Source organism: Theobroma cacao, chromosome 3, assembly GCF_053813885.1.
Source record: "Theobroma cacao isolate CCN51 chromosome 3, ASM5381388v1, whole genome shotgun sequence".
In the NCBI taxonomy this organism is placed as follows: domain Eukaryota; kingdom Viridiplantae; phylum Streptophyta; class Magnoliopsida; order Malvales; family Malvaceae; genus Theobroma; species Theobroma cacao.
Genome location: NC_142641.1, coordinates 28,938,549 through 29,010,637, shown reverse-complemented (window position 1 = coordinate 29,010,637; position 72,089 = coordinate 28,938,549). Strand labels below are relative to the sequence as shown.

The 72,089-nt window shown below is 34.5% G+C and overlaps 3 protein-coding genes and 2 pseudogenes across 4 annotated transcripts; 1 reads left to right on the top strand and 4 right to left on the bottom strand.

Moving 5' to 3' along the window:
- Window positions 1–23,913: 23,913 nt before the first annotated feature.
- LOC18604568 (HIPL1 protein-like) lies at window positions 23,914–28,669 on the bottom strand. The gene is made up of 7 exons (XM_007037109.3): window positions 28,290–28,669; window positions 27,993–28,150; window positions 26,219–27,016; window positions 25,926–26,142; window positions 25,357–25,535; window positions 24,603–24,844; window positions 23,914–24,410 (listed from the first exon to the last, which is right to left on the bottom strand). The coding sequence occupies exons 1-7, from the start codon at window positions 28,378–28,380 to the stop codon at window positions 24,023–24,025; spliced, it is 2,073 nt and encodes a 690-aa protein (XP_007037171.3). The 5' UTR covers window positions 28,381–28,669; the 3' UTR covers window positions 23,914–24,022.
- A 7,162-nt stretch (window positions 28,670–35,831) lies between these two features.
- LOC148763678 (secreted RxLR effector protein 161 pseudogene) lies at window positions 35,832–36,584 on the top strand (annotated as a pseudogene).
- A 326-nt stretch (window positions 36,585–36,910) lies between these two features.
- Window positions 36,911–40,398, bottom strand: LOC18604567 (HIPL1 protein-like; annotated as a pseudogene). Its single transcript, XR_016025136.1, has 5 exons — window positions 40,243–40,398; window positions 38,804–39,603; window positions 38,497–38,712; window positions 37,758–37,936; window positions 36,911–37,369 (listed from the first exon to the last, which is right to left on the bottom strand). The product of XR_016025136.1 is annotated as an HIPL1 protein-like (transcript).
- Window positions 40,399–41,001: 603 nt separating this feature from the next.
- Window positions 41,002–46,240, bottom strand: ELF5 (proline-rich family protein). The gene is made up of 9 exons (XM_018118190.2): window positions 46,026–46,240; window positions 45,432–45,525; window positions 44,555–44,640; window positions 44,383–44,432; window positions 43,831–43,900; window positions 43,631–43,712; window positions 43,050–43,474; window positions 42,306–42,833; window positions 41,002–41,653 (listed from the first exon to the last, which is right to left on the bottom strand). The coding sequence occupies exons 1-9, from the start codon at window positions 46,104–46,106 to the stop codon at window positions 41,435–41,437; spliced, it is 1,635 nt and encodes a 544-aa protein (XP_017973679.1). The 5' UTR covers window positions 46,107–46,240; the 3' UTR covers window positions 41,002–41,434.
- A 1,342-nt stretch (window positions 46,241–47,582) lies between these two features.
- Window positions 47,583–50,560, bottom strand: LOC18604565 (protein NUCLEAR FUSION DEFECTIVE 4-like). Its single transcript, XM_018116818.2, has 2 exons — window positions 49,898–50,560; window positions 47,583–49,566 (listed from the first exon to the last, which is right to left on the bottom strand). Exons 1-2 carry the CDS (start codon window positions 50,366–50,368, stop codon window positions 48,376–48,378), a joined length of 1,662 nt encoding a protein of 553 aa, XP_017972307.1. The 5' UTR covers window positions 50,369–50,560; the 3' UTR covers window positions 47,583–48,375.
- Between the last annotated feature and the right edge of the window lie 21,529 nt (window positions 50,561–72,089).

Sequence of the window (72,089 nt, the reverse complement as noted above, 5' to 3'; positions counted from 1 at the left end):
TCTCCCTCTTTTTTATATGACAAAATTAAGAGATAAATTTGCTCATTAAAGAAAACTCCCTTTGAAAATATGCTTAAGATTTCAAAATATTTTTCTCAAGTAAAACTCCCCTTGAATTTATGCTTTTCAAAACGATTTGCATTTAAGTTTGAAAGCACTTTTGAAATCAAATTTAAAAATCTAGCCATCATGAATAAAAAGTTAAGAACAAATTTACTCCATAATATTTCTCCCCCTTTTTGTTATATCAAAAATGAATAGAAAATAGAGTATAGGAACAATGATAAATAGAAAATATAGGAACAATGGGAAAAAGACTTATAGAAAAATAAAGCATTAGTAGCACAAGTTAAATATCATTATCAATCAACATTAAGGATAAAACATAAAAACTAGTCAAACATATCAATCAATAGATATCTGAAAATATGTGGATGAGTGTATGCAAATGAAAATGTGAAAGTCATCCAATAAAGTTAAGAATTTAGATGTTTCAAGAGTTACAATAAATTTGTATCACAAATTAATATCTATCTTCTAATAGATTGACTTGAGGATCAACTATTTAAATCAAACTTCTTCGTAACTCATTTTCTTTTTATGTTCTTCTTTTTCATGTAGTAGATTTTTTATCTAACTGTCAAAGTAGTTGTCCAATTCTACAATCAAGTTGTTCATGGTGTTCTAGGATGGAGGATCTTCGGTGTCAATGAAATTCCTACTATCATTTGTTTCTGTTTCTTTTGTTCAGGAACTTATGCAAGTGTCATATTCTTTGGATACCATTTCCCTTCAGCCAAGTGATATTCAAACTCCTTTATTGCTTCTTTAATGGTTTTTTGATTTCGACATTTGATCATCAAGTCTGCACTAATGTCCACCTCAAGTGCATCCATTAGTTGGCTAATCACCATTCCATGAACTAACCTTTTATTCTTCCCTTCAATTACTTCCATCATGTCTCTAAGAATAAAATAACCTAAGTTGATCTATATGTTATGTTAAGTTGATCTATATGTTATGTTTGATGTGATGCACGAAGAACAAATCTTCACTCTTTTTAAATGAATATTCTCTCCCACTTGGTTTTAAAAACCAACACAAAATTAAGTGTAAAATTATATAATGAAAGCTCAAACGATTTACATTGAAAGGTTCTAATGGTGTTGGTGGAGGGAAGATGAAGAACTCGTTTTCTATGTCATGTTCATTAAGTCCACTATGTAGACTTTCTACATCTATTCCAAAATTAGGAATTCTTAAGACATGATTGATTACTGGTGGAGAAAAACCTATTTCTCTTCCCATGATTGATGTAGTGAATGTGACCTTGGAAGTATATTGCTTTCCTTCATTGTCAATGAATGTAGTGTCAGCATTTGAATAGAAAAACTTGACTAAATTCTCATAATAGGGTCTATTCATTTCTAAAATTATCAACCAACCTTATTCTTTGAGATTCTGTAAGTATGGGAATTCTAGTGTGCTCAGGTGATCCAAATCAATTGCTTGACCAGGAATCACTTGAAGGTATGAAAATAGATACAAATACCTTTGTCTCTGTTCATGATCATTGAAATTCTTCCTAAAACTGTGATTGAACCTTGATGATGATTCTCCTCTTTGGTCTCTAGTAGAATTTCCATCCTTTGTTGCCATGACTAATGATTATTTTGATGAACAAGTTGGGGTGAAGAGAATTGGGAGAGTTTCACAGAAAACTTGCACTAGAGTTATGGTAGATGAATAAGCCAAGAACATTTCTTTTAATCTTATAAGAAAAGCTATTTGTCCCTTTATCTTCCTTCTCCGAAGTTTTAACATTCTTTAAGTGGATCCTGTCACTTTGACTTGTACATATTTTTCATTTGACTACTATGATCTTAATTTCTTACCTTTTTAGTGAAAGTCATTAAGATACTAAGTTCAAACCTAGATTCTTTACTTTGTGCTGAGGTTAGAGAAAGTTGGATGACTTCCTATGATGAATGCATGCATTTCATGTCATGACAAAACATTCAAGACAATCATAACCATATTATCAATATTTCTTCATTATTTTCATTTTGATTCTCATACTTGTTTCAAGCTACATAAAGAGTTTCAAGTCCTTTCAAAAGCACTCAGTGCCAAAAAAATCAATTCTTCAAAATATAGATATCAATTCTACACATTCTGATTCTTCTTTTTATTACACTGATTCGTCTAACACATAGATTCTTACTTGGTTTTTGGTATCCAAAATTTCTCTGGATCCTTTTGTTAGTAAACAAGAAATAAAACTTTCTAAAAACTTAGAATAAGAATTTATTAGCTTCACTCTTGAAATGCATTCAATCAGTTTTCTTTTTATAACCTTGAAGAGCATTTTTTAGCTTTTCATTTTCATTTCCTACATTGTTGAGATTCATCTCACATATTCTAAAATCCATTTTGAATTTTATATTCTATTTCCAACTCAAGTTTTGCATATTTTAAAAATTCATTTTCAACATTATGATTTGAAATTTTTTCTTTATTTTCTAAATTTATTCTCTCATACATATGAACTAATTCATCAAAGACCTCATCAAATTCTTCAAAAGTATATTTAAACATACCATCATGTAGATATTCTACCTTCCATTCCAAATTCTAGAACGACGAGCTTGCCTAATTACTTTGTTGTGAGAATTGAATCTTAGTTGACTCATCATCACTAATTGGTCTATTATTTTATTCCAACTCTTTTTCTCCATATATTTCTTCTTGTCTTTCCCATACTTCCTTTTCACTATTGCATGAAGAGACTTTGCTATATTTTTTGCTTCAAAGTGCAAAAAAGAGGAAGTGCATGGCTTTAGCATTAAGTTTCAGCATGTCTAAGTGACTTGCATCCCATTCATTTGACTCTCTAGTGAACTTGCATGAGCCATCTTTGATTATTCTCCAAACTACATAATCAGTCACTTAGATAAACTGTTTCATCTAGTCTTTCCAATGATGATAATCTTTGCCATTGAACTTTGAACATTCTATTGTTGATTTTTCTTTGTTGGAAGTAGAGTCTATGTCCATCGAGATGACTTTTCCTAGTTCTTCACTTTTGCCATGGTAGTCATTTTCAAAAACAAGATTGCTGCATTTTCCTTCCTTATTCATAGTTTTTTCTTTGATGATTATTGTTTGACTCAAACATTCAACATCAAGATATTATTAGTTATCCATTTGCGTATTAGAATCTAAAAGATCCTCATCCATGTGATCATTAACTACCATAAAACAAAGTTTGTCTAACTCTTTTCCCTTTTTATTTTGAGACTCATCACTATCACTCCATGTTGCAACCATTGCTTTTCTTTTGGAGTACTTTGGAAGATTCTTCTCAACATTTGGACACTCATAATTGATATGACCAGATTTTTTACACTTATAGCAAATGACATGATCATTTTCATGATCATCCTTTGAAATGTTTCCTCTCAAATTTCTTCTTGGTTCCTCTCTTGAAAAATCTTTTGCTTCCTTATTTGTTTCTCAAAAATGTATTGAACCTTCTAGTCAACAATGTTATCTCTTCATCATCCTCCTTTTCATTGTCACTCTCAAGTGACGTTTCATTACTCTACTTTACAACCTTGAAAGTAATGTCTTTTCTTTTTGTTTTTCCTCTAATTGCCTCATCTATTTCTTTCTCATGCTTAGGAGTCATTTCATAAGTAAGCAAAGATCCTAGGAACTCATCAAGCTTAAGTACATTTAGGTCGTTTGCTTTTTCAATAGTAGTAATTTTAAATCTCTATGACTTGGGTTGGTAGTGAAGGATTTTCTTCACTAGCTGAGCATTAGGAAATTCTCATTCTAGAGCTTTTAATCCTCCAATAATCTTAGTGAATGTTTTAAACATTTCTTTATTAGACACCTTATCCTTCATTTTAAACAACTCATAGTCAAGTACTAGCATCCTAATCTTTAATTCCTTTGCTTGAACAGTGCTCTCATAACAGTTTTCTAAAGTATCCCAAATTTCTTTTACTATAGAGCACATAGCTAACCTATTGAATTCATCTTCACTAAGAGCACACAAAATAGCTATTACAGCTTGGTGATTTAGTTGTATCAACTTTTTATCCGTATCATCCCGTTCAGCTCTTGTTTTAAGATGTTTCACACCATTAACGGTTTTGGTAGGAAAACAAGATCCATCAATGATAATATCCCAAAGAACTAAATTAATAAATTGTATGAAGTTCTTAAACCCCATTCTCTAAAACAAGTAGTTCTCCCATTTGAACAAAAGAGGCCGCAACATAAATTGTCCTTCACCAATGAAGCTCAAGGATGCCATGGTTGTTACTTTAAGCTTTCTATTCAAGATCTCTTAAATATGGTTAAACCTGTAGAGACTTGAGGACCTACTCTAATAGCAATTGTTAGAAAGATAAGCTTAAAGTAAAACTATCAAGAAAATGGGTGAATTGGTTGTTAAATAAAAATTCCTCCTTTTTCAAAATCTTTAAAGATAAAACTAAAATATGAAAGAATGAAAAAACAAAACAGAATATAAGCTGAAAGAGTAAAGAACAGAAACATAAAAGGTACTTTGTAATATTTCTATAGAGGTTCGACCTTCCAATGCCTACATCTTCTCCCTCGATATCACAAGTTTGAATTCACTGTCAACTTGCCATTTCAACAGGGTTAGGTGTAACCTTTACAACAAGCCTTTTATAGGATCCGACGTAACCTCTACAACGTGCCTTTTGTAGGGTCAAGCATAACCTTTACCAAGACACTACCTTTTTCAAGTTCAAGCACAACTTTTACACAAGATGAAGCCTTCTAAAGGATCAACCAAAACCCCTCTACCTTTTAATGGGAGGTATAACTAATACAACAGTGGATTCTAATGCATCACCAACTCAAAACCTCTTAAAAGGTTGATAAAGAAGTTTAGGATCAGAAAAATGAAAGCTTTCACAAATATATGGATTATAAAAAAAGGTTTAAACTCAAGAAGGATCAGCTGAAAAATAAAGATGTGATCTTTAGGCTTTTTTCTTGCTTAAAATTGGGTACTTTCTGCTCACAACTTTTTATCTTGTTTTTCCACTATTGTCTTCTTCAAAGATGATTTAAATTCTTTCAAATTCCTTTTCTCTTTTTGCTTTAATGTCCTTAAGATAAATATTTCTAGCCTCTATGATTTTCTACCCGTTCGAGTGAAATTTGAATAATTTCTTGTACGTTCCAACCAGCTTGCAAAAACCTATCGCATTTGTAAAATTGATTCTTTCCTCTTGAGTTGTCTATTCTTCACAAAGTATGTAGCTTTCTATCTTTAGAGAATTAATTCTTCTATTTTGAGGTGTCAATTCTTCTACAACTAGGTTCAAAGGTGACACCGTTGCAGTCTTAGAGAATCAATTCTTTTGCCTCAAGGTGTCGGTTCTTCAATGTGATTTGGTGCCAAAATTTGAATTTAAGCTTGATTTTTATATCTCCACTTTTGTCTAGTTGTACAATGTCTTTCTTGGTCACCAAGGTTTTTAGTTGTTCTTTTAGTGCTTCAAGAATTTATACATTATCCATGTAGAATCGATTCTTTCTTCTTTATTTTTCTCCTTCTGCATTCTATCTCTCCAAAATCGATTCTTTATCTCTAAGGTGTCAATTCTTCACAAATCCTGAAGCTTCTATCTTTCAAGAACTGACTTCTTATTTTCTCAAAATCGATTCTTCACTCTTGATCTCTGCTTAAGAATTGACTTCTTCTTCTTTAGAATCGATTCTTCCTTAATCAAATCAATAAATTTTGCTCTCTTTTTATTTAAGAATCAAGTCATTTCTTTTGAGAAATTGATTCTTAGGCTAGCACTTTGAATTTTGAAAATAATAGATCTTTTAGAGAATTAAGAGATATTTCTTTTAGTTCATGTTGTCAATTTTGCCTGCGCAAGTATACGTATTGAACAAGTAATATAGACAGTAAGTCCAAAATCGTATCCCACAGAGATGTGTTCCTAATTCTTTACTAAATACTAAAATTATGACAAACTAATCATATTCAAGTAACTTAATTTTTTAGAAACTTAATTAAAACTAAATTAAAGCAAGCACTAAATTAATTCACAAAACTAAAAATTTACTTGAGAAAAGCAATAGCTTAAAACCTAGGATTATGGGTTCATTCAACAATTCATTTGACACCAGCTTCTCCTATTATTTACATTCATAGGTGGTTTTACTAACCTAGAATCCAAAGGTATGTACAAGTCTCCATTGAGATGCTTGTACAAATACCTAACTTAATTGGGTCACTATATGTCTATAGTAATCAATTAAATAAGGTTCATTAAGCTAGTGTTCTAATTTGGTTATGTATGGCAATTGGCGTATGTCTACTTGAATTGCAAATTAGATCACCTAAGTGGCATGAACATATATTATTCAAACCTCAGTCTAATCTAAAATCTCTCTATCAAGTCTCAGTTAAATTAACAAATCAGTTAATTGTTGGCTAGACAATTAAAAGCATTAAGAACATATTTGACTAAGCAAAACTATACTCATTCGTAGTAAATAAAAGAGAAACAAATATTCAAATTACACGCTAAAATCCACCACAATCCTAGAAAATAGTCTAGCTCATAATATATAATAAAAACTTCATCCAAAGAGAATTAGCCTTTAATCCAAGTCAATGAAAATAAGAAAAACACAAAAGTAGAGAGAGAAAACTAATAGTTGAAGCTTTTTGACCTTGATTCTCCCTCAAATTCTCTTACTTTCTTGCTTTGTTTTTGGCTTTTTTTCTTCAGAGAAATTGCTTGTTGCCTCTTCCCAAAAACCTCTGAAAAAAAACCCCTTAAATAGCCTTCAAAAGCCCTGCCCTTCCAAAATCCCGTAAGATCTTTATTTTTGGAAAAACTCCTTGAGATTTTGCCTTGTTTTCTTAACTTCTAGTGCAGTCCTTCAAATTTAATAAGGATGTCGACCACTTTCCAATCAGAATTGGGAAAAGTGGTAAACATCAAAGTTATAGTTGTTTCTCTTAGCTTTCTAGTGGTCTAAGAATCACTTTATTTGAATTTCTGCAAAAAGAGTTATGATCAAAATACGAAATCATTTTTAGAAAATTCTATGCTTAATCATTCTTGCTTAGTTCACCTCCATGGAGGTTTATGCACTTGCACACCATCAAAACAAGGACTAAATCAATGATGGATCAAATTAGGTCTTTAACATCAAAATGAGCTAAAATTACTAAACTTAAAATATTCCAACGTGTATTAAACTTAATAATGAAAAGCATAAAAACTACCAAAAATTACTTAAAAATACAAGGACTTGGCTATTTTTAATAATCAAAATGTGGCAAAATAACTCTTTATCATAGAGTTATCAATTCAAGAGCATGATCATTTATATTGAAAACATGTTCAAACAATCAAAGCATTTCAATATATCTTTCCTTTATGTTCAACTTTAACATTCCTTTGAGGATTTTCTTCATATTCAAAAATATCTCTCATTCATTTTCAAAGCTCATTAAATTCAATCAATTTTGTCATGTCTAAACAAGAATAAAGCTAACAATATGCTATGTCATCCATGGCTTACTCTAAACTCCCTTTTTCAGTTCCGTTTAGGTTTCCAAATCAATCTAATTGGTGATTAAGCAATCAGATGCATTAAGAACATGATTGAAGTAAACAATTCAAACACTATCAATCATAAGCAAGAAAGAATATTAAAATTTCAAACTACACGTTGGGTTCAATTGTGATTCTAGATTCAAAACTTAGTTCAACATAATTCCCTAAAACACCATCCAAAAAAGAAATTTAACCATCAAAACTAAACAATAAAGTATAAAGACAACAAAAAAATAAAGAACTATAATACTTGTCACTCTTCCTATCTGCAATCTTCCTTGCTTTTTTACTAGTTTCAATGCCTCATTTTCTTCAGAAAAACCTTGCTTAATTCTTGCTTTTTACTCTCTCTTCATTATCCCTTTTTACATGCTTTTGGAGGAGGGATTATATAGAGCTCATGTTTGTGTCAAAATTGAAGTCTGATGGCATAAGAACTCCTTTCTCTTTGCAAATGTTATTTTTTTTTTTTAAAGAATGCCTCTTTGGGCGCCGCTACGTTAGGCACTTGGTGGCCGTGGTGCTAAAGAATTTTCACTTATGAGGCACCTTTGAGCATCGGCGCACCACGGCACTGGCTTGGTGGAGGTTACGGCACCCAAGACTCTACCTTGCTCACCTTGTTCTACTACACTTCTTTGACATTGACATGATTTTTGACCCTTTTGTAGGATAAACTGCATAAAGTGGTGAACATGAAAGTTTTATCTTTGCCTCTTATCTTTCCAATGGTTTAAGAATCACATTAATTGGACTTTTGTAGTGAAATATATGCTCAAAATACCAAAATATATGCGATTAAAGTCTGCACCTTGAATGCATTTATCTTCACAAATTGTCACCTTTTTCATAGCACTCCTACAAAAGCAACAAACTAACTTAAATAACAATTAAACTTAAAACAAAATATCATAAAATAACTTAACAAAATTGGACCCAATATAATTAAATAAAATAAATGACTAAAAATAACTAATACTTAAATTAAATCTCAAGAACTTAGACAAAATCACTCAAAATTGTGATCAAATAACTCTATAAAATAGAGTTATCACACTCTCAAGCTTAAGATTTTGCTAGTCCTCAAGCAAAACATTAAAGACAATATAAATGTGAGACCTCAACCTCTATAGGCTTGTAACTAAGTATAGATGTAATAATACGAGCTAGGGGTAGTTTCGTCATTTTCTCTAATAAGCTTCCAGAAGAAAGTTTTATGATATTTTAAGGCTTAAATGGGTATAAGACTGCATAAATGATGTGTACTGATTAAAACACGAAGAAAACTAGAAGTTTCAACAATTTTCATAACAGGGGTAAAATGATCATTTTTCACCTCGGGTTAAAATTTTATGTTCTTATGAACCCGAGTATGTTTAGACCATTATGGATCTTGTCCCAGTGTTAAAAAGAGCAAAAAGATTGCATAAAAGATTGGAAGAGAGTAAGTTAATTGGTGGAAGGGTAATTTAGTAATTTTAAGTGGAAGGGATAAGATTGGCCTATAAATACCTTGAATTTCTAGCAGCTTCTAGAGATTTTCCAGCAGCTTGTCTTCTTCTTCTTCTCCTCTCTCACGTTTCTTCAATTCTTCCATGGGAGTTTTCTTCAAGCTTCTATAACTTTCTCTCTCTAGCTCTAATTTTCATGTTTTTGGCCCACTTTTCCATAAAACCTTGTGCTCTTTCATCCTCTCACTTTAAAACCCTTGATAAATCTCAATTCTGCACTTTCTCTCACTAGTTGGACATTCTAGAGAGAGAAAAAAAAATTACACCATTGATTTGGAAGCAATTGGAAGGGAATTTGACTACAAAGGAGCCTTAGGGTAACTGATGAACTAAGCTCAATTTTTAGCTGCAGAAATGGCTAGTAATTGGGATTTATGAGCTGTTTTATTGTTGAGTATGTTCATTACTTTTAGTGATTAAGATAGTGAACATAGATGGCCATTTAATGTGGCAATTGAAAACTAGCTAAGAGATAGCTTTTAGAGTTCATAGTGTGTAAATTGATCTATTGTTTATGTTAATGTGATCCTAGGTTTTAAGGAAGCCCCATCATCCCATTTGGACAATTAGGGGAATTGGAGCCATCTAAAGGCTCTACAATCAATTGGTGAGTAAACTACCTTCAAAACTTATTTTGGGAATATAATGTATTTGACAAACGTTTGAATGATTTTATACGATTTTTCATGAAAATGAATGCCTTGGGAACAAGCTCTTGAGAAATGATTTATGTTATGATATGTGGTTATTATGGATTTCTATGTGGCTGCATTATGTTGATATACATATATGCTTGAATATAATGTTGTGTAATTATATTGACTCGACTATGTACGAGTAGGGAGTGCGCATAAGTCGAGGATGACCTGGTTATGTGTGAGTAAGGAGTGCGCATAACCTGGTGATGACCCAGCCATGTGCGAGTAGGGAGTGCGCATGAGCTGGTGATGATGATGATGGGATGGTGTGATGATGATGATGGGTATATGTGTGTATATATATATATATATATAAGTATGTAAATATGTGTGTTATAGGAAATTGATGGATAATGGTTTATGGTTGTAATGCATGTGAAACTTGACATGTTCAACCTTGAGAATTTGTTATGTGTTTCATGTTGGTTTTGAAAATTTCAAGCAGGGTGGTTTTCTTTGGGAGATAGGGAAATTTTCATTTGATGCCCTGTATTTCGCTGCAGCGAGAAACTCTCAGGTTTTGAAAGGGTAGGCTAGCCGAAAACTCGCTGCAGCGAGAATGACACTGTAGCTTCTCGCTGCAGTGAAATACATTCTCGCTGCAGTGAGAAACTTTCTAGTTCTGGGTAGCAATTTCGTTGCAGCGAGATTGAATTTCACTGGAACGAGAAACATTCTGTTTCTGGGTTACAATTTCGCTACAGCGAAAAACTTTCTGTTTTGGTCTCCTATCTTGTTCAATTGTTGTCCTATCTTTCACTTCTTTGCTACCATATCAGAGCACGGACTTCCAACATTAAGGATTAAATGAGTTAAGTTTAAAATGAGGAGGTTTAGTGAGAAATCCTCAGCCAGTTGAGAAACCCTCGTTCGGTTAATAACTAAATCCCAACGTCGTTGCAGCGAAGATTCGTTGTCGTATTTGACTTACTTGAGTAATATTGAAGCTTTTATTCTTCAAATGGTTCGTTATGTATGGGTTAATGATTTTCAAATGATTAATCATTTAAAGGCTTGATGAGGGATTTTTAATAAGAATAGAAACAAATTGCATTGTTTTGAAAAAGAATGCATCATGATTTCATTAAAGATTCCTTATGGTATGCTTGTTCCCTTCCTTGTTCACTCACTGGGTTTATACTCACCATTTTCAAATTCATGTTTTCAGATCACGAGTCAGTCGGTAACTAGGACGAGGTGTCCTTGTAGACCTATGTCCATCTTTTGGTAGGTGTCTAGGCATTCAGTAGCTATACATTCATCCGAGTCCCTCCGCTGGAAGTCAAGTCTTCTTTTTTAGATGTATAGGCGAATCTAATGTACATTATTGGAATACATGTTGTAAACAATGTATGTATATAATAAATGAGAAATACCAATACGAGTTGGCAATGTCTATTACTATTTTGATTCTGAGTTTTGAAAAATGACATAGCAGTTTATGATGGAATGATGAACACGTCGGACTAATAGGCTTGCTTGGGCTTAGTGGACTATGTCCATTGGGCCCATGTGCCGTGTCATGGCCCGAAATTTGGGTTGTGACAATAAAACACAAAACAACTTAAATGATGAAAACAAGTTAAATAAAGGAAAACATCTAGCTAAAGGTAGGTTGCACCAAACCAATGATCTCCTATAATTTCCTCAAAAGTCATCTTACAATCTCAATTCAAGATAAAATATAGATATCATTTAAGCCCATGTTTCAATTCAAATGCAAGCGCATTCTCAAACGGATTTCCCTGTATGTGTGATTTCTTTTAAACAAAACATCATACTTATCCGGATGAGTTTATGCCAAAGCAAAATTTCAAATTAATACTAGAACTCCATAGGTTTACTTTTCATCTCTCTCTCCAGTAATGAAGACTAAGACTACGTCAAGAATCGATAGGTCTTTGTTAAGCTTGTAACGTATGGCTAGGGTCAAGTTATGATAGAGGTCATTAATGTGGCTCAAATCACCCTAAGCACATAATCATTCTAGGACTTATATTGAGCTCTTATTCTCATTCTCCACATACATCCTTTCTTCACTTTGAACTTTTCCTTTTGTTCAACACTTTATTCTTCTTTTTCTTATTTTTCTTTTTCTCTTTTTTTTTTCTGGATTCTTCACAATTTCACACCCCTAAGCTTATTTCTTTGTATTGTAGATAATGGGGTTATTTTTATCACTAATTTTTCTATTTTTCGACAACTTCACCCTTCTCTACCTTTTTCACCAACTAACTCAATACACTTACTAAAATGATATACATACTTACGAGTGAATGATGCAAAATTGGAAATTTTATTTAAAAGGTTAGGCTCAATTATTATGTGGTTAAACAAAGAAAAGAGAAAATTAAGTTCAAGGGGGTATACTAGGGATAGAATATAACAACGTAAGCTTTTTTTTTTTAAGTTGGAAAGTCAAACAAGGCCCAACTACCTTGTTAAATTTTATAAAAAAACGAAATGAAAAGTACAAAGGAGGGGGCCCTAAACCGTGCCTCCAAGTAAGCTTAAAAGGCTCAAATGGTCTAAAAATGGCCTAAAACATCTCCCTAGCTAAGTATTGCCTACGATTTCAACTCGAGGGAGAATGAAGCAAATTCTAGAATTCTTGGCATAATTCAAAATTGACACCAATATAAACCTTTTCTAGATATGCATAATAATTCAAAGTAAAAGACAAAGTGCTCAATATGTGGAAATCACATCCTAATAATGATACTTAGCAAAAGAATTTAGCATAAATCAAATAATATCTGTATTTATCAAAAGCTAAAAATGCAAAATAACTAGGTTCTCATATTTGGATAAGGAAATCATTGAAAAATTTGGCACTAATTACTCTAGATCCTAAAAGATACTAACCTAAAACTTGCATGCAAATAAATAAAAAAATCTTAATTTCCACTAAAAAATCAACTTCCAACAAAATAATCCCCCTTACTCTCCCCAAACTTAAACTTAACATCAACCTCAATGTTAGAAATAGATAAAGAAAAGGTGAAAGAATACTCCTATGAGACCTTGACCTTTATAGACTCGTAGCTAGAAGTAGACACGATAACATGGGCTAGGGGTAAGTTCGTCATTTCCTTAATGAGCCCCTAGAAGTAGGCTTTCAAACAATATTAAGGCCTAAGTGGGCCTAAGGCATAAATGAATGATGAAAATAAGGGTAAAAGGATGAAGGAAATAAAAATAATAATGATTTCCAAGACAGAGGCAAAATGGTCATTTTTCATCTCAGATCAAAATTTTTAAGCCCAGTGTCAAAAGAGTAAAATGATTGCACCAAGGATTGAGGGAGAACAAGCCAACTTGCTAAGGGTATTTTCGTAATTTTAGTAGGATTGGATAAGCTTTGGCTATAAGTATCATCTTCTCTAGCAGCTTCTTTATTTCTCCAGCAACTTCTTCTTATTTTCCCTTCCATCTTAGGTTTCTTTCATCCTCCATGGGAGTTCTCTTCAAGCTTCCATAACTCTCTTAAGTTAGTCTCAAATTTCATGTTTTTGTGCACCTTTTCACAAGCCCTTTGTGCTATTTTACCCTTTCACCTTAAAAACCATCCAAAGTCTTAAACTAATAATTTCTCTCACTAGCTAGGTGTTTTATAGAGAGAAAAAGGGAGCTTCTATAATAGCTTGAAAAATTATTGGAAAGAATTTCAAATTTTACAAAGCTACCAAGGTGAGTAGTAAATTAAAGTTGATTTCTAAGTGTTGAGAGTGGCAATTGGATGCTAGTTAGGAGATAGCTTTTAGAATTTATAGTTGTGTGAATTGAGTTAATTGTGATGCCAATGTGATGATAGGTTCCAACGAAGCCCTACCGCCCTATTTGGACCATTAGAGGAAGTTAGAGTTGAGTAAAGATTTAACAAATACTAGTGAATGAACTTGCATTTCAAAATTTCTTTGGAAATGTAGATGTATTTAGGGTGAACATTTGAAAGATTTTATCCAACTTTACTTTAAAAATCTACCTAGGGAACAAGCCTTTGGTGAATGTTTCTATCTTGTGAAAATGTGCCATATAAATGGTTCATGTGTTATCACAATATGTTGATATGTATAATATGCATTGGATGTTCTTTTTTATGTGATAATGATGACCCAGGAATGTGCGTGTGGGAGTGCACATGAGTTGATGATGACCCAGCTTTGTGTAGTGTGGAGTGCACATGAGCTGATGATGACCCAACTATGTGCGAGTAGGGAGTGCACATGAGCTGATGATGATGGGATGGTATGCATGATGATGTATATATATATATATATATGTGTGTGTGTGTGTGCGCGCGCGCGTGTGTGTGTGTGTGTGTGTTATAGAAAGTTCATAAGTCTAGTATATGGTTGTAATACATGTGAATCTTGCATGTTAAACCCTAGAAATTTCTAAACATGTTCAAGTTGATTCTATCTTTGCAGCTAAATGGTCTTTTCTTGAGAGAATGAAAACTTGTTGTTGGTGTCCTGTTTCTCGTTGCAGCGAGATTCATTCTCACTACAGCGAAAAACTCTCGAGTTTGGAAGGTTACATCGACTTGATTCTCGCTGCAACGAAAAAGTTGTTGAAGCTTCTCGCTGCAGCAAGAAAATTGTTGAAGCTTCTCGCTGCAGCGAGAAACTTTCTGTTTTGCCTTTTGAATCTCGCTGCAGCGAGAATGGATTCTCGCTCCATTCTCACTACAGCGAGAAACTTTCTGTCTTGCATGCTACCCTGTTTGGTTACTGCTCCATTTTCCATTTCAGTAATACCATAGTTGATAATGGACTCCTAACATTAAGGAATTTAGTTAATTAAGTTTGAAATGAGAGGTTTTAGAGAGAAACCCTTGGCCAGTCGAGAAACCCTTGTCCAACTGATAAGTTGAGCCTAAATTTTGCTGCAGCGAAAAGAAATTTCACTGTAGAGAAACCCTCTAACAGTTGAGAAACCCGTCGCTTCATTTGGCTTGCTTCAGTGTTATTAAAGTTTTCATTCTTCAAATTCTTTGTTATGTATGAATCCTTCATCATCAAGTGATTAACCAATTAAGGGTTTAATGAGGGGTTTTAATAAGAACTAAACTAAATTGCTTTATTTTTTTGAAAATAAGTGGATCATGATTTCTTTAAACTTTCCTTATCGTTTTCTTATTCCCTTCTTATGTTCACTCACTGAGTTTGTACTCACTGTTTTCAACTTCATGTTTTCAGATTAGGAGGCAGTTGGAACCTAGGTCTAGGTATCCATGTAGTTTCATCTCCTTGGTAGGTATCTTGGCATTCCGTAGCCGCACCTTCACCTTGGTCACTCCGTTGGAAGCCTAGAGTCATTATTTTGTTGTAAATACGTACATGTGATGTAAAGTACTATGATGTATGCCTTAGACCTTATATGTATATTTTGATTGGTAATGCCACGACGAGTTGGCAATCGTTATCAATATTTCGAACTGAAATTATGAAATGTGACTTTAGCAACTTTTGATGGAATGATAAACAGGTCATATAGATAGGCTTGCTTGAGCTTAGTGGGCTACGTCCATTAGGCCCATGCACTAGTCATGACCAGAAAATTGGGTCGTGACAACTCCCTTAGTAATTAAAGGACTCTAGAGAGGCTCTACTCCTCTTCTTAATCATCACCATCATCACTAATGATTGTGGGAGTTTTTTTTTTTTTTTTACCCTTTTTGCACTCCTTCGCCACCATAATAAGGCTTGAGGCTTATTCCATTAACCATAAACGTTCTAGCAACCTCATTAGCAATTTCAATGATACCACAAGGATAGACCTTAGACACTTTAGAAGGACCCAACCATCTTTATTTGCGTTTCCATGGAAAAAGCTTAAAGCATGAACTGTAATGTAACAAAATCTGTTATCCAACTTCAAAATTTGTTATACTTGTTGTTGGATGATAATCCTCATCAAATTCCCTTTTAGTCAACTCATTAATTGAATCCACTCTATAGGAACTATTTGTATAGTGATACTTAGTTGCATTGAACAAATTAAACACTACTTCCTCCTCTTCAACTTTGAAAGTTATTTTGCCCTTCTTCACATCTATGATTATGCCTGCTATAGCCAAGAATTGTCGTCCCAAAATAAGAGGAATTTCAACATCATCTTCCATCTCAAGCACAATGAAGTCCACCAGAATGTACAAATGCTCAACTTTAACCAAAACATCCTCTATAATCCCTATGGGGTGCCTAATCGATCTGTCTACTAACTGCAAGGTAACTATAGTATGTTGTATCTCTTTAAATCCAAGTTCCTTAGCAACAAACAAAGGCATTATTAAAACACTAGCACTCAAATCACACAAAGCTTTAGAAAATTAAAAACTACAAATAATGCAAGGAATAGAAAAACTCCTTAGATCCTTAAGCTTTGACGAAATCTTATTTGGGATTACAACTGCACTCCCCAGTAAGTGCAATTGTCTCGAACTCTTCTAATTTTTTCTTTTTAGTCAAGATGTCTTTCAAAAACTTCACATAGCTTGGTATGTTTTCCAAAGCTTCAGCAAAAGGGATATTAATATGAAGCTTTTTAAATACACCAAGAAATTCCTAAAATTGTTTGTCAAGTTTTTCTTTTTGAAAACATCGAGGAAAAAGTGGTGGGGGTGGTTGTGAAGGTTTTAATTGTGGTTTTTCAATTTTAGCTTTTTCACTAGAATTTTTAACCATAATTTCTTTTGCAACAACTGTTGGTCTCGATAATATGTGCTAAAAGGGGGGTGAATAGCATAATTTGGCTCTTGACAATATTGGAAACTAATTTTTAGAACTTAAGAAAACAAAAACAGAGTATAAAATGCACAGCAATTTAGAGTAGTTCAGTCCAAGACCTATATCCACTACCTTGATTATCCAACCAAGGATTTTCCCACAAATCCACTATGGACTGGTGAAATTCACAAGCTTTCACCAAGCTTTACAATGGCTTTTAACAGGCTCAGTCAAAAACCTTTTACACTAGCTTTTCACGGGCTCAACTAAAACCCAATGTGACTTTCCAAGGCTCAACCACAACCTTTAACAATCAAGCTATCCCAAGCTTGAACAACCCCTTAGAGTGACTCCCTCACTCTAAGAATACAAGAGAAGTAATAAAGAAGTACCTATGATCACTTACTTGATCTAGATAATACAAGATTGAGTGTTAAATACAAATGCAAAGAGTAGGCGTTTAAGTGCATACAAGTGCAGTGAAGCTTTTCTGGTTTTCTACTTTCTATAGCTCAAATCTCATTTAAGGCTTCAAAAAACTTATTTCTTATAGTTGGAAGACTCTTTTATACTTGGAGATGCAACTTTGATGGCAGTTTGGCAGTTTATATCCATTGGAAACAATTGAGGATGAGTTATAGCCGTTAATCTGTCTTGTAGTGCTCTGGTTCAATTTGCAGACAAAGAGCTCTTAGTCGACTAACTTGGTTGACTAAGTTGGTTCTGTTTCTGGTTTGCAGATTCTGGCAGAGAGTACTTAGTCGACTGACTTGGTTGACTAAATTGATTATGTTTCTTAAACTCTTCAACCCGCCATTTCTCTAATTTGAAATTTGGTCAACCAATGTTCTTCCTTGTTTCACCAATAAGCTTCCTCCTTGTTATTTAGTTACATCTTGATGATTTTATCCCTCTTTTTCTTTCAAAAATACTCTTTGAAGAGTCAAGAAATTAATTTCATATATTAATTTCCTGCACACTCAAGTAAAGGTACTAGACACAAATAAATGAGAATGTTATATTATAATCAAAAACTAATGGAGCCAACAACAGCAATTTCAACTTCTTTTTCAGTAAGCTTACTAGAATATTTAGATTGCACTTGACCACCACTTACCTCTTTCCCACTTCTGAGTGTGATTGCATTGCAATGCTTTTTACCTTCTCTTCTTGGATTGGGTTCAATGTCACTAGGTAAAGTACCCTGAGGTCTATTATTGATGGCCTTAGCAAGTTAACTATGAGACCTCGACCCCTATAGGCCCGTAACTAGGTGTAGACTCGATAACACAAGCTAGGGGTAATTTTGTCATTTCCTTAGTGAGCCCCTAGAAATAAGCTTTCAAATAATATTAAGGCCTAAGTAGGCCTAAGGCATAAATGAATGATGAAAATAAGGGTAAAATGACTAAGGAAATAAAAATAATGATGATTTCCATGGTATGGGCAAAATGGTCATTTTTCATCTCGAGTTAAAATTTTTAATATTTCGTGAACTTGAGTATTTCTAGACAACTATGGACTTTGTCTTAGTGTCAAACGAGTAAAAATATTGCACAAAGTATTGGAGGAGAACAAGCCAACTTGTTAAGGGCATTTTCGTAATTTAAAAAGAGATTGGATAAGCTTTTGCTATAAATATCATTTTCTTCCAGCAGCTTCTTCATTTCTTCAGCAGCTTCTTCTTCTTCTTCCTCCCATCCCATGTTGCTTTCATCCTCCATGGAAGCTTGTTTTGAAACCTTCATAACTTCTCACAAGCTAGCTTCAATTTTCATGCTTTTGTGCACCCTTTCATAAAACCTCTTGTACTCTTTCACTTTCTCACTTTAAAACCTTTGAAAGGTCTTACTTCCATACTTTCTCTCACTAGTTAGGTGTTTTAGAGAGACAAAGAGGGAGCTTCTATAATAGCTTGGAAGAATTTTGAAAAAAATTTTAATTACAACCCACCAAGGTGAGTGAACTTGCATTAAAACGTTTTGGGATTTGGGCATATGTGTTTGATGAAATCCATTGAAATATTTTATCTATTTTTCCCTGAAATATGCATGGGAACAAGCTTTTAATGAAACGTTTTGCGTTGTGGAATGCGACTGTGATGAAGCCATGTGCCATTTGTTATGTTGATATATATATATATATATATGTGCATATCTAAATATATATGATGTGTCTTAATAGTAATATTGTTAGTAATTATAACCGAGCCTGTGCAAGATATGGGGGAGCACATGCCAATGATGATGGGTGCGGGAGTGTGGATGATGATATTGTCTGTGCACGATGTGGGGGGATTCACAAGGTGGTATTAGTTGTGCACGATGTGGGGGAATGAACACGATGACTCCAGCTATGTGCCTGATGTGGGGGTTGCACATGATCTGAGTGAGACGGTGGTGGTATTGGTGTTTATATATGTAATATATATGTATATATGTTTATGTAATAAAAATTCATGAATATGGTATATGGTTGTAGTGCATGTGAAATCTTACATGTTGAACCTTGGAAATTGCTAAGTGTTTTCAAGTTGATTTTTGTCCTTATAGCATAATGCCTTTTTCTTGAGATGATGAAAATTTTTCCTTGGTGTCCTGTTTCTCGCTGCAGCTAGAAATTCATGGGTTTAGAGGGTTTACACTAGCCTGGTTCTCGCTGTAGCAAGAAATTTGCTAAAGCCTCTCGCTACAGCGAGAAACTTTCTGTCTTGCTTGTTACCTTGTTCGGTTGCTGCCCTATTTTCCACTTATTTAGCACCATAGTTGATCATGGACTTCCAACACCAAGGAATTAATTAAATAAGTTTGAAATGAGGGGGTTTAGTGAGAAACCCTTGACCAGTTGATAGTTTGAACCAAATTTCACTACAGCAAGAATGCCTTTCCGTTGCAACGAGGACCCGTCGTTTCACTTGACTTGCTTGAATGCTATTAAAGCTTTCACTCTCCAAATTCTTTGATATGTATGGATCCTTCATCATCAAGCGATTAACCAATTAAGGGTTTAATAAGGGGTTTTAATAAGAATTAAACTAAATTGCATTGTTTTTGAAAATAAGTGCATTATGATTTCTTAACTTCTCTTATCGATTGCTTATTCCCTTCCTTTGTTCACTCACTGGGTTTATACTCACCGTTTTCAACTTCATATTTTCAGATCAGGAAGCAGTCGATAACTAGGTCGAGGTGTCCTTATGAATTCATTTCCTTGGTAGGTATCTCGGCATTCAATAACTGAACTTTCGCCCGAGTCTCTCCGCTGGAAGTCGAGTATCCCTTTTGTTATGCATAAACAAACCCGATGTAAATTATTAAGATATATGTTCTAGACAATATATGTATATTTGATTGGAAATGCCACTACGAGATGGCAATGGTTAGCATTATTTTGAATTGGAATTATGAAATATAACTTTAGCAACTTTTGATGGAATGATGAACAGGTCATATAGATAGGCTTGCTTGGGCTTAGTGGGCTATGTCCATTGAGCCTATGCGCCGGTCATGGCCCAGAATTTGGGTCGTGACATTAACCCACTTGTGTCTCAAGGTTTCGGAATGATGCTGCCTAACTTTGAATGAGAGAATCAATCTTTGCCATGTATTGGAAGAATAGCTCTTCAACCAATGGCTTTTTCTCAAGCATAAGAGCTCTAACTTGAGGTGGAAATCCAGGAGGAATGTTTGGCTTAAGTGTTGATCTAAATTCTTCGTTGTTGCTCTAAGAAAAATTAAGATGATTTCTCCAACCAGGATTGTAGTTGTTGGAATATGGATTATTTTGTCGCCTATTAAAATTTATAAGAAACTGTGCAAATTCAGCATTAATAGGACACTAATCACTAGAATGCATATCTCCACAAAACTCACATGTCACAAAAGGACTTTAAATAGCATGGACACCCAGTGTATCAATTTTCTTGGTGAAAGCAGCCAATTGTGACGTTTCGGCATTAATTTTATCAAGCTCATGAATACCAATAATTTTTCTTAGACCTAATCTTTCAGATAGCCATTGATAATTGTTTGAAAGCCATCACCTCTAACAAGTCATAAGCCTCATCAATGGATTTACTAATAAGCACACATTCTGCTACAACATCAATGGTGGTTCTAATTGGTCCTAGCAAACCATTATAGAAAGTCTGAACTTGCAGCCATTTAGGTAACCCATGGTGAGGACATCTCATAAGCAAATCCTTATACCGTTCCCAAGCCTCATATAGTGATTTCGAATCAAGTTGTATAAAGGAGATGATGTCATTATGCATCTTAGCTATCTTAGCTTGTGGAAAAATTTAGCCAAGAATTTCTAAGCCAAATCATCCTAAGTATTAATGGAACTAGCTGGAAGCAAATTCAACCAACCCTTTGCCTTGTCTCTTAGTGAAAACGAGAAAAACGTCAATCTAATAGCATCATCAGAAACACCATTAATCTTAAATGTATCACAAATCTCCAAGAAATTCACAATATGTGCATTAAGATCATTTGGCAATCCCCCAAACTAAAGAAAAGTCTAAATCATATGAATGATTGCAAGTTTAATCTTAATGTTATCGGCTTGGATGGTAGGTCTACGAATGCTTGAATGAAGGCCTTGAACGAGAAGTACAACATATTCCCCGCAAAGACTTGTTTTCTTCTTGTTGATCAGTCAATGTGTTCGATGCGAGAAGAAGCTTGTAAATTTTCCCTCTTGAGTTTTCAAAAAGTCTTTCCAATTTCTAGATCCAAAGGAACAATCTCCAAAGTTCTCACTCTTCGTATACAACAACTAAAAGTACTTGAAAACGAAGAAAAAGAAAGTTTGAATTAAGACTAAAATTGCTTGATATTAATATTAACAAAGAAAATTTGGCACAATTCCCTGACAATAGTGCCAAAAACTTATTTGATGGATAGACCATGCAAATGAGTGCACGTATCATTAATAAGTAATATAATGATCGTAAAGTTCATTCCCACAAAGAATTGACCAAATCTTTTTGCAAATTACTAAAATTGACACAACTCAATCTTATCCAAATAACCAAATTTAAAACTTTTGAAAATTAAAGAAACTAAAATTAAAACTAGTATTGAAAATAAAAATATCAATTCAATTAATTAATCAATCAACCAAACGTTTAGAACTAGAATATCCCCTCAATATTTCATCTGACTCTCTTCTATTCATTCTTTACTTATTAAATAGGCCTAAGTTGTTAACCTAGAGTTCTAATATATTTATAAGTCTCTTCTGATATTCTTATAAAAACATATTCCTTAACCAATTTACTATATTCCTATGCAAATTGAAATCAAGAAAGGCTCATTAAGCTTAGACTCCAATTATTGCTACATATGACATGTAAGTGTATTCCTACTCTACACGGGAATCAAATCAATCATCTTATACAATTAATATTGAACATATATTTCATCTACGACTTACTCTGAACTCCCTCGTCCAGCTCAGTTTAGATTTCTAAATCAATCTAATCGATGATCAAACAATCAGGTGCACTAAGAACAAGATTGAAATAAACAACTTAAATACTATCAATCATAAGCAAGAAAGAATATTAAAAATTCAAACTATGCAATGGATTTAATTGTGATTCTAGATTAAAAACTTAATTCAAAATAATTCCTAAGAACATCATCCAAAAATGAAATTTAACCACCAAAAACTAAACAAAAAAGTATAAAGATAACAAGAAAAGAAAGAACTCTAATATTTGTTAATCTTCCAATCCGTAATCTTCCTTACTTTCCTTGCTAGCTTCAATGCCTCTTTTTTCCAAAAAAGAACGTTGCTTAATTTTTTCTTTTTACTTTCTCTTCAATATCCCTTTTTACATATTTTCGAAGGAGGGATTAAATAGGGCTCATGTTCGTGTCAAAATAGAAGTCTGGTGGCATGAGAACTCCATTCTATTTACAAATGCCACTATTTATTATTTTTTTCAAAATTCCTCTTCGGGTGTCACTGTGCTAGGCACTTGGTAGCTACGGTGCCAAAGCTTGTTCACATCTGAGGCATCTTTGTGGATCGGGGAGCCGCGGCACTGGCTTGCTAAAGGCCGAGACACCCAAGATTTTGCCTTACTCACCTTGTTTTACTACACTACTTTGACTTCAACATGATATTTGATCTCTTTCCAAACTGAACAAGGTGAAGTGGTAAATATGAAAGTTGTAACTCCGCCTCTTAGCTTTCCAATGGATTAAGAATCCCATCAATTGGACTTTTGTAGTGAAAGATATACTTGAAATACTAAAATATGTGCAGTTTTTATCTGTACCTTTTTTTTTTATAATTGGAAAATGAGAGATTTGAATCCTACTCTTTAGGCAAAGAGATCATGCATCAACCAATGAGCCAAATGCTTGGATGCAATTGAAATATGCACCTTGAGTGAATTCCTCTTCACAAATTGTCACCCTTTTCATAGCGCACCTACAAAAGCAACAAACTAACTTAAATAATAATTAAACTTAAAGTAAAATATTATAAAATAACTTAACGAAATTGAACCCATTATAATTAAATAAAATAAATGACTGAAAATAACTAATTCTTAAATTAAATCTCAAGAACTTAAACAAAATCACCCAAAATTATGACCAATTAACTCTATAAAATAGAATTATTACATTAGTTTTTCATTTTTTTGTAGATCAATGATTAGCTTCTACCTTTGTCATGAAGATGAAATTCCGTTTTTTCTTTATAGGCGATCTAGCAGCCACTTGAAGCATAGAGAATCAAGTCATGTTCCACGAACAATTCAATCTTTAAATCTTATCTATATGCTCATAAACATGTTTATGTTGAACCTAGTGATTGGCATTATACTTGTATGGATTTCATATTTTGAAATATTTGATGACTTAAGAGCTTATGTGAGCACCAAAGAGTGCATTTTACATGTTGATATGAAATACATATTATACATATGTTATTTATGAAAGAAAACATTTCACACTTATGTTGAGAAGTTCCATAACTATGTGATAACGCCCATACATATTTGAATATATTTATGTTGAATGATTGTGTGAATAGATATGATGCATGACTAACCCATACATATTGATTAAAGTGGTTGCTTAGACCTAGTGGGTCATACCCGCCTTAGATCCTAACACTGATCATGGATCCTAGAAACTACATTATTATGTTGGTAGCTCTCTCTACACTATAAATCAATTAATTTTATTCTTTTCTTGTTTTGTTTTTAAACTCCTCCCACCTTTTCGCTTCTTTGAACCTCTATTCTACCAAAAATGATATAAATATAAAGCACTACAAGCAAGTTGGGGTTCCGAAATCCCAGAAGAGAATCTTAAAGCAACCAAAATTACATCTCTTTTATTAACCCAGAAAAACAATAACAAAGACACAGAAAAAGTAACCTTTCTAGTCTCTACTCTCACCAGAACATACTAATGGCGTTAGGAAAGGTTATACAAAAGCAGCAACAAAGCAGATAATAGGAATGCCGGATGCAACTGGTTTGCATGTGATGGTGGTGAAGTAGTAGGACTTGGACTTTCGACTGCGGTAACATTTTCCTTGGAGCAAGTGTAACTGCATCGACTTGGAGGGACAACTCTGTAAACTCCGCTGCTGGTTAGCAAGTAAATATCTTTACTATTGTCCTGCCCAAATGAGTAAATGTAACCCAACGCTGCAAGAGCACTATCCGGCACGGTGCTGCATTGTATAGGAGACTTTCTTGCACAACCAAAAGGAATAGTGCTTGTCGAAAAGTTGCCGCTATTTCCTGGATCTTCTGTTGCGGCCCATAGAGCACCAGAATACAAATCTGCATACAAGTACCTGTAACCCCCCACCAACATTAGCAAGAATTGATCAGTTATAATGAAGAGTTGGTAGCCTCAGCTGCCTACGGAAACAAACAAAAGGAAGCTTAATGTTTCAAGAGTAGCTGTGACCGGAAAATATTTTGTCCTGTCTGTGAACAAACACCTGCTTCGTTTTCTTGTTGGTCAATGAACAGAGATTACTCACCTCCCATACATACAAGGATCGGTGTTGGACCTGTAAAAGTAACCTCCTATAATTGAGGCTGATCCTACGTTCTTGTTTACTTCAGAGTGGTTATATCCCATAACTGGCAAAATGGGGCTTATGGAATTTATAGATGTATTCCCTCCAGGTGACGATGTAGGATTAAAAGGATATGGGCCCTCATACACACGCCAACCATAATTTCCACCCTTGCTGATGATGTCGACCTCTTCATACAAATCCTGTAGAATTATAAACTTACAGTAAATTCAGAATTTGATCACACGTACCCTGAATTTTAGTTGAATCTCATTTAAATAAAAATGATGCTGATGGTAATCAATTACATGTAGTCCTAACCACTACAACAGATTAAAGTCAAAGGCATTGCTGCAACTTAAAATGTTCTGACATCAAACTTGTAAGAATCTCCCAGCAGGCAAGGTTGACTAATTTATTTTCTCATCATGTGATGTTTAAGACAAAAGGGTGGGAAATAACAAATTGAGGAGGATTGCCACATGTCTCCTTTATGGTGCATTCTCTCAGAAATTAGAAATAATGAAAACAGAAAGCTATTGCAGGGCTTAGGGGAATGTTTATGTAACCTGCAGAGCTCGCATTCTTAAACTTGTATGAAACAGAAAATAGGAGCTGAGAGGACCTAGATTTTTTAATCCACACTCTTATTTTGGTTAACTAATGACAGTATATTAGTTGCCTGTCTATAGTTTTTAGAAGAGAAAAGTCAAACCTCGCCAACATCCCCACACATAAAATAGGAAGGTCTCTCCAAGTCAAAACTGCAACGCCAAGGATTTCTCAATCCTAACGCCCATATTTCAGGCAGCAATTCTTCATCTTGGCTAAATGGGTTGTCTTTGGGGATAGAGTAGTTTCCCCATAGACCAAGTCTATTAATTTCTGCTGCACCTGGAACCACATATTGAGCTGTCAGTTGAAATGAGTGGCAAACACCTGACTGATGCAAGGAAATCTAACTTTTTAATACTGATGTTGGTTCAGTGAAAGAACTAAATATTTGATTATCATGAATGACAAATTAACAGGTGTTTAGAGTTTTAATTGCCTTAAATTATCAAAATAAATGCAGATTAATAGGTTCCCACAAGACTTGTACATAGGCAGGCAGTGTAAAACAAGCAGAAGTTGATTCATGGAGGGTGCAGTCAGATAGGAGAAACGAGGGTTGGAGAACATATACAAAGAATATATGCAATAAGGCAGCAGAAACTACCAACTAGCAATAAGAAATGTCAGCGTTTAAAGGTTTGGTATAAACCACTCAAAGCTGGTACTCACTTGGTATATCATCTACATCAAGCCTCATGATTTTTCCAAGCACTGATTTCTTGTTTTGAGCAAAATTGTAGGGATCAGCATCACCACCACCATCGCCCATCATAAAATATAAATACCCATCTGTAGGTCCAAAAAGTATCTGTCCACCATGTTGAGAAGTAAAGGGGAGGCCCATAGTGAATATCCTTCTCACTTCTAATGATTTAGCAGTTTTTGCCTGAAAATGGAATAATTCAATTATAATCTTTGATCTAAAAAATTTGGAAGAAGTTTTAAGTGTGAAAGGTGTGTACCGAGGAAGGCTGGGATCCGGTACCATTGGCAGTATATTCTGCAATAACACTTTGATACTGGCATGGCTGTGCACCATTGTCTGTAGGTAGTTTTGAAGGATCACAGTTAACATCGGAATTACATGAACATCTTCCTGTACATCCTGGCGATTTACCCTTATCACAATTGAATGAGGCAAAGAATCGGCCATTCTGTGCAAAGTTTGGATGAAATGCAATACCCATCATCCCAAATGCAGTGTCAAAATGAACTTCATCAGTAAGATCTGTAAAGGGGTTGGATTCATCAAGCTCCAATGTTCCTCCCAATCCCACTTCAGGAATAGTCGCCAACCAAATCTTACCTTGTTGATTGGAGAAGAATGCACGGTTTGACCCATCTGGGTGAGCAACCATATTTAGGTAACTTCCATTCCCGATTTTCTCAAGGCATAAGCCATGTGGAGGACTAGGAGTTCCAGTCTCATTTAGTGTAACAGGTTTGCCATCATAGCAAACTGATGCATCAGTAGATGCTCCACCAAATGCATTGCAGAAATCAATTTTTGACTGCCAAAGTTCAGTCAGTTTGGTGAAATTTGAATTGACTGGTGCTCCAGCTTGCCCTTGTAATGAAGGTGCAAAGGGGGAATTTAGTATAGATACATTTTGACATGTATCCCATACTTGAGAGCAGAAATCATTTGTTGCTTGGTTAGACTGAGATGAATTTGTTGAAACAGTAGAGTTGCAGAGGAGAGGCACTGGTCGGGTCACAGAATCGATTGTAAATAACTTTGCTGAAAATGGATCACATCTCTGACAATCATAGAAAGAATGTAAACTTGGTAAAACCTTTTGAGAGAACTGATTAGAGACAGAGAGAGAGAGAGAGAGAGAGAGAGAATACGTAACAACAGAAGCTGTATTCAAGCTCATTAGCAGGTTTTCTTTACTTATACACTTCGGGAAAATATTTTTGTAATTCATACAAGATATTTCTTTTATTTTTTCATCATCTGCATATTGTGCAAATTGATGGCAGTCACGATGAAACAAACCAAGTTACTAGTTCAGCAATTATAGTAGTATTCTTTATCTGTAACATTCCACTCAGATCTTGTCTATTCTTCAGAGAAAATTAGAAGCTTCTATTGGTTGCCACAGGAATATGGTTGCAGACTTCTCGATTTTGTTTTCTCATCTTTTACATCATCAGAAACAAAGGGAAACAAAACCATCACTCATCAAGAGGGGGAAATTTGAAAAATGAAAAATTCTATAACCCTATGATAAATACTCTAGCTATCTGAATTATTACCCCAACAAAATATGAACAGTATTATAAGCAATTAAATATAACTATTAAGGCAACTGAATTCCTTTATGAAGTTATAAACCCATGCAGTCCATCCAGAATTCAACAGGAAACTGCCAACATGAAAATCTTCATTTCTGATGGGCATGAGGGATCAAACAAATAATCGGAAAGGAGATTCCAAGTCTATACTTACAGCCATATACAGGCAAATAATGCAATTTTTAGAAGAGATTTTTAACCTCATATTCCAATTTCCCATCAGAGTACATGTAGAATTAGGTTACAATCAAAGAAAGCTGCTTGAAAATCAGAATGCAAGTGCCCTACAATTGCTTCATTTTAGATCCTACATCAAAATCTCATGAATTATACATTAAACCAATGCAAGGTTTGAAATTTGACCCAGAACTAACATGTTTTTTTTTTCTTTTCTTTTTTTTTTTATATCAATAATGGAAGAAATGAAAGTCTTACTGCACAGAGAACTGATTGCAGAAGTGAGGCACAGCTGGGATGAGAGATATTCATTGCTTGAAATTGCCTCTGCAATTGTGAATCTTCTGTGGAGTTGCAACAGCTACTTCCATTGTAGGAACAAAATTTGAGCGTGGTGTTCAAGGTGAGAGGTGCCCCTACAGCAGAGAAAGGAACAAAGGGGAAAAAAATTGGAAATTCAGGCATATAATTGCAGAAGTAGTAAAATAAATAAAAATGGTTAATCACTCCATGAAACTGAAACAAACAACTATTAGTTTTAGGTGCAGAACTTACGGGAATTTGTACATAAAGGAAAAGAAAAGGAGGGATAAGGAAGCAACAGGAAGTTGGAGAAGAGGAAGATGATAGCAAAAACACTTTCCATCACACCAAATTGGTAGAGAAATGCAGCTTTTGCTATGACACGCTTTATTTTATCTACACCTCAGCGCATCTTTAGGGAAATGCTACTGAGTTGACTTCGGGTACAAAATAAGATTATATACAACAAATGGTTTTCCTTTCTGGCTTTTGAACATTCTTCCCACTTCCATCTACTCTATCTCTCAGCAGTCCCCTTGTCTCTCTCCACATCAAAATCGCCTTAACTCAGCTTCCAGAAGGAAATTCATTTTCAAATACCCTTTGAATCTTTTATTCATTCTACATCAGTTGAACTCCTTTTCTCCATCAACCTTCATTTTTTAAACCACCCTTTCCAGAAGGAAGCTTGATTTCAATTTTCTCTCTTTCTTCCTAATTCCTATCTTTTTTTTAACACAAGCTTTTGACATTTTGTCCTTCAACTTAATGAGCTGAAAGTCACCAATTCATTGTCAGTGGCTTTCAAACAGATATTGAGACATCAATTGGCCAGTATGCATTTGTTGACCTGAACTTTTTTTATTAAGAGTCAAACAGAGTGGGTGAGACTTTAAAAAATGTAAAACTAGTAGAAAAGACCCACCTTTTTTTTTTTTTTTTGTCTTTTTGCCCACAAAACCAAGTTGGGATAGTTCAGATCATGGTTGGTTCAACTTGTCTCGTGCCCACATTAATTGGACCTTTTTAAGTTGATTGGTGTAGTATTGCATTTAACCCTCAACACCACCACCGAACCACAAGCGCGAAAGCATGGTCATAATATTTGAACATAAATAATAAAACAACTTGACAAGATGTTTCATTTTATCATTCAAAAAAGGTTTTAAAAAAATGAAAGAAAGGAAGGGAAGCTAACGACCGGGATGACGTCAAAACTAGCAGAAACAGATAAGAGAAAAGACTTTTGAATATATATATATATAGAGAGAGAGAGAAACACAAGAGAAAAGTACATGATCCATCACAGATTGCAACACTGTTCATTCTAAAAGAAGAGAATAATGAATGAATGCGAAGGCCAAAGGGTCTGGGTCTGATGGTCTACTAACATTTGTTCAGTGTTTTAAAGAAGCTGCGACTTTTGAATGTGGAGACAGGAAAATCAATGCACCCAAACCCCAACTTGCTTCTTTTGGTTTAGTGGTGGCATGGCCATGGGCCACGGCACAACTCTTTTCTAGTTCGACCAGGGCAAAAAACAAGTCTGTTTTTAAGAAATCGGATTGAAATCTACTTCTGACTTTGGGGCACACAAATGACATATTTACTGGGATAAAGAAAGTTGAAAAAACAAGAAGATTTACCTGGCCGGGAACTGCTTCAGCTGATGGTTGGTGGGTACTTATTTCCCTCTAAAAACATTCACCGAACCCCCCTAATTTAATCCATCAAACAAGGACTTGAACCTCTGTTTTGCTGGCTTTTTTCTCTTATCAGTTTGGTAACTTCTTTTCAGTTAACTATCAATTCTCGCAAGTTATTACTACTGAACAATTCAAACTTTGTCCAAGTTGTCGTTCAGATCTTATAATTGATCCAAGATAAAATTTGAAGGTAAAAGAAAAAGGAGAAAGCAAGGAAACTTCCATTCAATTATTATGGAACCTTGCAAATAAAAAAATTCCACTTATAATTAATTCATGAGAATGAGAGACTTAAATGATTTTCATAGACATTACTTCAATTATGGGCGAGCAAGATCATTCCAAATCGAAAAAATTGACTGAATCGAAATATGTTTAGTTTTTCGATTTGATCAGAGCGGTTTACAAAGTGTTGGATTTTACAAGTTTGATTATTTTGGTTAACTCGATTTGATTTTCGATGATTAAATTTTTCAATCAAACAGTTAGAACAATCGAACTTAAATTAATAGAAATTTAAATTATTATACATATATATATATATATGTTAATATCTATTTTTTTAATTTTTACATCATTTAGAGAATATATATTAAATTTAAAATATTGTTAAATTTACTTGAACATGTTGAAATTTATATTTATATATATTATCTTAAAATTTTGTAAAATATTGTAAAAAATTTATTTCAATTCAATTTTTTGAAAACCGATCAAATAGTTCGATTTTGATCTATTTAATTACATATAATAGCCGGTTCGATTTGATTTGATTTTTACATAAAATAAATTTGACTTTTTTATTTTTAAAATTTTAATACATATCCAATCGAATGGACCTTTTGAACATCCCTACCTTCAATCGGTGTTGCTTTCTAACACAAAAATATTGCAACTGTTACCGATATTTCCTCGATAAAATATTAAACACGTACCGTCCAATGCGGTTTATGTTGGAGAAAAGACCAAAAATAAGTATTCATGATATTTGATATATTTACAAATTATGCCATTATGTCTCCTTGAAGATAATATTTATATCAATATCGATATCAATGAGTAGTTCCCATGATGTAAGTGATGATATATCATATATGTAAGCATAAAGAGACCATGTCTTACAGATAATAATGTCCTGTATGTATGATAAAGACAAATAGATCTAAAACTGCATGACATTATAGGACAGTAGCAAGAGCATCATATCTCCATTCATCACTTGGGATATCTTAACAAACACTGACTTGTCTCCATGTTTTGTATTCCAACACTTTGATGTCATCCGATCTTCTCCAATCCCATGTGTCATCAACAACCAACATCTTTTAAAATAATAAGCATTGACCAAATGAAGCAGATTTAGCCTCCCAGTTATCTATTAATCTAGTAATTTGTTCTTCTCTTTCATTTTTATATCTTATGAATGGAAAAACGATGGTATTAGCATTAGGCATAGAATTTCCATAGCTTCATACTATCTGTAGCTTCATCATATAAATCAATGGCCGCTCACCTACTTTGTCAAGGAAATGCAATTCCATATCTGCATAGCTACTCAAAACATGGGGGAATATCAAATGAGGAGCTTCCTTGAGGAAAAACTGCTTTTCTTTGTGAACAATTCATAGTTTTTCAATTATGATCTCTTCCCCAAATTGCACATCATGTACAAAAGTCAGCAAAATGTTATTCCCTAGCTAAAGTAATTGCAGTAATCTGCACTTTTTTAGTGCTTTTGACAGAGTAGGTGGAACACTTTCCCAACTGTTCCATGGCATTAATGTAATGCATGATAAGCCACTTTATCCTCAAGGTGCAAATGCTTGATCCAGGACAACTGCCCTAGTTTAGTTGTTTTCCTGGAAAAGAGATCTGATATATAAACTTCATGACACCTGCAGTTTCTTAGGGACGTGGATTTGGTTTTGAGATTTAATAGAAAAGCAATCTGATGTAAATACAGAAAATTAATGCCTTTAAGCAGAGTGTAAAACAGGTACCGTATCTCTACAAGCTAAGTACTAGTACAAAGAAGACAAGCAGACCAATAAATCTGCAACCCCTCAAGCCATTGATAGCTACGGAAGATGAAGAGTGTGATGTTGGAGTCACATTGGCAACAATTTCTTTAGAACATTTGAGGTTACAACGGCTTGGTCTTGCAACTCTATAAACGCCTGTGCTTGTGAGGATATAAAGATCTATCCTGTTATCTTCGGTAAGTGAGAACACAAATCTGAGGGAAGGGGAAGAACTTCCTGTTGTGATGACACATGGGATTGGAGTGTCACGAGCACATCTGAAAGGAATTCTTGAAGTAGTGAAGCCGCCACTGTTTAAAGGATACTCACTCCCTGCCCAGATAGCTTCTGTTGAGAGTGGTTCCTGTCTCAGCATTGAAGTTGTTCACAGTGTCAACAGTGGAGCTTTACTTATTGTTTATGTTTATTTTATAGTTAATGCTTAAAAGTTGGTTGTGGTGCTTGACCACATTTCATGTAGTGGCTGGTTATCCCATTCTAGGTACCAGACTTAGAATGTGCAGATCATGGCACTAGATTTTCAGTTTTTCGTTGTTGGTTTTCCTTGACTTAAGTTGCAGTTTTTTAAGTAATGTATGGCAAGACAAGTCTGTGTGTAAGTGTGAGAAAATATCTTCTCTAATGTCCAGCACCTGGTTTTCTTGATATCTCTGGTCTTCCTTCTCAAAAAAACTCTCTTTACTCTATTTTAATCATCATAAAAATACATTTCTTAACATGGTATCAGAGCTGTAAGAGGGATCTTGAGGGACCTAGTTTTCTTTCATTTTTCTTGTCATCAAGTGTGAAAACCAGCATCATCGTAGTATTCTTTTTTTGCTTGCATTTCATTGTTTTTTCAATGGCTTCTGCAAGTTACAATGCCTCCACTCCACCTATTTTTTTCAGGAGAAAATTACCCTATATGAGCTGTTAAAATGAAGGCTTATCTCCGAGCCTTTGATTTGTGGGAGGTTTTAGAAGTTGGGGGAGAACCCCCGGTTATGAGGCATGCAAATCCAACCATCACTCAGATAAAGCAACACAGTGAGGAGGTGGCTGAGCACTACAAAGCTCTCTCATGTATTCACTCTGCCGTGACTAACTCAATCTTCACAAGAATTATGGCTTGTGAATCTCCAAAAGAAGCTTGGGACAAGCTTAAAGAAGAATTTCATGGCAGTGACAAAACGAGACAGATTCAAGTGCTCAATTTGCTGAGGGAGTTTGAGGTGCTAAAGATGAGAGAAGATGAAACTATAAAAGACTATTCTGAAAAAGTCTTGAAGATTGTCAATCAACTGAGGTTATTGGGTGAAGAGCTTCCTGACAGAAGGATTGTCCATAAATTTCTGGTTAGCTTACCAGAAAAATTTGAAGCAAAAATCTCCTCATTGGAAGACTCGAAGGATATGTCTAAACTCTCAGTGACTGAATTGATAAATGCGCTACTAGCGCAAGAACAAAGGAGAGCCATTCGTCAGGAGGAGAGTGTTGAGACTGCTCTTATAGCAAGGACGAAGGATCTCAGACTTGGCAACTACAATGCTAAAAAACATGACAACATCAGGCGAGATAAAGAAAAGAAGAATGGTGATGGCAAGCAAAACAAATAGAGAAATAAATTTCCTCCCTATCAGCACTATAAAAAAAGGAATCATACTCCTAAATATTGTTGGTACAGGCCTAATGTTAAGTGTAGGTCTTGTAACCAATTCGGTCATGTTGAAAAGGTTTGTAAGGCCAAGAATAGTCACACAGATGAAAAGGCAGCAGTTGCAGAACAAGTAGATGCAACAGAAGAACAACTCTTTATGGCTCAGATTGCAGATGATGAGGAAAGAAACACTTGGCTCATAGATAGTGGGTGCTCCAATCACATGACAGGGAATGATCAACTCTTTACTAAGCTTGACAGAAACTTCAAGGCAAGAGTTAGAATTGGAAATGAGATTTATTTGAAGATTATGGGAATAGGAACAGTAGCTGTGGAAACAATGAACTGCACCAAATACATCTCAGAGGTCCATTATGTGCCTGAAGTGACACAAAATCTTCTAAGTGTGGGTCAACTAGCTGAAAATCACTACACTCTTTTGTTCAAAGAAAAATTCTGCACAATTTTTGATCCATCTGGTGATGAGTTAATGATTGTCAAAATGAAAAATCGATGCTACTCTATTGACTGAATGAAAATCGAGCACACTACCTGTGTTGGTCAAGAAATTGATGCTGACTTGTGGCATAAAAGGTTAGGACATGTAAACTTTATATCTTTGAGTTACATGATTAATTCTAACACTGTTGAAGGACTTTCGAGTATGTCCATTCCTAAGCAAATTTGCAGCACTTGTATACATGGCAAACAGAGCCGTATGCCATTTCCCCTTTCAAGTTCTTGGAGAGCAAGTGACAAATTGCAACTTGTTCATTCTGATGTTGGTGGTCCAGTTAATACTGCTTCACTAAGTGGTACCATCTATTATGTCATTTTTATTGATGACTTTTCTCGATACTGTTGGATTTATTTTTTAAAGAATAAATCAGAAGTATTTGAGAAGTTTAAGAGCTTGAAAGCATTGGTGGAGAATGAGTCTGAAAAAAGGGTGAAAGTCCTTAGAACTGATAATGGTTCAGAGTTCTGTTCGAATACTTTCAAAAGTTATCTTGTTGAAAAGGGAATTAAGCACCAGTTAACAATCTCATACACCCCTCAGCAAAATGGGGTCTGTGAGAGGAAAAATAGGACCATATTGGAGATGACACATTGTTTACTACATGAGAAAGGATTGCCTAAGTTGTTTTGGGCAGAGGCTGCAAGCAATGCAGTGAATTTGCTTAATATCTTGCCTTCAAGCAGTCTCAAAAATCGTAATGCTCATGAAATCTGGCTTGGAGAAAAACCTTCTATGACTCACTTGAGAATTTTCGGGTGCATTTGTTATGTGCAAATTCCTGAACAGAAAAGAACCAAACTAGATTACAAGACAGAGATCGGTATTCACCTTGGTTGCAGTAGTGTCTCCAAAGGATATCGGGTTTACGAAGTTCAAAGCAAGAAAATATCTGTCAGTAGAGATGTTTGGTTCGATGAGAAAAGTAGATGGAATTGGGAAACGAATGCTGTTGGAATTTCAGAGAAAGTGAACTTCTTTGATGATGCAGTTTTGAATGAACAGAATCATGAAGAAGACATTGAAGATGAGAGTTTAGCAGTTAGAGGAACAAGAACATTGCAAGACATATATAGCAGATGCAATACTGCTATAGTTGAGCCTCCCAATTTCGAAGAAGCATCAGCAGATAACAATTGGAGACAAGCCATAGAGACTGAAATGGAAATGATCAGGAAAAATGGCACTTGGGTCCTTGTTGATCGGCCAGTAGATCAAAATATCATTGGAGTAAAATGGATATTTAAAACAAAGTTGAATGCTGATAGAACAGTCAACAAATACAAAGCCAGGTTAGTTGTTAAGGGGTATTCCCAAGTTTATGGGGTGGATTATTGGGAAACATTCACTCCAGTGGCCAGACACGATACAATAAGATTACTCACTGCTGCAGCAGCAAGAGAAGGGTGGAAAATCTGGCATATGGATGTCAAGTCAGCTTTTTTGAATGGCACATTATCTGAAGACATCTTCATCGAGCAACTGGAAGGCTTTGCTGAACCTGGCAATGAAGGAAAAGTTTGCAAGCTTGTGAAGGCATTGTATGGTCTCAAACAAGCTCCCCGGGCATGGTATGATAGAATCGACACATATTTAAAGTCTCCAGGCTTTATCAGAAGTGCTAACGAGCCTACATTATATGTAAGTGATTCAACTTTTTCTGATAAGCTCATTATTTCTCTTTATGTGGATGACCTGTTAATCACTGGTCCTAGTGGGTTGGTTCTTGATGATTTCAAAAGAAGCATGAAACAAGAATTTGAGATGTCAGACTAGGGGGAAACAACATATTTTCTGCGCTTGCAATTTCATCAAGCTTCTGATTTTATATTTGTGCATCAACGCAAATATGCTTGTGAAATGCTGATAAGATTTCGCATGGAAGCTTGTAAAATGGTGGAAACTCCATTGGTTACCGGTGCAAAGTTTAATAAAGATGATGGAGCTCCAGCAGCTGTTGATTCAACTTATAGAAGTTTAATTGGCTCTCTACTATACTTAACAGCCTCACGGCCTGATTTAATGTTCACAGCAAGCTTATTATCCAGATATATGCAAGCTCCTTCAGAGATTCATTTTTTAGCTTTGAAAAGGGTTCTGCGATACATTAAGGGAACTGTGGACTATGGACTCAAGTTTGAAAAACGAGAAAGCAAGGAGCTGGTGGGATATTGTGACAGCGATTTGGCTGGATGCTTGGATGATTCCAAGAGTACGAATGGATTTTGTTTTTCATTTGGTAGTGCTGTTTTTTCTTGGAATTCTCGAAAGCAGGAGGTGGTTGCCCAATCATCAGCAGAGGCTGAATATATCTCAGCCGCTTCAGCAACAAACCATGCAGTTTGGCTAAGGAAAATGCTTGGAGACTTGGGTTTCGTACAAATAGAGGGCACTACTCTGTTCATTGATAGCAGGTCAGCCATTTCAATTGCCAAAAATCCTGTACAATATGGTCGCACTAAACACATCAGAGTGAAATTTCATTCCATTAGAGAAGCTGTGAAGAATGGAGAAATCAAGGTAGAGCATTGCAGCACTGAAGATCAACTTGCAGATATCCTTACTAAAGGATTAAGCAAAGAAAAATTCATTTATCTGAGAGCCAAATTGGGAGTCTGTAAGTCAGGAACCAAGGAGGTGTGTTGAGAGTGGTTCCTGTCTCAGCATTGAAGTTGTTCACAGTGTCAACAGTGGAGCTTTACTTATTGTTTATGTTTATTTTACAGTTAATGCTTAAAAGTTGGTTGTGGTGCTTGACCACATTTCATGTAGTGGCTGGTTATCCCATTCTAGGTACCAGACTTAGAATGTGCAGATCATGGCACTAGATTTTCAGTTTTTCGTTGTTGGTTTTCCTTGACTTAAGTTGCAGTTTTTTAAGTAATGTATGGCAAGACAAGTCTGTGTGTAAGTGTGAGAAAATATCTTCTCTAATGTCCAGCACCTGGTTTTCTTGGTATCTCTGGTCTTCCTTCTCAAAAAAACTCTCTTTACTTTATTTTAATCATCATAAAAATACATTTCGTAACAGCTTCCCCATACAAATCCATGTATATGTACCTGGAATTTTAAATTAGGATCATGATGGTTATTAAACACAAGTAAAGAAACTTTCGATGCGTATAGGAGAACAACATTTGGTTAAAAGACATTACCAACACACAATTGCTTAAAAGACTAAGTTCTAACCTCCCATTGATGCATGGATCAGCCAATGACCGATAGAAAAAACCACCTATTATTGAGGCTAATCCAAGATTCTTATCTATCTCAGAGTGACTATAACCCATTACCGGAAAGATAGGATTTATAGGACTAGGAGGGGTACTTCCTCCAGGAGAAAGTTGTGGATGGAAAGGAAGGGGTCCCTCATATACCCGCCAGCCATAATTTCCTCCCTTTGTGACAATATCAACTTCTTCATATTGATCCTATTCGGAACATTAGCAATCAAGAGGTAAATGAGCCACAAAGTGAACTAATTGGTAATAGGTAAATAAGAGAAATAAAGAATTCAAGATCGAACTCTGAAGTCCTTGATGTTCAGTGCTGAAATAATGTACTTCACAGTCTATAGAATGATTAATCTGTAGGATGCAGTCCATGCTAAGATTTCAGAAATTATAGTATTACCATCCTATTAAAATTTCAAAAGTTCTTTCTTACTTTCAGGAGCAAAGATCAATACTGCTGACTTCAGAAGCAATCACGAATAGCATTGAAACTCTCAAATAGTTACATCAATATCTTGGAATAGAATCAAGAATTAACATCTGAATGAGAAAAATATATGAAGTAGACAATACATGCTCTCCAAACCTGTCCAGTGTCTCCACAGAGGAAGTAGGAAGTCCTTTCTGAATCAAAACTGCAGCGCCAAGGATTTCTAAATCCAAAGGCCCAGATCTCAGGCCCCAGTTCCCTGTCTTCTACATATGGATTATCTCTTGGAATAGAGTAATTTCCCCACAGACCGAGGTCGTTTATTTCTTTTTCACCTGGTCATTTGGCAAGTTAGTGTTAGATTATTTAGCATCATCACGACCTAACTCTCTGATATATATTACGAAGCCAAGAACATTTATTATCTAGCCCCAGTAAACTGAAAACATGAATGACAAAATTGTTCCAGACTTCAGCATCATAGTTCGGCAAAACTACAAATATTTATTCATCAACCATACGTAACTAACTTTCAGCACAAAAGCATCAATAGTAGATATAAAGGGAAAAGATTTCCTATGTGTAAAGTTATTGGTTGACATGCCAGGCAATGCACAAGTCACCGTGAACTTCTCATGAAGTTAAATATACATATTGAAGGAAGGAAACTGAACTGCATTGGTACATTTATTTGTTATGTACTTTCTTTGAGTTTTCTAAACTGATCATACGAAATAAATATCTTCATTTGGAAACCATAATTGAAAGCATATAGCTATAAAGGCGTATACGTTTTATACGTCTCTGCATATTCTGCATCAAGGACAATTTAAAGATAAAACAAATAGTTGATGGCTCAAGAAAGAAAAATATCTTTTGGTCCACAAATACTTACTAGGAATGTTATCTATGTCAAATCTCAATATATTTCCAAGTAGGGATTTCTTATTCTGTGCAAAATTGTAAGGATCATCTTTGCGTGCACCATCTCCCATTGTCAAGTAGAGATACCCATCTTCAGGTCCAAAAGAAGCTGTCCTGCATGACCTCCCCTGTATGGCAGACCCATTGTTACTATCCTTCTCACCTCCAGAGGATTTGCTCTTTTTGACTTGCAAAAACAAATCATTTAATGTAATTCCATTAGAATCATATGGTGAGAGGTTTTAGAAACAAACTAACAGTAACGTGTGAACGTGTACCATGGAAGGTTTTGGTGCAGTGCCATTGAAAGTGAATTCTGCAATAATGCTATGGTACTGACATGGCTGGATCCCATTATCAGCACCAATCTTTGAGGCATCACAATTCACGTCTATGTTGCATAAACACCTAGCAAAACACCCTTGGTGTTGCATCTTATCACAATTGAATGACAAAAAGAAGCGACCATTGTTTGCAAAGTTTGGGTGAAATGCCATTCCCATTAAACCAAACTCATTATCAAAGAGCACTTGATCAGTTATGTCTAGGAACGGTTGGGACTCAACAGTCCCCAAAACCTCACTTGATCCAACATCAGGAACATTTGCCAACCATATCTTACCTTTTTGGTTGGACAAGAAGACACGATTAGAGCCATCTGGATGTGGTATCAAATTAAGATAAGCCCCATTTTCTATTTTTTCAAGGCACAGGCCTTCTGGATGTTGAGGAGCTTCTTCATGCACAAACAAAACAGATTCTCCATCGAAACAGACTTCACCTTCATCTGAAGGCCCACCAAATGCTTCACAAAAATCTTTCCTGGACTGCCATTGATCCATTAACTTCGAAGGAGAGGAACTTAAGTTGATTCCAAATCTGCCTTGTTTTGATTGCACAAATGGAGGATTCAATATGGATATATTCCCACATATATCCCATATCTTTGGACAGAAGCCAATTGAAGCACCAGTGCTGAAGTGAGGTGATTTATGTGTTCCTGTGGAGTTGCAAAGAACTGGAACTTCTCTGAGCCCTGACTTAACATCATATAGCTGAGCAGAAAATTGACTACAGGCTTGAAATTGTGAACAAAAAACTATTAGCATAGACAGAATGTATGTATTAAAGAGTAAACGAGCTAATCATGGCTTCCCACTTGTTGAAAGCAGAGTAAATAAGTAGGAGAATTTATTTAATTTTATTCTTTTGAAAAAATTAAAATCACCAGTTCTGATTCCTTATTTCCCTTGGCCATTCATGACGGTGACTCATGTTATGCATAACAAAATGTGAGGATATAAACAACCCTCTGATATAAAGACACCAAATTTTGTTTGCTTAAATGAATATATTATCTGGTTTGGGACATGAATATTTGAAGTACAAAGTGGACTTTATAGTAAAAAGACAGTTATAAGGGGTTGCTAATACCTCATAATCTTAGTATTTAGCTAATTTTTCTTCTTGCTTTTAGTTCAGATCATTGAATGAGATTTTCTATTTGTCATCTTAACTTACAGCAAACCTTTGAGTTGTGTAATATTCAGAAATGATACTGAAGCACCAGCATAGTTCAGAAAACTGGGGATTCAAAATTTATTTGATTCATTTTGAATGAGGGGTCGGGAAAAAGAGACACAGGAGATTTCCAAGAGAATAGAGTCAGACCAGAATGTAGTACTATCTTAAAGCTGAGGTCCGGTGCTTTACTTACTGAACATAAAATAGATTTCAAGACAGAAGCACATGCTGCATCAGAAACGTTCAAAGCTTGAAAGCTTTTATGCACCTGCAAATCTTTGGCAGAGTCACAGCAGGCAATTCCAGTGTATGAGCAAAAGTTGAGTGACTTCTCCAGCTTAAGCGGAGCTCCTGCATCAAAATTCAGAAACAGAAGTAATAAATTTTAATGGAACAAAAAGACGAGCTTGGAATGCTAACACAAAATAGATTGAGAGGAGACAGTTAGGGAGAGACTCAAATCAGTGCACAAGTGATACGAGAAAGAATGACAGGAAAACAAAGTAGAAAGCAGGAAGAAAACAGAAAGAAGATCTGCCATATCTCTGGTATGCAATTGACCTTAGAACAAATAACTGAACATGCAGGGCTTAAATCTGCCCTTTCAATTCCAAGGAGAAAATTATTTTATTTCCTTAGAATAACTCAACCAGTGTATTGAAGTCACAAATTGTCTTTACAACACGCAATTTTGGATCCCCAAGAAAGGCTTAGTCTTGACAAAATGATATAGAAAGTAGTAGCAGTAGTAATAGTCTTTTGGCAATCTATCCTACGCGAATCTCAAGAAGAATATTCAGCGAACCATTACAAGGTTAACACTTACGACTTAACCTTAGTAAGATTCAAGTATTGGCAGAATTTTACTGTAAATCAAAGAAGGTTCTAATAAAATCGACTGTCAAGGAGTATGTGACCATAACAAGAAAAGAAAGAAAATGGACAACTTAAATGTAAAAGAGACCAGTCTCCTAAACTTTTTATTAAGTATGCTTTGTCAGTTAACAGAGCAACAGTTAATCGATAATACATACAATCAGTCAGTGCCCAAAATCAGAGGAGGGGTAAATTGTAGGAAAAAATACAATTTCCAATCTCAAAATGCAAGTAAACTTCCTATGTTGCTTGGAGCAGATATATTTTATCATTCACTTGAGGAAAACTGCCCTGAATTACACAATCTCATCAAACTGAGAAGGTTTGAAAGTTAGACAACAGAAAAATGAGACACCATGACAAAACAAAACATCGAAAAAATGGTCCCCAAGATCAATAAATATCGCTCAAGCAACATCTGTAAAAATAGCTTGTACATGCTTCATTCTGATTGCACTGGTGGCTCCTCTTTTCCTTGACATCTCAACAGCTATAGCAAATATCAGCTATCAAGTGCTATCAAGTGCACCAAGTGCCTTCATATCCTCCAAGAATGCCATGTACGAGTCATCAATACTCTGTCCCTTTGGAGCTGATGATGAGGTTGATTCTGGCTTCACAATGGTAGGAGCTACAGGCTTAGCGTTCACTGTAGTGGTTGACAGTAAAGGCTTTGGTTTTGCTCTTGGGGCAGCAGTCTCCCTCCTGACTCGAACTGATGCAGGAACCTAAAACCAATAAAAGCTTAAATCAGGAACACATATGCAGCCCTTTTCTAGAGTCTTGGCAATATATAGACATAGCACATCCGTATTAGGAAGTTATTAGTGTTCAGGCAAGTATTATTTATTTTTCAGAATTAGTTTTCAAGTTTAGAGAACAAATTTGTCTTAGAGCTGTTATCACATATGGCAGAAAATAGAGACAGTGCATAATTAACCATATCCGAAAGCAAAGAATTCTTCTTACTCCTGACTTGTAGCTTTGCATAGTCCTTAAAGGTGATCTAAAAGAAATGCTATTAGCTGAAGGGAGAGGGAGGAACTGCTTATGCAATTCCACATCAAAAATCAAAATCAATGCAAAAAAAGCACTCACTCAATTTTGATATGGGCATACCAAAGAGAGAAGATACATTCCACATATCAATATATCTTAATCCTAAGACAATCTGGTAAGGCAATATCCAAGGTGTTCAGTCAAGAACACCTCCCACACTCACTTATGCATGACCAGAGGTAAGCTGGAAATAGTTTAATCACTCAGAAATGTTCACTAAATTCCAACTATTCTATTTCTCATGCATGCATGAATATATCAAATCATGGCCACATATAAATATTAAAGCAACAAAAAACTAGCAAAGGAAAGTGGACTCACCATAGCTGTAAGTTCTGGTTGATGCTGAGCCAATGGCCGCTTAACAACAGTAGATGCAGCAGATTTAACATATGATGGCTTCTGTGGTAAGAGTGGTCGATTTGCAGAATTATCATCATCCAGTGCAGTAGGAGGAGGACCAGGTGGAAGTGGCGGTCTCATCATTGGTGGAGGTCCTGGTGGAGGGCCAAAAGGTGGTCTTGGAATTAGTGGGACCATCATTCCAGAAGGAGCAGCTTGACCAGGAAGTCCAGTAGCAGATAGGGGTGCCCGCATGTCTGGATGTGGTGGTGGAGGGAAACGTGATATTCCAGGGGGTAATACATCAGGCCGTAAGGCTGGGACCATGGCAGGTCCAGGGACTGGAGGTTGTTGCCTGGGAGGGGGCGGGGGTGGCGGAACCATTTTAGGAGCCTCTTTTGTGGCTGGATGGTTATTGGCATCAGCTTCTGAGGGAGCACCTTCAGCCTGGCTAATTGCCAATTTAGGGGGCAGTCCAGGAGGAGGGGGAGGGAGGACAGGAGGCACCTAAGAAGGGGGGGAGAGAGAGAGATTAATAAATTTTTCACAGAAAATATCTCTGAAGAACTATTAAACAATTTTGTTGTTCTCGGCATTTGGATCTTTCTTAGAAAAAACATCTTTCCGCTTCCCAACTTCTAAAACACAGAATATGCTAAATCTATTTATATGCCCAAGACAGATAGACAGCAAATCTCGAGAAGACAGATGAAAAGCGCTAACCTGAGCCAGCTCCTTGGAGGTCGAATCATCTGACAGTACAGATATTTTCTCTTTTTCATTTCCACTAGTTCCAGGAGGAGGTGGCTGTGAAGTCTGTAGAAGGGGTGGAGGTGGAGGTAGTGGAGGGCGAACTGTAACTTGCTCTTTAGGTGGGGGACCAGGAGGTGGTGGTGGCCCAGGCGGTGGAGGCAAAGGAATACCCAAGTTTGCCGTGGCAGGCTTGGGTGGCATAGGAGGTGGGGGTGGCAGAGGCAAAGATGCAGGCACAACAGAGCCATCCACTGAGTTTGAAATACCAGTCTCTGGCAAAGGAGGTGGCGGTGGAGGAGGTGGAGGTGGAACAGCTACAGAAACATCCTCTGACTCTGTATTTGAGGATGACGGAGCAGCACTTGATGATGCAGCAGACAAGGGAATTCTAGGTCCTGAAGGCCAAAACCAACACAGACTAAAAGCATGTGAGAGAGAGAGAGAGAGAGAAAGGGAAAATAAAACCAGCTAAGTATTTAAGTAAAAAATGCAGGAGAGAGAACTATGTTTTAGCAAAAAACATAAAAAAAAGAAAAGAGAAGTTACTAAACCTATTGATGATTTGTACATGGGCGGCTTTCCAGGTGGTGGAGCCCCTGTAGGATTGAGAGTAGGGTGATAATAAACAGAGTCCTGCAGATAAGAAATTTTTTAATATAAAAAATAAGAAATATTGCAAAATTAGGCTCCAAAAGTAGCATATATTATCAAAATATCATTTTAGAAGTTAATCGTCTGATTCAAAACTTACTTCAGGCTTAGGGTGCTTCGATCTCTCCTCTTCTTCTGCAGTTGTCCTTCTCCGAGGTGGCCCCAAGTGACTGTACCAGAAGACAAGCTACAGTTGGTAAATGAGAATATTGACATGCTAAGAGTAAAGCATAAAAAATCATATCAAAAAAGGGAATGATGGTGCTAAACCTCGTGCTTGCAGGCTGAATGGGTTCAAAGCATATAGGGGAGTATTTTGATTAGGCTTGCTGTTGGAATTGTTGTGAATGATTTTTGTGTATGTACAGGGGATCTTGTTGGTTTTTGTTGGTGCTTTGATTACCTCTGATTGTTTTGGTTGAGGTTGCACTGACCTCTGTCTGTTTGGGGGCTGTAAATGATGCTTTTCTTGGGAGATCAGGGGTGATTCTTGTAAATGCAGATTGATTTTTGTGGATCTGCAGATTTTGTTCACAGGTGAAGGGAGGTGTTGTCAACCTCCTAGTTTGGATGTTTTCTTTTATTTCAATGATGAATGAATACCATCCTTTCAGAAAAAGAAAAAAAAAAAAAGAAGGGAATTCCCATTTACCTGAACATAACAGGGGTCTCACCCTTCTCCTTCATTTTGTCTTCATATTCCTGACCACAGGAGCAACGAAAACAATAGTTATGTCATGCAGACAACTAAATCTAATAAATGGCAGAAAAATCATAAGCCAATATTTTTTTCCCCAAAAAAATTTTATCACTCAAATCCTTACCTTCCTCTTTTTTAAGACAAGGTTAAGTGTGTCTTCAAGTTGTCTCTTCTTGTGTTTTCTTGCTTTGTCTAAAGCACCTTCAGCCTCTGCAGTAATTCAACAAAGTTATAACTGGTAGCCCACCAGACAGCAGTTCAAAATTAAAATTAGTAAAGAAACAACCACACACACCAGTGAGGAACAAGGTGAACTGCAGATACAAAATGCTTACACAATAAACATTCACGAAATGCTTACAAAATAAACATTCATTCGGATTACATTCTTCATACCCACTTACACCAAAAACCCTCTCAACCTCTCCCCAAATTAAAGAAAGAAGGAATGAAAAGGGAAAAGAAAACTTTCATAGGCATTTATTACATCAATGACCACATGGTCAATGATTATCATATTTTCATTAAAAATGCCATCTTGAAATGGACTGCATTCAATCCAACAACTACTTTATCAGAGAAAGATGTATATCTAAAGCTACTAGCCTTGACTTAAAAAACAAAACATTGCTTAAGGAAATACTGATCTTTTCCAATTGTTTTAGAAACTAAGTTTTTCACACTAGTTATAATTAATTAAAACCAAGCTCAAATGCCCACATGCCACAACAGATATTTACCAAAACCTCCTTCAAAGGAAGAGGAAAACAGATGAGAAAAATCAGTTAGCAACTAAGGCTTGTTCAGTCCCCAGCATTAAAAGTACAGTCCTAAAATTTACCGACAAAGGAGAAAACAAGGTACAGCCCATTACGAATAAAGTTTTCTAATTTTAAAGCCTAACCACCACCAATAAACTCTGCTCATTTTAAGTGCTAATTTGCATGTAAACAGATATTAAACTATTAAACAACATGAAACATCCAAGTAGAACAACTTACTCATCATTTCTAACTTCTCAATCTGTTCCATGATCGCCTGTGGATCTTTCTTCAAAATCCCTACCTCCCTCACCTTCTTTCTTTCCTTCTTGTTCTGTTACACACATTAATAAGTATTTAAACATTAAAATGTACGCCAATAATAATCTGAAACCATGACTAACATTTAGAAAATTAGCTACAAAGTAAGCGAAATAAAATTAAACGACTTTATAATGCCTTCTTTTTATTATTATCATTTAAAGTTCGAATCAATATAGCACAGCTTATTTAACACGAACATTAACTTTGAAGCCAATAATTTCCCTCAAATTGAACACCATTCTCTGGAAATTCTTTTATTTTTTTCCCCCTTTTTGAAGTAACCAGTAAAACAACAGAATATAAAAAGAAATTGAGTTTTTCGATTTAGGAGAAATAATTTTTGTTTTTGGTCTCTTTTTAGGCAAACAAGAAAATTAGGGCAATGAATGAATAAAAAAATTAGAATGGAATAAATAAAAATTGAAATAACGAAGAATTGAGCATGATTGAAGGACAAAAGGGAAGCGGAAACCCTAAAAAGAAAAGGAACGATGTAGGAAAGGATTTTACCCGTTTAAGTTCTTTCTTACGGAGCTCCTTACGGTAAGCGTCCGTAGGGTTCATTACTTTGCCTCCTTTGGTCGTCTTCATCTTCTATGTCTTTTCGCCAACTTTTCTTAAATTTTCTGTTAAGGGTTTCTTCTTCCGATTTTTCGATTTCAAATCGAAGCGGGTGAGAAAGGAAAAACCGATGATCCGCTTGAGGGCACGTATTTTTGGATGTTTTACTCTGTTTTATTTTTGTCGTGATTTTCCTTGGGCCTCAACTCTGCAAATATACAGTCCAAAAGTAGGCCCAACGAGCTCTTTCCCTTCTTTTTCAAACAAACTCAAATTTTGCTGGGCTGGATAAAGGAAGACAAGATTTTGCATTAAGGCTTTGAGACATGGGTTTTCTTCTTAAATTTGAATTCTACTTAAACAACAATTTTTTGCAATTCAATTACGCTCATATTATTCATAAACACCCTCAGGCTCAAATTAAGCAGAAGTTAGGATTTAGAATTCTAACTCTCCTAAGGATGTCAATAACTTGTAATAGGGTAATTTGTAATTGAATATATATATATATATATGTATAAATTCTTTTTTATGAGTTAAGTTTAATATATTAATTTAATTTTCATTACTTATATACATAAAAATTATTTTATATTTATTTTAATCAGAGATTTAATGAAGTGTTTTTAGAGTATTCAGGGAAGGGTTCGGATAACAATCCAAAATTTTAATCATATTTATAAAATTCAGATTAAGGTATTTTAAATATAACAGACTACTTTACTGTTGACATCTTAAACACCCTGTGGCATTTTTTAATAGAATTTTTCGATATCATTCCTTGGGCTAAAAAGCAAAACTTCAAGTTAAGGAAAATCATAACTTATAAGCGCGCGCATACACACACAAAACTGGTCTTTCATAGAACACAAAAATTGTTAACACCGTTTACGCAACAAAAATGGAGTCCAATTAGAAAGCTTTAGCCCATTCAAAAAATTAGCTAAAGAAAATGAGCAAAAAAAAAAAAGTTAATAAAAAAAAACTTATCTTCTGGTGATTATCTCAAAAACGCAATTTAATGGTTTTAATTTTTAAAGCTCCAGTCTCCTATAGGAGGAGATTCAAAATGAAATAAGAAGTCTGAGAAGGGATTTGATTTCCTTTTTTTATTTTTTTTGAAAAAAAAAAAAAGAAAAGAGTTACAAGAATCACTAACAAACGTAACACAGAAAAAACTTTGAATGAGGATTCAATTCTGAAAACTAAAAATTGTAGCCACAAATAAGTTAGAAGAAGATGTAACATATCTTGTCCTTTTATATATTTTTATATTTTTTTTTTCGAAAACAAATCCAGGGAGCTTTCTACAAGAGAGAGAGAGGCGGTGTGAGTCTGCAGATTGGTCTTTGTGAGAGTTGAACAGTTGAAGTTCATGACCATGATGCGGATGCAGAGGAAAGCCAGGGCACAGAGCTTGTGAATCCATGATGATCCTGCAAACTGTGTTGCAAGCAGTTTGTAGAGATCAGATCAGTTTATACATAAGCTCTTAGTTCACAAAACTGCTAGCTAAAAGTAACACATACATTTCTGACAGTATTCAACTAACTAATGCAACATCAACAATCAATAATTATTATAAAACAGAACTACATACAAGCACCAGAATCCTTGTGATTTATGTCACACAAGAATCACTTTTCCGGGAATTTTTGTGATACATTTCATCGTCAACCGGATGTTACATAGCATTCCAAGTAAGAATGACAGAGTAGCTTTTATGATTAATCTCAATATCTAACCCATTATCTTCGTATGTCAGCTACTTCGGAAAATGTTCCAAACTCATGCCAAAGATCTCCTACTCTTCTTCCTCCAAATTATATTCCTCAAATTGCTGCAATGCATCCAAGTTCTACTTGATAGCAACCCTCAAATCTCCCGCCCAAAAGACTTCACCTGATTAATTGATAGTTTTTGGCAACTTCAGCTACGAGAAAGATGTAAAAGAATTTCTTTTAGACCCTCCAGGTCTTTTGTACCGAGGAAAATATCTCCTTTTATTTCCAGCCTCAGCATGCTCAATAACAAACAATAGTTCATGACAAATCTACACCTATAATGCTGATTCCCTTTGAAAATTAAGAAGAAAGCTTCCTCCTCTTCAGGGAAATAAGCTTATATCCAGACATGTTTCCGTTTCCTTTAGCATAATGTTTAGCTCGGGCCTCTGTTAGCTTGTTACTACAAACAAATACTAGCATAATAAGTCCTAGACAGCCGATGAGGCCTTATCTCAATGGTAAGGAGGAGGCCCTGATACCTTTAAGTCACCACATGTCCAAGTATTAAGAAATTACTCCCTCATGTAATGTAGCAGTCTTCTGAGTATAACCTGATTATAAAAACTTTTGGTCTGGAAAAACAAGCATAAAGCAGCAAGAGAACCCAATAAGGTGGCAGATGCCATGATAAGATATGATAACATAAAGCAGTGAGTTCCAGTGCAACTGTTCCCTTCCCCTGATGCCTCCATATCATAAATATAGCCAACCACTTTCACAGAGAAAATATATGATCCAACAGGACTAGCTATGGTAATGCCATTGAATATAGTACCCATATGTCTTACACCAAATATCTCAGAAGCAATCGTGGGCATCAGGGACCACTGAGAACCATAACAAACACCGACCAAAATTGAACCAGCATACATAGCACCAGGCAAACCAGATGCGATTACAGCATGACCAACACTCATGGTAGCTAGAGTGAGGACCATGAACAATGGCCTCGCGCATCCTCTAACATGCAGGAAATAATCTGATACATAGCCAGCACCAAAACGGCCCAGAAAATTCCAGATGCTCCACAAAGAAACTAAGGTATTAGTCTCAAAGCTCAAGTAACCAAGAGATTCACCTATTTGGCCAAGGTTATTCACTGTGGCAAGCCCTGAGCCCATGCCGCATGCCATGGCAAAGAACAAAATCCAGAAGTTCACAGTGCACATGGCTTGTAAAAGATTAAGGTTTTCTTCCTCCTCGGGATTCCTTGTATCATTAGCATTTATCTCTTGATCAGCATCAGTAGAAAAGTGATGATAGCAGGCAGGATCTTGTGCTGCTGTCCCAGCATCCAGCTGTTGGGGCTCATCCAATAACTTGTCCCCCTCAGAAAACAAACTCTGCTGAATCACAGGGAAGCCCCTTTCTTGTGCTCTGAGTGCAATGCACAGAGGTGATGCAACTAACACTAGAAGCACAAACAAAATAAGAACCCGCACAACCAATTGCAAATGAACAATGTGCTCCAATATTATAATAGCCATAAGATAAGCACCAACAAGTAGAGAAACAAGTGAAATAGCATTGAGAAGCTTCTTCTCATCTTGTTCATTAGTGTCGTAAGTTCTCACAAACCACATAAGTAAAAAAGGATTGATAGTGGGCAACAGTGCCAGCATTAGAAGATATGAAGTGGGCTTGTTGTTGAATATAGTCTGATAAACTTGAATTAATATTGCTCCACTTAGACCCAGAAACCCCTAACCAATGAAAACAAACACCATTAATATTTGTCTTGAAGGCGTAATGTTGATAAAATTCTTGTGCTAACAGATGTCCAAGAATCGACAATGGCCAATTTATGCAAAAATCGAAGAAGTAAGAACAAAGAATTATCCTGATCACAATTTCGTAAGACCAAACAAGGAACTTCCAAATTAAAATGTGCAAGTTCTAAAGGCTGAACTGAAGTGTCATTAAGTCAGATAGAAATATAGTACATATATATATATATATATATATAAATCTTGAAACACATACAGAATACTTAAATTTCTATATTCTAACAGTATCCGAGAATCAAAGCCTTACCTTCATAAGACCAACAGCAGTGCCACTGTAATCGGGAAAGTTCCGTACAGCAGTGACCACATTAGCAGTATTGAAGAAACTCTGAGCATGCGCCGCCAAAAGCATGAACAAGCACATCCCCACAACCGGAGGCCGAGGAATCAAGCCAATTACAGCAGCCCAGATCAAGAAGTAACCCGTAAAGGATTGGATGGCACCCGCCACGTGGACCAACCAAGGCCCACCAAAGGAAGCGAGGCGACTGTGGCGGTTATATGGGACGGCGAAGGTGTAGAGAATGCCGGAGAGGACGCCGCAGTTGGCGCCAATGTCTTTGAAGACGGAAACGGTGTCGAGAGTGGATTGATCATAGTTTTGGGTAGATTTGAGAGTTGGGGAATAGATGGAGAAGGTGTAGAGTGAACCGCTGGTGCACTGGATCCATATGCTGCCTACTGTTGATATCCATTTGTTATTGAGCTTGTATTTCATTTTCAGATTCAGACTCTCCTTCTTGCTGATTTTGCTTTCCCTTTTGGGTTCTGTTCTGAGTTCTGACTGCTGTCTGAGCTTGGGTTTTGTACTTTTGAGCACGGCCACCTGTGAGTACTAGTATGCTTTGGCCCCGCTACTTGTCATGCAAAAGCTTTGTTGACGTCTTAAAAACTTCTATTGCCCGCAGAATATTTCTCTCTGTTCCCTTTCTATTTTCCCAATATTTGTTTGAAACCCAAAGGTGATTTCTAATTCCCTCTACCAATTTTATTTTCTGATATTAATTCTCTGAATTAAAATATTTTATTCAAATATGAATAATATGACGAAGAAAAAAAAATCATTGATGAGTTGCCTATCCTTTAGTTCTGATTTGTTGTTGGGGCTAATTGAGAAATATCAAGGGCTCTTCGTTTTTAGATTTGTAAATAATTTACATTTGCTTCTTGGTTATTGTTTTCATTTCTTTCCCCGTTCTTCTTTCTCTCTTACTCTCTAGTTCTGTTTTTCCCTTGGATGGTGGAGCTTTTGACTAGAGTATTTTGATTTATTTATCTCATTTCCTCTCTTTATGCAAGGTTTTATGTTAATTGGAGTATGCCCATGCGATGCACTCATGTGATATAGGTAAAACAATGCATATTGAAATATATCAACATTTTAATAATCATATGGTGCTCACTTTATATAAGCATTCATAAAGCTATTTGTCAACTACAATATGTATAAAAAAAGTCAAAAGTTACATAATTGTTGTCAACTGCAATATGTACACAAAAGTCAAGAGTTGCATAATTCTTTAAGTGATAATCTATTTAAGAGTTGTAAATATAGACTGTAATATACAACTTAAAAGTACATAAAATACATGATAAGTGACTTTACTCAGTAATTTCATCGACCCTAATATTTGGTCTTTGTGAAACTTCTTTCTCAATAGTAATAATAAGCATTCCATCCTCCATAAAATCCTGAATCTGATAAGTCCTTACATTATCAAGCAACTTGAACATGCTCATGAAGTAGCAAATGATTATTAAGGTGGAAACAAAGTAAAAAATAAAAATTATAATTAATTGTAAAATAATTTTTGGATAGCTTTTACCTTCACCACACTTGACTATACATTTAACTATCAAACAATTAAGCTTGTAAGTAAGAAAACAAATAACAGAGTCAACCATTTTTTGTTATGAATATAGAATGCAAATGGAAAAAAAGGGTCTTAACAATTAGTAAAATTCCATTTAACTTGCCAAGAGAGAGAACCTAATCACAAAATCTCAATAATTATAATTAATAGAAAACTTAAGTTGTAGAAATGGTGGATGAAAATTGAGGCCTAACAATACAAATTAATTACAGTAATGAAATAAAAGGTGCAGGGATTCGACCTCATGCTCAAATATAAAATTAATTAAGAAATTAAAAATATAACATAGCAGAAAAATAAACTAGCATTTAGTTAAAGAAACAGCCAAATTCCATAAAATCAATGTTTGTGTTTTTTCATGTAATTTTCAAATTAATTATGAGCATTCATAAATTTAAGAATTACATACCTTACTCTAGATATCGTAATCAAGAACCAATCAAATCCAAAAGGCTTGTGATGAAGCAAGTAACCCGAAAAAGTATAAAGCGGTCTAAAATCTTATATTTGAAATCTTTGCTTCTTCAACTTTAGGATTTGTCAAATCTTTAACCACCAAAGTGTCTATCCTCTTATAGTAATCCACACAGTGACCGAATAAAACTTTCTTAAAGGTAGGATTTTACTTGTGCTAGCAAGTTTTGTTTCTAAAACAAAAAGACCAAAAGTTCTTACCGAATCTTATTTTTTTCAGAGATAAAAAACTATTTTTCTTTTCTTATCTTTATGAAATGGTCAAGAAGTAGGTGGAGTTTAGAGTTTTAGTTAGCTAACATCATATATTTATATAGCAAAATTAAGTTGTAACCCTAAATACAACAGTTATATTTTAATTCAATTAAGTCCTTGTGAACTTAATTAATTTCTCACTTTAATTTTGGTTTGTTTCAATTAAGTTCAACTTAATTAATTATCCTTATTTAATCTTAATTATGTCATTTAATGTGTGTGACCCATTAGGCTTCTAACATATTGGCAATAAATAAAAATCTTAATCAAATATCAATTTGATAATTGATTTATATTTATAGATCAAGAACGGCATCTAGCAATACATCATGACCACCCAAATGTTAGAGAGTCAATTAAAAAATTTGACAAAGCCCTTCAGTGATAAGCTTCTTAGTGTAATACGGTCCTTTTATCAAATATCCTAGATATGTCATTAAGCATGGCTCGGTGTCTACTTGTGACATTCCATATTAGTTCTCATAATTCATGACTAACCTTATGAAAAAGCAAAAGGTTTTCATGAATTCCCCATTTCCAAAGATTACTAAATGCAATTATTGTAAATTTCATGATCATAATTCATTCACTTGTCCTATTAGAAAATAGCTATCTTATAGGATTAGACAAGTATGCATTCTAAAAAGAACTATGTGTAATGAGACTAACCTTCAAAGATTTAAAGAAAATTAGATACTAAAGAACAAATGAGAATGCCTCTTGTAGGCGTGCTAGAGTAACGAGGAACAAATTCTTGAAGATTAAAAGCTCTCTAGACACACAAAAAAAATTAAGTGATTTCTTTTCCACAAGTCTCTTATTTGTCAAATTATGAACTTTCATTGTTTGCTCTTATCTTGCTTTGACTAAATTGATTTAGCTTAGTTTCTCAAATTATTTGCTCTTCTTGAATGAGATTTCAATTGTCTACTCTCTTTTAAACCTTATTGATAGATTTTGATTATGTAAAATTTATTTAAATATGATACATGGTATAAATTGCATAATTTTGAAGGAAGTATGAGATTAGATATTGAATATGTGCTTATGTTTGAACTTGAGTATATACCAAAAGTTATTGATTGCATTTTGAGTATTATTGACTTTGCTTAATTACGAAAATTATTTTGATAAACATCTTTATCCTTTTTTGCAATAGTGATGGTTCATAACTCCAAATAGAGGAGGCCTTTGGATTGATTGCCCTTGGTTAAGCACGACTGTCATAACTTCATTTTTTATGATTAGAATTTCTACAATGGATCACTCAAGGCTCTTAGACTTGCAAAATTAAGCCTTAACTCTAATACCAATAGTTGGTGTAGTAAGGTCAATGCAATAAATACAAAAAGAGGGTAAATTGGTATTTAAAGTGTAGTAAGCTCAATGCAAGAAATACCAAGACGGTGGTGAATTGATATTTAAAAAATTTCTTTGCAAATCTAGTGTAAAAAATCAAACTTCTATCAAAATAAAATTTCTACTTGTGTATAAAACAAGGCAAGGGATTTTCTCAAATAATATTCAACAATAAATCATGTTAGAAAGATAAGCTTAAAGTAAAACTACCAAGAGGGGGTGAATTGGTTGTTAAATAAAAATTCCTCCTTTTCAAAAATCAGCTAAACTATGAAAGAATAAAACAACAAAATAGAGTATAAACTGAATGAGTAAAGAGTAGAAAAATAAAAAAAAATACTTAATAGGATTTTATAAAGGTTCAGCCTTCTAATGCTTATGTCTTCTACCTTAATAGCACAAGGAGTTTGAATCCACCATTTTCTTCATTTTTTAACAAGGTCAGGCCTAAGTTGTACAACATGCCTTTTGCTAGATCAAGCTTAACCTCTACAATATGGCTTTTGCAGGAATAAGCATAACCTTTACCAAGACACTGCCTTTTTTAGGTTAAAGCACAACTTTTACACAAAATGAAGCCTTTTAAAGAATTAGGCAAAATCCCTCTACCTTTTACTTAGAGGTATAACCAATACAATAGTAGATTTTAATGAATCACTAACTCAACCTCTAGAAAGGTTGATAAAAAAGTTTAAGATCAGAAATGTGAGAGCTTTCACAAAGATATGGATGATCAAAGTATGTCTAAGCTTAAGAAGGATTAACTGAAAAATAAAGATGTGATCTTTAGGCTTTTTACTTGCTCAAATGTGGGAACTTTTTGTTCATAGTTGTTTCTCTTTTTTTTTTTCCACTATTTTTTTTTTCAAAGATGATTTAAATTCTTTCAAATTCCTCTTTTCTTCCCCCTTTGACGTCCTCAAGATGGATAGTTATAGCCTTTGAGATTTTCTACTTGTTAGAGAGAAATTTGAGTCATTCTTTATATGTTCCAACTAGCTTGCAAAATTCTTTCTCATCTGTAGAATCAATTCTTTGTTTATGAGTTGTCGATTCTTCACAAAGTTTGTAGCTATCTATCTTTAGAGAATCGATTTTTCTATTTTAAGGTATCGGTTCTTCTACAACTGGGTTCAAAGGTGACACCTTTGCAATCTTGGATAATCGATTCTTTTGCCTCAAGGTGTCGATTCTTCACTGTGGTCAAGCGCCAAAATTTGAATATAAGCTTGATTTTTGCTGCTCCACATTTGTCCAGTTGTGCCATGTCTTTCTTAGCCACCAATTTTCTAAGTTGTACTTTGGTGCTTCAAGAATTGACATCTTCTCCATGTAGAATCGATTTTTTCTTCTTTTCTTTTCTTTTTCTACATTCTATATCTCAAGAATCAACTTCTCCCTTTCTTAGAATCAATTCGTCACTATGATATTTGCTTGAGAACTGACTTCTTCTCCAAAATTGATACTTCTTGTAATCAAAGAAATAGATTTTGCTTTCTTTTCATTTAAGAATCAAGTCATTTCTTTTGCGAACTTGATTCTTAGGCTAGCACTTTGAATTTTGAAAACAAAAGATCTTTGAGAAAATTTAAAGATATTTCTTTACGTTCAAGAGTATTATCATTCTTATGAAAAGCACGTTCGAACAATCAAAGCATTTTAATATATATTTCCTTTAGGTTTAGCTTTAACATTCCTTTGAGGATTTTCTTCATATTCAAAAATATCTTTCATTCATTTTCAAAGCTTATTAAGTTCAGTCAATTTTGTCATGTCAGAACAAAAATAAAGCTAACAATTTCTCCCTTTTTGATATGACAAAATTAAGACTTAAATTTGCTTAATGAAGAAAACTCCCCCTGAAAATATGCTCAAGATTTCAAAATATTTTTTTCAAGTAAAGCTCTTCCCTGAATTTGTTGTTTTTCAAAAAAAATTTACATTCAAATTTGAAATCATTTTTGTAATCTTATTTTGAAAAATCCAACCATCATGAATGAAAAGTTAAGCGTAAATTTACTCATTATATTTCTTCTCCTTTTTGTTATATCAAAAAGGAATAGCAAATATAATAGGAACAAAGGGAATAAAAACTCATAGAAAAATAAAGCATTAGTAGCACAAGTTAAGTGTAATTATAAATCAATATTTAAGGATAAAGCATAGAGACATTCACAACAAGTAAGTTCAATCAATCATCAATCAAAATAAAGAAATTGTCACGACCCAAATTCCGGGCCATGACCTGCACAAGGGCCCAATAGACATAGTCCATTAAGCCCAAGCAAGCCTATCTATTTATCCTACTCATTATTCCATCAAATATTGCTAAGTCACAAATTATAACTTTAAATCAAAGTAGTAATAGACACTCCCAACTCGTATTGGCATTACTCATTTAAAATATACATACATCGTCTACAGCATGTATCTTAATAGTTTACATCAAGTTTTATCTATACATCTCAAAAAGAAGACTCGATTTCCAGCGGAGGGACTCGAAAGAATGTACAGCTACTGAATGCCGAGACACCTACCAAAAGATGGATGCAAGTCTACAAGGACACCTCGTCCTAGTTACCGGCTGCCTCGTGATTTGAAAACATGAAGTTGAAAACGGTGAGTATAACCCAATGAGTGAACAAGGAAGGGAACAAGCATACCATAAGGAATCTTTAATGAAATCATGATGCATTCTTTTTCAAAACAATGCAATTTGTTTCTATTCTTATTAAAAACCCCTCATCAAGCCCTTAAATGATTAATCATTTGAAAATCATGGACCCATACATAACGGACCATTTGAAGAATAAAAACTTCAATATTACACAAGCAAATCAAATACGACAACGAATCTTCGTTGTAGCGGAAAGGCATTCTCGCTGCAGCGTAATTGCAGTGAGAATGAATTTTCATTGCAACGACGTTGGGATTTAGTTATTAGCCGAACAAGGGTTTCTCAACTGACCGAGGGTTTCTCACTAAACCTCCCCATTTTAAACTTAACTCATTTAATCCTTAATGTTGGAAGTCCATGCTTCGATATGGTAGCAAAGAAGTGAAAGATAGGGCAGCAATTGGACAAGATAGGAGACAAAAACAGAAGGTTTTTCGCTGCAGCGAGATTTTTTCTCGCTACAGCGAAATTGTAACCCAAAAACAGAAGGTTTCTCGCTGCGGCGAAATTCAGCTAATGAAACAGAGAGTTTTTTGCTACAGCGAGATTCCTTTTCGCTGTAGTGAGAAGCTACAGTGACTATCTCGCTGCAGCGAAATACATTCTCGTTGTAGCGAGAACCAGTTCTGGTGAAGGTTCTCAAACTTGAGAGTTTCTCGCTGCAGCGAGAATGATTTTCGCTGTAGCGAAATATAGGGCACCAAACGAAAATTTCTCTTTCTCCTAAAGAAAACCACCCTGCTTGAAATGTTCAAAACCAATAAGAATTACATAACAACTTCCCAAAGTTTAACATACCGAATTTCACATACATTACATCCATATACATAACTCATAAATTTATTATAACACACATGTTTACGTATGTATACATATACATATACCTATCACGATCATGCACACCATCCCATCATCATCATCACCAGCTCATGCGCACTCCCTACTCGCACATGGCTGGGTCATCACCGGGTTATGCGTACTCTCTACTCGCACATAATCGGGTCATCCTCAGCTTATGCGCACTCCCTACTTGCACATAGCCGAGTCAATATAATTAGACAACATTATATTCAAGCATATATGTATATCAACATAATGCAGCCACATAGAAATCCATAATAACCACATATCATAACATAAACCATTTCACAAGAGCTTGTTCCCAAGGCATTTATTTTTTAGAAAAGTTGTATAAAATCATTCAAACACTTTGTTCAAAACAGTCATATTCCCAAAACAATTTTGATAGGCAGTCCACTCACCAATTGATTGTAGAGCCTTTAAATGACTCAAATTCCTCTAATTGTCCAAATGAGATGATGGGGCTTCCTTAGAACCTAGGATCACGATAGCATAAGCAATAGGTCAATTTACACACTATAAACCTTAAAAACTATCTCTTAACTAGCTTTTAATTGCCACATTAAATGGCTATCTATATTCACTATCTTAATCACTAAAAGTAATGAACATAGTCAATAACAAAACAACTCATAAATCCCAATTACTAGCCATTTTCTGCAGTTAAAAATCAAGCTTAGTTAATCACTTACCCTAAGGCTCCTTTGTAGTCAAATTCTCTTCCAATTGCTTCCAAATCAATGGGATAATTCTCTCTTTCTCTCTCTAAAATGTCCAACTAGTGAGAGAAAGTATGAAAATCAGATTTTTGAAGGGTTTTAAAGTGAAAGGATGAAAGAGCATAAGGGTTTATGGAAGAGTACACCAAAAGCATGAAAATTAGAGCTAGAGAGAGAAAATTATGGAAGCTTGAAGAAAACTCCCATGGAGAAATTGAAGAAACGTGAGAGAAGAGAAGGGAAGAAGAAGACCAGCTGCTGGAAATTCAAGAAGGTGCTGGAAATTTCAAGATATTTATAGCCAATCTTATCCTTTCCCTTAAAATTATGAAAATGCCCCTCCACCAATTTACTTATTCTCCTCCAATCTTTTATGCAATCTTTTTGCTCTTTTAACACTAAGACAAGGTCCATAATGGTCTAGACATGTTCGGGTTCATAAAAACTTAAAATTTTAATCCGAGGTGAAAAATAACCATTTTGCCCCTGTTATGAAAATTATTGCATCAACCTTTTTGTTGATTTTATCAAACTTATCTAGCCAGTTCTTTCTTGACTGTCTATTTCAGCACAAAATAAGTGATGTGCACTTTTAAGCATGTACTCTGTATTAGGTAGTCCAAATGGACTTTCATCTACCCTTAGAGGAGGTTCATAAAGAAATGATAGATCCATTTGTAGCTCAAGTATCTTGAATTCTATTTCAGAGTGGACTTCAATAGACTTTTCTTTTTGACTTCTAGCTTGTTTTTCCTTTATCTTTATCTTTTAGTTGAATACTCTTCCTTATCCATTAAATTTGACAACATCATATTCAAAGCCAAATTTTCCAATTGCTCCTTGATCAAGATTGTTGACTTCCTTAGCCATTATTAGCTTGTCTGGTGAGGTATTAACCTTCATCTTGTCCAAAATCTCTTAGATGGTCATTCTATAAGGTAGACTGTTTCTTCCTCCTTTAGTTATTGATTCGATATCTTTGTAAATGAACCATGCTAGATCAATTGGAGTATACTTCTTGATATGATGCATAAACCACATGTCTTCAGCTATTACTGTATTGTTCTTGTGGTTGAATGGTCTTAGTGTTTGTGTGACTATCAAATGCAAAATTTTTTCATTTGCCATAACTCTTGTTTTACTTTTTGGATTCTTTGTTGATGTGATTGGACCAATCAAGAATTCAGCTTCTAGCTCATCTTTTGGGATTTTGTTTTCTTCATTTATATCACTGATAGAATCACTTTTGATAGGTTTCAGATTCAACAATTTTTGCAGCAATGTTGGTGTAATGATGATCTCTTTTCCACTAACCAATGTAGCAAATGAATCATTATGATTCTTAATGTTCTCATCATTATCTCGTTGATACATAGTGGTTGCATTTGAATAAAACACTTGAACTAATTTTTGATAGACTGCTCTTCTTAGACACATATATTCATATCATTGTATTTTCCTCAAAATTTCTATATATGACAGTTTAAATTCTTTCTTAAACCATTTCAAGTCTATCATTCTTCCATGAATTACCTTTCATTTAGAGTAGTCTTCATCAAATATCTTTCTTTTTCTTTTGTTCATAAAGTTGATGTAGAATGGATTAGGTTTCTCATATCTCATTATTCTAGAAGGTGTTGCCAAAGTTTTTTCTCTTTTTTTCTCTCGACCTTTTTGGAGCCATTTTCTTTAAAGGTTTAGAGTGAAGAATTGAGATTTTGAAAGAGGGGCTGTTAATTCTTTTGTGCAGAGAACCAATTTTACTCTTAAACGATTTACATTTGTAAATGGGTCAATTGAAGCTAAGGCAAATTTGAAATTGAAAAGCTTTTGAGAAAGTTTTAGTCTTTTGATTCTTAAAGATTTGTTTTTGTAAAAAGAAAATTTCTTCAAAGAGATGGGATTGTGAGATTTTGCTTTTGAAGAGCTTTAAAAACTGAAATATATGATTTTTAAGACTTAAATAGTTTCCTACCTTCAAGTGCAAGAGTCGGTTCTTAAATGATAAGAATCAATTCTTGGTTCCTTAGTTTTTCAAGACTTTTACGGTTCTTTTTGAGATTTGATTCTTGAAATTTAAGATGTCGATTCTTTGAATTCTTAAAGCATTTTGGAAAATGTTTTGTGTTTGAAGAATCGATTCTTTAAAAATCAGAAGTTGATTTTTAAACTTTGTAAACTTGAAAAATAGAGAATTTTTTTATCCAAATCAAACAGAAGAAATCTTCCATGTAGAATCAAATTTAGTGTACATAATTGTTTGTTTTAGATGATGCATGTGTATGAATTGATATACAAATTCTATTGCAGCAACTATTATGCAAACATGATCATCAAAACATCAATCATTCAAATTATGAATTCAAGGAATTAATCTTTATTTCAACAATAATCAATCAATCAGAAGGCAATCAAATAATCAATAATTTATAGGCAAGTTATTCATGGAGTAGATATCACTTTATTTTGTTGTAAGCTTAGTCCATGCATTCATGCCTGGATTTTCCCTACCAAACGGAATCAATTTTTGACTTTAGTACCCAGGCTTTCTTGGGTCTATGAGAGTTAGTTGTTCCAAGTTTGTTTTTACTTAAAACCTAAAAAATTTTTATAATTCTTCCTAATGAAGATTTGGTTCTTTTTGGAACGCACACATTTTTGATAGTTTTTTCTTTAGGGGGTGTCTTTCTAAGAGGACAAAAATATATAGAATGTCCCTTCTTAGGACAGCAAACACAAACATGTGATGCACCACGCTTTTCATTTTCTTTTTCAAATAAAGTTTTTATCTTTGTTCTGTCACATCCTAAGCCATTTTTGTGAAAGAATGTTTTCTGAGTTTCAAGCATCTCATTAAGTTTTTGTGAGCTCATGTTTCATTTAAAATATGATTCAGTTAATTGCCTTGTTTTTTCTTTAAGACATTCACTTTATTCTCTAAAATATTTACTTTCTTTTCCAGCTTAGACTTAATGTTAATCATGCAATCATTTTCTACCTTAAGCTTCGAAATGATCTTTTATATTTCAATGTCACATTCTCAAACTCAAATGCTAACTCATCATATGCATCCTGAAGCTCATCAAATGTGCATGCATCATCATTATAATTATATGAACAAGAGGCAATGTTTGAAGAACATACCTTAGAATTTTCAACTCCTATAAAGCACAAGTTTGTAATTTCTTCTTTTTGCTCATCTTAGGATTCATTACTGTTACTCCACACAACTACCATGGCTTTCTTCTTGGAGGTTCTCTAATAACTTTTCTTGAGTTCTGGACATTCATATTTGGTCTGACTAGGTCTTTTGTTGTAGAGCACATAGCTATCTTATTAAATTCTTCATTAATAGCATAGTAAATGGCTAAGACAACTTAGTGATTTAATTGTATCACCCTTTTGTCTTTATCATCCTATTCAATTATTGTTTTAAGATGTTTCACACCATCAACAGTTTTGGTAGGAATATGAGGTCCATCAACAATAATATCCCAAAGATCCAAATTAATGAATTGTATGAAGTTCTCAAACCTTTGTCTCTAGAACAGGTAGATTTCCCTTTTGAACAAAGGAAGCTATATTATAGATTATCCTTCTTCAATGAAGCTCGATGATGATGCCATGGTTGTTGCTTTAAACTTTTTGTTCAGGATCTCTTAAAGACAGTTAAACCTGCAAAGACTTGAGAACCTGCTCTGATACCAATTGTTAGAAAGATAAGCTTAAAGTAAAACTACTAAGAAGGGGGTAAATTGGTTGTTAAATAAAAATTCTCTTCTTTTAAAAAATTAGTTAAAATATGAAAGAATAAAACAATAAAACAAAGTACAAGTTGCATGTGCAAAGAATAGAAAAATAAAATGTCAAGCCCAGCTCTACAATATGTTTATTATGCCATTCTTACATAAGAATGCATGTTTGCTTACTTGGATACCTTGAAAATCGTTAAAGGATGGTATTGTACCAATTGGTAAAATTAAGTTGGTTTAAGCCTCAAACTAGTCCAAATAGAGATTTTAAGATGAAATTGAGAATTTTAAACCCCAAAATGATTTAAAATGGTGATTCGGAGTTCGAGGACCTATTTGGAGTCAAATCAAAATTTTCATGATCCAAGGGTAAAATGGTCATTTTACCACCCGAGGTTAAGATGTGACTGTTGGATGAATTTTTTACTAAGATTGATCATTTGGAGTATAATTTGAGTTTAAGAAGTGAAGAATTTTAATTTCGGCATTTTTTAAAGGATAAGGGCAAAATAGTCATTTTGCCACCCTAAGGGCAAAATTGTAATTTTACACTACCCAACACTTGTTCAGCACATAGATTTTACCCAATATTATCATGGATAATTGAGAAAATTTAAGTGGTGGAGAGAGATTGCTTAATAGGTAAGTATGACACATGGACCAATGGAATGGTGACATGTGTCAAATTCTCATCCATTTATTATTTTCCTTATAAATTAGCATAAAATCAGCCCATTTCTCTTCATATGGCTGGCCAAAGGAAGAACGAAGGAAGAAAAGAAGAACAAAAACCCTAGGTGGAAATATTCAAGGGAAAAGTGTGAAAATTCAAGGAAACAAGTGAAAAAAGGTAAGAGTTTTCAATTAAGCTTGAGATCTCTCTTTTAAGCATTTTTTCTTATTTTTCATGGTTGAATCAAACGATTTCATGATGGGTCTCTTGCTGGCCGAACACTTAGAGAGAGATTTTGATGGTTGTTTTAGTTAGATTTCAATGAATTTTAGTGTTTTTAGTTGATTGGTTATGTGTAGCATGAAAATGAAGCAAGAAAAATTCATGTTCTCCCATCACCCATCATTGGCCGAATTCTCCATGTGGAATATTGATGATGATTTTGATTTTATTTCAAGTGATTTGGTTAGGAATTAGTGATTTATGGTGTGAGAATCAAGCTTGAAAAATTATAATGTTGATCCACCTACCATGGCCGAATTTTCCAAGAGAAAATGTGAGGATGATTTTGCCATATTTCAAGTTATTTAATTTTTGTTTGATGATTTGGAGTATTGGGAGAAAAATGAAATTATTTGGAGTTAAATTGGACATATTGGCCAATTAATCGAGTGATAGATCGAATTAGGCCAATACCGTTTTATTTAGGTACACAATTGAATTTGTGCAGAACACCGTGTTTAGACGATAATCTGAACAATTTGCATCCCATTTCATGCATTAGTATAAAGCCTGAATTGGTTTTATAACAATTTAGCACAAATGTAGTAAATGGCTTATTGTGCATTATGTCTAGGTGGTGAGCATTTTGACAAAAGTAAAGAGATAGTACCCGAGGATCAAGAATCGGAGTACTTGGAATTCGACTCTCGAAATAGTGAGTAACCTTACTATCGTCTTAATTATCTAAAGTGGTTTTATCCGATTTTGTGATTTTATGAAAAATGAGTTTAAATGGCCAATCTTTATGTTTTATAAGCAAAAATGTGATTAAATGAAAATGATTTTATAAAATTGTCTTGAAATTGAAAGATGATTTTGAAAATGGAGTAATTGGAGACTAATTGTTGTGTTATAAATCATGGTTTGAATTGAATGGCTTATGATAATATTGGTATGAATGGTTGATTTGGTAAATGTGCTGAAAAAGTATGAAATGTTAATTTGCCTTGAGAGGCTGTAAAATAAAATAATTGCCATGTCATGCTGTTGAATTTTATTGAATTGGTGGGTTATGTATTGGTCGTTGCAGTGGACGGGTTCCGTGGACCAGCTTATTAGAGGGGCACGGTAACCCTATTTTATTCATACCTCAGTATGAAAGGCACGGTTGGATAACTCCTGAGGTTAACACTTTAGAGTTCACTTCACGCCAAACCACCACGTGGGGGTGAACTCAGCCAACGCCAAGAAATGGCTATGTTTACAAAATAAAAACATGATTTATGCGTACATAACTTTTTAACAGCCTTGATGAACTCGGTTGGGATAGCCTTCGGTCAAGGTATCCCTGATAACTGAGTATGAGAATGATTTTGGCATGAGCCAAAGTTGTAAGAAATTCATAAGCCATGTCGATTACCCGATTTATATGAATTGATTTTATTTAGTTGAAATGAGTTGAAAGGTGATGAATTATAGTATGTTAAACTATTTTATCTGTCTTCATTTACTCAGCTTTAGATATGTTAGATGATATTTGTTTACTCATTGGATTATATAATCTCACCACCCTCATTTCCACCCATTTCAAGCTCAGAATAGGCTGTAGATAGCTGATTTCATCGAGGCTACCATTGGATTTGCATCCTCTAAACTGTAGGTTCACAGTTTTCCTTACTTTTGGTTATTCGATGGCCCACTGGTTATTGTAAATTAAATTAAATACTCTGGCTTACTGTATTACAGTATGTATGAATTTATTTTGCTTTTACGCTGTAAAAATTATTTACGTATAACTCTAAAAATATTGTTTTATAAGAAAATAGAATATTTTATTGAATATTTCTTTTTATTTTTTATTATATCCAAATAATCATAATTTCATTTTAAATGAAGGTTTTAGATGTTTAAACTTATTTTTGATTATGAATTATGTGTTTTCTACTCGCATACTACATTTTTAGCAAATTTCGAGATTTTTGAGGAAAAATGATCAAAATGCCCCTGTGAGAAAAAAAATTATTTTTCTATTGTTTTGATTTGGAAATAGTTTATAATCTCTCAAAATATGATTTTAGTAACTAACACTCACAGGGGAAGTGAGAAAAACTGATGTTAAGCCTTGCGAGGTTTCGATTGACATTTCGAGTAATAAATGTCTATCAGGACGTCGCGACGGTTGTCACGGGCTCGATGGGAGTTCTGGGTCGTGACAATTAGATTGGTATTAGAGCCTTTGGGTTTAAAGTTGTTTTAAAATTTACAGTGTTAGTGTGGCCCTGAGTTAAGTTAGATTAGATTGAGTCGAATGCATGCATTTGCATATAGAAACCTACCTACTCTGGTGATGCATAAATGATTAAGTAATTACTATTTGGTTGCGTATAGGCTTTGAGGTGCGCTGGTGACACACACACCATGTCTAGAAGAGGTGGTAGTCCCGATACCCCTCATAGTGCTAGTGAGGGATCATTAGATTCTACTGCTAGGAGTCGATGGCAACCAGAACCAAGTAGTCCAGAAAGTGCTGATAGTAATAAGGAAAGCTTCGAGAATAGCGAGAATTTTGAAAGTGAGAGCAGCTCCGATACTCCGAAAACTGTAAAAGATTTCCTTTTGAAACAACTTGAAGAATACCATAGAGAATGGGCGAGGAAGGCAATTGCAAGGGGAGGTATTTGTCCTAGGAAGGGCGTGTCAGTTGTTCGACACTATCCTCCAGGCTGTGGGATGAATGTAAAGGAACAACAGGAAAAGAATAAAGAGAAAGTAACTGTTGCAAATAATCCCCATAGGAAGGTGAACGTTGTACGACATTTTCCTCCTGGTTGTGGAAGAAATGCTGCACCGGTGAGTTATAAGGAATGTAGGAGAATACAACAAGCCTGGATTGAGGAACAAAGGAGAAAATCTCAAGAGGAGAAAACCCGGAAGAAGATCTTAAGAAGGACTTGGAGTAGAATCTTCCGATAAGATCAGATTAAGATGATGATCCTAATGACATGTAATAGATGTAGTGTAAAAGAGATAATAGTTATTGAACAAAGAAGTTAATAGTTTGGCTTTTAAAGTGTGTGACTAGAATGTATTATAAAGTAGCTGTTTAAGTGACTGGAGGTATATGGGAATCTTTTGGTAGGACAGAAGTGGATTAGCACTATGACTATTAAGGAAAGATATTTATCTTAGTGGCATGGTTGATCATCTTAAATAATTATTGAAGACTGATGTGGAAAGTCATTAATGATTCAAGCAATTACCAGATCTAGCGATGAATATATTTGGCAATACTAAGAAATGGACACCGATTAACGTGATGAACTTGTGGGGTGATAACCCTAGATTTTGACGAGGTATAAAATGCCATTTGAATTGATGATGTTTGCTGAAAATTATTACTAATCATAGTATGTGAGTTTTTGATATGATTCCGAATGCAAAGCTAAATAAATAAAATTCTGATTTATGGGACAAATTGTTTCAAAGAAGATGATTCTGGAGCAAACACATTGAACTAGGGGACTATGTTATAATAAACGGGTTCAGTGTGTTGTAATTGCATAGGATATTGGGAGACAGTGTGGTAAGACTAACAATCAATCATGGAGATGTGAAATTGAGAATCTTAATTGTAGTTACGATTCGAAAGGGCATGGAAGAAATCAATTAGGCTCTAGATGACATTTTGAGTGATTAATGTGATAAAGTCAAAGATTGTAAACTTGAGGTGAAGGAAGTATAAAATAATGCCATAACATTATAGAAGATAATCTAATACAAACACGGTCCATTAGAGATAAATGAAGGAACTTGAAAAAAAAAAGGATAAATTTTTTATTAATAAGGATTGTGAGTATAAAAGTAGTGAAAGATGAACTATTTTTGTGGTCTTTGTATTGGAAGTTAATAACCTATTGGAGTTATAAGGCAAGGAAGATGATAAAAAATGAATAATGAAAATAGTGGGATGCCATAAATAATAAGAAATTATGTGTATGATGATGTATATATTGTAAATTCATTACACCATATGGGAAAGATGTCCTAAGGTGGGACTTGAAATATGTGGATTTTTGGATATGCTCTAGGAAAGAACTTCGGCATCCTAAATTCGAGATATATTGATCTTATAACTGCAAGGACGAGATGTAAGAATTAAGTGAATTATCCACCATATAAATGTAATTGGTTAATAACCCTTTATGGCCAGAAAGCACGAGCAAATTGGGAGTGACATGAATATGAAACTCACGAGTTGAAGAACGGTCATTGGTTTTGATGCTAAGCTTTGTTGTTTGGAGTCTTAAGTGCATTGGGGAGGTATTAAGATAAAGATGATGAGTGAAATTGCAAAGTTTCTTTATTACCTTATATATTGGCATGTAAGAGAAGGAAAAGTCAAAGAGTTTTTGAGATGGCTACATAAAAATAAATTAACATGTGGAGTGTTAAGATGAATAATATGTTGACTGAAGTCAAATCTTAAGAAATAAAGAAGACAAGACATTAAGCCTTGTTAAAGACTAAAGAGAAAGTGCGGGAAAGGTTAGATGAATGTATGAGATATTGATAAGAGATGTTAATACCAAGTGAGGAAAATGTAAATAAAGATTTCAATAATGATATAGCAAATGAGTTTATATAGAATATTGTTATGAGAATATACTGATCTTGTCTTGACCCTGTTGAAAGGAAAGGATTAGTAACAACACAAGTAAACTAGGTGACATGTTAGAAACCCTTAGAGATAAATTGAAGCATGAGCAGTAGGGCATGCCTTTATGGAAATGATATACTTGGAGTATGAAAGAGCAAATAAGTGATTAAGTGTTTCAAGAATGTTTAAATGCCTTTGAGAATTATAAATTATACGAAATGAGTATAAGATGTGTGATTTTGAAACTTGCTAAGGAGCCAAACGGCTAAGTCTTGGGTTAAGTGATCACCTACTGTGAGACATAAGTTTAAGATAGATATCCCCAAGGAAATACTCAATATAAATTCTACAATGGATCTCGTGAAAGCAAATATTAAGTTATATGATCATAAAAAGGAAGCCATAAGCTGAGAGTGATATTTGTATTGACATTGAAAAATACTTGAGGAGAATCTAGTTTCAAGTCTTGTAATTTCAAGTACAATTTGTAAATTGGTTAAGGAAGAATGATGTTATGTTCATATGAAAGAGTGGAACAAAAGATGATTGAAGTTAACCTTGATAATGAAGTCAGATAATGAAACTTTCCTAATATATTATGGAAATTGGAATTCGAAAATGCTTGAGGCATACATGATTCAAATGAGTCTGTGTTTTAAGTGACAAATCAATATCGGAATGCAAGAAGGAGACAAGGTAATGCAAAGGCATGAAGGATAATCGAGGAAAAAGGATGACTCTTAGGAATTGTAGTATTGCATAAGATGCAATGATCAAGTTAAGATAAATCTTTGAGGCATCAATGGGATTATAAAGCATACACGCATAATAGATTATAATTCAATGGAGATGACATTGTGATGCAATGATATATAGTACAAGGAAACTTAAGCATATAATTGGAAATGATAAGAAGAGAGTATAAGCATGTAAATGATGTGGCGCTATACACAGGCATAATGAGAATTTGTATGAATTATGAAGATTATTCTGTTGAATCTTGGTTATGGATGGGAATGAACAAAGAGAAATTAGTTTGAAGGTATTTGAAAACAGAGACCCGTATACATAATGAGGAATATGGACATTTGAATGTGCGTGTATATGTATGTGTGGAGTTAGTGATGTACCCAACTAAAGTGAAGAATGGTTTTAGTGGTTCGAGATTTGAACTCAATATATTTGATGAGTTGTATAGATAATGTAATGATCAAGAATCTTATCAGAAGTCGATTTATGATGACCTAAGGAATTTTGGGGAAATAGTTAAGGAAATGTAATCCATAGTGCGATTAAGCCATATGAGATGGATTAATAGGATTAAGAAGATTGAAATTTCCTAATTGCAAGGTAAACATGAAGTATATGGAAATAATTGAAGCCATTAATCTTCCCTAACGCTGAGGATATGCACAGGAATGAGTATGGCGCGTTAATGATGCTGTAAACTACACAATAGTGTATGAGGATAGGATGAATGAATGAAAGTCGAGAAGTTTGATATGGAATGAAGTAATAAGATAGAGATTGGTATACCTATATAAGTATAGAATGCGATCGAAATTGGTATGATTAAGATGGAGTTATGGTTCAAGTTTAATGATAGTAATAGAAGCATGCTTGATGTCTCAATATAAGAGATCATAATTGTGAAGGTTATTGTTAATATGATTTTAAAGGATAATAATAGACATAAGTGAAGTACTCGAGTTGAATTGGAGGTAAATGAGGTGAACAAATCGAAATTCCCTATAAAGGGGAAGACATAAAAAGTCAAGCATTAGATGAGAAAATAATACCCTCACATTTTCTCTAAGTTCAGTAAATAAAATTTTGAGGTCCGAATTTTATTTTAAGGGGGATAGTGCTATTAAGCCTAGCTCTACAATATGTTTATTATGCCATTCTTACATAAGAATGCATATTTGCTTACTTGGGTACCTTGGAAATCGTTAAAGGACAGTATTGTACCAAATGGTACAATTAAGTTGATTTAAGCCTCGAACTAGTCCAAATAGAGATTTTAAGATGAAATTGAGAATTTTAAAACCCCAGAATGATTTAAAATGGTGATTCGGAGTTTGAGGACCGATTTGGAGTCAAATTGGAATTTTCATGATCTAGGGGTAAAATGGTCATTTTGCCACCCGAGGTTAAGATGTGACTGTTGGATGAAATTTTTGACTAAGATTGATCATTTGGAGTATAATTTGAGTTTGAGAAGTTAAGAATTTTAATTCTGGCATTTTTTCGAGGATAAGGGCAAAATAGTCATTTTGCCACCATAAGGGCAAAATTGTAAGTTTACACCACCCAACACTTGTTCAGCACATGGATTTTACCCAATATTATTATGGATAATTGAGGAAATTTAAGTGGTGGAGAGAGATTGCTTAATGGGTAAGTATGACACATGGACCAATGGAATGGTGACATGTGTCAAATTCTCATCCATTTATTATTTTCCTTATAAATTAGCATAAAATCAGCCAATTTCTCTTCATATGGCCGGCCAAAGGAAGAACAAAGGAAGAAAAGAAGAACAAAAACCCTAGGTGGAAAAATTCAAGGAAATAAGTGAAAAAAATGTAAGATTTTTCAATTAAGCTTGAGATATCTCTTTCTTAAGCATTTTTTCTTATTTTCCATGGTTGAATCACATGATTTCATGATGGGTCTCTTGTTGGCCGAACACTTAAAGAGAGATTTTGATGGTTGTTTTGGTTAGATTTCAATGAATTTTAGTGTTTTTAGTTGATTGGTGATGTGTAGCATGAAAATCAAGAAAGAAAAATTCATGTTCTCCCATCACCCATCATTGGCCGAATTCTCCATGTGGAATATTGATGATGATTTTGATTTTATTTCAAGTGATTTGGTTAGGAATTAGTGATTTATGGTGTGAGAATCAAGCTTGAAAAATTATAATGTTGATGCACCCACCATGGTCGAATTTTCCAAGAGAAAATGTGAGGATGATTTTGCCATATTTCAAGTTATTTAATTTGTGTTTGATGATTTGGTGTATTGGGAGAAAAATGGAATTATTTGGAGTAAAATTGGACATATTGGCCAATTAATCGAGTGATAGATCGAATTAGGCAAATACCGTTTTATTTAGGTACACAATTGAATTTGGGTAGAACACCGTGTTTAGACGATAATCCGAACAATTTGCATCCCATTTCATGCATTAGTATAAAGCCTGAATTGGTTTTATAACAATTTAGCACAAATGTAGTAAATGGCTTATTGTGCATTATGTCTAGGTGGTGAGCATTCTAACAAAAGTAAAGAGACAATACCCGAGGATCAAGAATTAGAGTACTTGGAATTCGACTCCCGAAATAGTGAGTAACCTTACTATCGTCTTAATTATCTAAAGTGGTTTTATCCGATTTTGTGATTTTATGAAAAATGAGTTTAAATGGCAAATCTTTATGTTTTATAAGCAAAAATGTGATTAAATGAAAATGATTTTATAAAATTGTCTTGAAATTGAAAGATGATTTTGAAAATGGAGTAATTGGAGACTAATTGTTGTGTTATAAATCATGGTTTGAATTGAATGGCTTATGATCATGTTGGCATGAATGGTTGATTTGATAAATGTGCTGAAAAAGTATGAAATGTTAATTTGCCTTGAGAGGCTGTAAAATAAAATAATTGCCATGTCATGCTATTGAATTTTATTGAATTGGTGGGTTATATATTGGTCGCAACAGTGGACGGGTTTTGTGGACCAGCCTATTTGAGGGGCACGGTAACCCTATTATATTCATACCTCAGTATGAGAGGCGCGGTTGGATAACTCTTGAGGTTAACACTTTAGAGTTCACTTCACGCCAAACCACCACGTGAGGGTGAACTCATCCAACGCCAAGAAATGGCTATGTTTACAAAATAAAAACATGATTTATGCGTACATAACTTTTTAACAACCTTGGCGGATTCGGTTGGGATAGCCCTCGGCCAAGATATCCCTGATAACTGAGTATGAGAATGATTTTGACATGAGCCAAAGTTTTAAGAAATTCATAAGCCATGTTGATTACTCGATTTATATGAATTGATTTTATTTGGTTGAAATGAGTTGAAAGGTGATGAATTATAGTATGTTAAACTATTTTATCTGTTTCCATTTACTCAGCTTTAGATATGTTAGATGGTATTTGTTTACTCACTAGGATTATATAATCTCACCACCCTCATTTCCACCCATTTCAGGCACAGAATAGGCTGTAGATAGTTGATTTCATTGAGGCTACCATTGGATTTGCATCCTCCAAACTGTAGGTTCATAGTCTTCCTTACTTTTGGTTATTCGGGAGCCCACTGGTTATTGTAAATTAAATTAAATACTCTGGCTTACTGTATTACAGTATGTATGAATTTATGTTGCTTTTACGCTACAAAAATTATTTACGTATAATGTTAAATATAATGTTTTATAAGAAAATAGAATATTTTATTGAATATTTTTTTTATTTTTTTATTATATCTAAATAATTATAATTTCATTTTGAATGAAGGTTTTAGATGTTTAAACTTATTTTTGATTATGAATTATGTGTTTTGTACTCGCATACTACATTTTTAGAGGATTTCGAGATTTTTGAGAAAAAATGACCAAAATGCCCCTGTGAGAAAAAAATTATTTTTCTATTGTTTTGATTTGGAAATAGTTTATAATTTCTCAAAACATGATTTTAGTAACTAATACTCACAGGGGAAGCGAGAAAAACTGATGTTAAGCCTTACGAGGTTTCGATTGACATTTCAGGTAATGAATGTCTATCGGGACATCGCAGTAGTTGTCATGGGCTCGATGGGAGTTCTGGGTCGTGACATAAAAAGTTCTCAGCAGAATTTTATAGAGGTTTAGCCTTTCAATGCCTACGTCTTCTCACTTAATA

Excerpts from the sequence above, each read along its gene's own strand:
- LOC18604568 (XM_007037109.3), bottom strand. The coding sequence starts at position 28,380 with ATGGAAAGTGTTTTTGCTATCATCTTCCTCTTCTCCAACTTCCTGTTG. Across the intron at positions 26,143-26,218 it reads CCGGATCCCAGCCTTCCTCG|GCAAAAACTGCTAAATCATT; the intron begins GTACACACCTTT and ends TTCCATTTTCAG. Across the intron at positions 25,536-25,925 it reads TGATGTAGATGATATACCAA|GTGCAGCAGAAATTAATAGA; the intron begins GTGAGTACCAGC and ends ATGTGGTTCCAG.
- ELF5 (XM_018118190.2), bottom strand. The coding sequence starts at position 46,106 with ATGAAGACGACCAAAGGAGGCAAAGTAATGAACCCTACGGACGCTTAC. Across the intron at positions 43,901-44,382 it reads GAGACCCCTGTTATGTTCAG|TCACTTGGGGCCACCTCGGA; the intron begins GTAAATGGGAAT and ends CTTCTGGTACAG. Across the intron at positions 42,834-43,049 it reads CCTCCAAGGAGCTGGCTCAG|GTGCCTCCTGTCCTCCCTCC; the intron begins GTTAGCGCTTTT and ends CCCCCTTCTTAG.
- LOC18604565 (XM_018116818.2), bottom strand. The coding sequence starts at position 50,368 with ATGAAATACAAGCTCAATAACAAATGGATATCAACAGTAGGCAGCATA. Across the intron at positions 49,567-49,897 it reads CTGCTGTTGGTCTTATGAAG|GGGTTTCTGGGTCTAAGTGG; the intron begins GTAAGGCTTTGA and ends TTCATTGGTTAG.